Source organism: Homarus americanus, unplaced genomic scaffold, assembly GCF_018991925.1.
Source record: "Homarus americanus isolate GMGI-L3 unplaced genomic scaffold, GMGI_Hamer_2.0 scaffold44400, whole genome shotgun sequence".
NCBI lineage: Eukaryota > Metazoa > Arthropoda > Malacostraca > Decapoda > Nephropidae > Homarus > Homarus americanus.
Window position 1 is genome coordinate 1 of NW_024724035.1, and position 52,500 is coordinate 52,500.

At 49.9% G+C, this 52,500-nt stretch overlaps 2 protein-coding genes across 2 annotated transcripts; both read left to right on the forward strand.

The window, feature by feature from the left end:
- The first annotated feature begins 16,567 nt into the window (after nucleotides 1-16,567).
- Nucleotides 16,568-26,343, forward strand: LOC121864008. The gene is made up of 4 exons (XM_042362884.1): nucleotides 16,568-16,743; nucleotides 22,748-22,886; nucleotides 23,343-23,437; nucleotides 26,269-26,343. Exons 1-4 carry the CDS (start codon nucleotides 16,693-16,695, stop codon nucleotides 26,341-26,343), a joined length of 360 nt encoding a protein of 119 aa, XP_042218818.1. The 5' UTR covers nucleotides 16,568-16,692.
- A 4,897-nt stretch (nucleotides 26,344-31,240) lies between these two features.
- On the forward strand, nucleotides 31,241-36,153 carry LOC121864009 (major facilitator superfamily domain-containing protein 6-A-like). Its single transcript, XM_042362885.1, has 4 exons — nucleotides 31,241-31,442; nucleotides 32,874-33,077; nucleotides 33,832-33,999; nucleotides 35,285-36,153. The coding sequence occupies exons 1-4, from the start codon at nucleotides 31,241-31,243 to the stop codon at nucleotides 35,746-35,748; spliced, it is 1,038 nt and encodes a 345-aa protein (XP_042218819.1). The 3' UTR covers nucleotides 35,749-36,153.
- The last annotated feature ends 16,347 nt before the right edge of the window (nucleotides 36,154-52,500 follow it).

A 52,500-nucleotide genomic window follows, 5' to 3' on the forward strand; every position in this document is an offset into this window, starting at 1 on the left:
TGCTGGTAGGTGGGCTGGACGTGTGGGGAGCTACTCAACTACGTGGTGCTGATGCAGGTGGAGGCTGGACGTGTGGGGCTATGATTCGTGGTGCTGGTGGGCTGGATGTGTGGGGGGGCTATGACACGTTGTGCTGGTAGGTGGGCTGGACGTGTGTGGAGGGGGCTATGATGCGTGGTGCTGGTAGGTGGGCTGAACGTGTGGGGGCTATGATACGTGGTGCTGGTAGGTGGGCGGGGACGTGTGTGGGAGGCTATGATACGTGGTGCTGGTAGGTGAGGCTTGACGCGTGTGGTGGGGGCTATGATACGTGGTGCTGGTAGGTGGGCTGGACGTGTGTGGGGGGGCTATGATACGTGGTGCTGGTAGGTGGGCTGGACGTGTGTGGGGCTATGATACGTGGTGCTGGTAGACAGGTGGGCCGGACGTGTGGGGGGGCTATGATTCGTGGTGCTGGTAGCAGGTGGGCTGAACGTGTGGGGGGGCTATGACGCGTGGTGCTGGTAGGTGGGAGGCTGGACGTGTGTGGGGCTATGATTCGTGGTGCTGGTAGGTGGGCTGGACGTGTGGTGGGGGCTATGATGCGTGGTGCTGGTGGGTGGGCTGGACGTGTGGGGTGGCTATGATACACGTGGTGCTGGTAGGTGGGCTGGACTGTGAGGTAGGGGGGCTATGATACGTGGTGCTGGTAGGTGGGCTGGACGTGTGTGGGGGGCTATGATACGTGGTGCTGGTAGGTGGGCTGGACGTGTGTGGGGCTATGATACGTGGTGCTGGTAGGTGGGCTGGACGTGTGTGGGGGCTATGATGCATTGGTGCTTTGGTAGGTGGGCTGGGGCGTCTGGTGGGAGGCCCTTGATGCACGTGGTGCTGGTAGGTGGGGGCTTGGGACGTGTGCGGGGCTATGATACGTGGTGCAGTGGAGTTTGGCTTGGACATTGTGGGGGGCTATATTACGTGGTGCTGGTAGGTGGAGGCTGGACGTGTGTGGGGGGCTTTGATACGTGGTGCTGGTAGGTGGGCTGGACGTGTGGGGGGGCTATATTGCGTGGTGCTGGTAGGTGGGCTGTGGACGTGTGGGGGCTGCTTGATACACGTGGTGCTGGTAGGTGGGCTGGACGTGTGTGGGGGGCTATGATACGTGGTGCTGGTGGAGTGGGCTGGACGTGTGGGGGCTATGGTTACGTGGTGCTGGTAGGTGGGCTGAACGTGTGGGGGCTATGATTCGTGGTGCTGGTAAGTGGGCTGTGGACGTGTGGTGGGGGCTATGATACGTGGTGCTGGTAGGTGGGCTGGACATGTGTGGGGGCTATGACACGTTGTGCTGGTAGATGGGCTGGACGTGTGTGGGGGCTAGGATACGTGGTGCTGGTAGGTGGAATGAACGTGTGTGGGGCTATGACGCGTGGTGTGCTGGTAGGTGGGCGGGACGCGTGTGTGGGGGCTATGATTACTGGTGTGCTGGTAGGTGGGCTGGACGTGTGTGTGGGGGCTATGATACGTGGTGCTGGTAGGTGAGGCTGGACGTGTGAGGGGCTATGATGCGTGGTGGTGGTAGGTGGGCTTGGACGTGTGGTGGGGGCTATGATGCAGTGGTGCTGGTGGGTGGGCTGGATGTGTGGGGAGCTATGATACACGTGGTACTGGTGGAGTGGGCTGGACGTGTGTGGGGGCTATGATGCGGTGCTGGTGCAGGTGGGCTGGACGTGGTGAGGGACTATGATGCGTGGTGCTGGTAGGTGGAGGCTGGGAAGTGTGGGGGGCTATGATACGTGGGTCTGGTAGGTGGAAGCGGCGTGTGTGGGGGGCTATGATACGTGGTGCTGGTAGGTGGGCTGGGACGTGTGTGGGGGCTATGATACGTGGTGCTGGTAGGTGGACTGGACGTGTGTGGGGGGCTATACATTGCGTGGTACTGGTAGGTGGGCTAGACGTGTGTGGGGGCTATGTGCGTGGTGCTGGTAGGTGGACTGGACGTGTGGGGGCTATGATTCGTGGTGTGCTGGTAGGTGGGGCTGAACGTGTGGGGGGCTATGACGCGTGGTGCTGGTAGGTGAGCTGGACGTGTGTGGGGGCTATGATTCGTGGTGTGCTGGTAGAGTGGGCTTAAGACGGTAAGCTAGGTGGGGCTATGATGCACGTGGTGCTGGTAGGTGGGCTGGACGTGTGGGGTGGCTATGATACGTGGTGCTGGTAGGTGGGCTGTGTGGTGGGGGGCCTATGATACGTGGTGCTGGTAGGTGGGCTGGACGTGTGTGGGGGGCTATGATACGTGGTGCTGGTAGGTGGGCTGGACGTGTGTGTGGGGGGGCTATGATGCGTGGTGCTGGTAGGTGGGCTGGACGTGTGTGGGGGCTATGATGCGTGGTGCTGGTGGGTGGGCTGGACGTCTGGTGGGGCTATGATACGTGGTGCTGGTAGATTGGGCTGGACGTGGCGGGGGCTATGATACGTGGTGCTAGTAGATTGGCTGGACGTGTGTGGGGTGCTACTGGCACGTGGTGCTGGTAGGTGGGATCGACGTGTGTGGGGGCTGTGATACGTGGTGCTGGTGGGTGGGCTTGACGTGTGTGTTGGGGGAGGGTGGCTATGATACGTGGTCCTGTAGGTGGGCTGGACGTGTGTGTGGGAGGGCTATGATACGTGGTGCTGGTAGGTGGGCTGGACATTAGTGGCTAGGGGCTATGATACGTGGTGCTGGTGGGTGGGCTGGACGTGTGTAGGGGGCTTTGATACGTGGTGCTGGTAGGTGGGCTGGACGTGTGGGAGGCTATGATACGTGGTGCTGGTCGGTGGGCTGGACGTGTGTGGGGGCTATAACACGTTGTGCTGGTAGGTGGGCTGGACGTGTGTGGGGGCTATGATGGGATGGTGCTGGTGGGTGGGCTGGACGTGTGGGGGGCTATGATTACGTGGTGCTGGTGGGTGGGCTGGACGTGTGGTGGGGGCTATGATGCATTGGTGTTGCTGGTAGGTGGGCTGGACGTGTGTGGGGGGCTATAATACGTGGGTGCTGGTAGGTGGGCTGGGACGTGTGTGGGGGCTATGACGTGGTGTGCTGGTAGGTGGGCTGGACGTGTGTGGGGGGGCTACGATACGTGGTGCTGGTACATGGGCTGGACGTGTGTGGGGGCTGCCTGATACGTGGTGCTGGTGGGTGGGCTGGACGTGTGGGGGCTATGATACGTGGTGCTGGTCGGTGGGCTGGACGTGGGGCTATAACACGTTGTGCTGGTAGGTGGAGCTGGACGTGTGTGGGGGGGCTATGACACGTGGTGCTGGTAGGTGGAGCTGGACGTGTGTGGGGGCTATGATGCGTGGTGCTGGTAGATGGGCTGGACGTGTGTGGGGGGCTGATACGTGGTGTTGCTGGTAGGTAGGCTGGACGTGTGGGAGGCTATGATACGTGGTGCTGGTCGGTGGGCTGGACGTGTAGGGGGCTATAACACGTTGTGCTGAGTAGGTGGGCTGGACGTGTGTGGGAGCTATAAATACGTGGTGCTGGTAGGTGGGCTGGACGTGTGGGGGCTATGATACGTGGTGCTGGTAGGTGGGCTGGACGTGTGGTGGGGCTATGATACGTGATGCTAGTAGGTAGGCTGGACGTGTGTGGGGGCTATGATACGTGTGGGTGCTGGTAGGTGGGCTGGACGTGTGTGGGGGGCTATGACACATGACACGTGGTGCTGGTAGGTGGGCTGGACGTGTGTGGGGAGCTATGATACGTGGTGCTGGTAGATGGGCTGGAGACGTGTGGGGGCTTTGATGCAGCGTGAATTGCTGCTGGTAGGTAGGCTGGACGTGTGTAGAGGCTATGACACGTGGTGCTGGTAGGTGGGCTGGACACATTGTTTGGGGGGCGCTACTGGCACGTGGTGCTGCTGGTAGGTGGAGCTGGACGTGTGTGGGGAGCTATGTTACGTGGTGCTGGTAGATGGGCTGGACGTGTGTGGGGGCTTTGTCACGTGGTGCTGGTAGGTGGGAGGCTGGACGTGTGGCGGGGGAGCTAGGCACGTGGTGCCTGGTAAATTAGGCTGGACGTGTGGGGGACTATGATACGTGGTGCTGGTAGGTGGGTTGGACGTGTGTGGGGGGCTATGATGCGTGGTGCTGGTAGGTGGACTGGACGTGTGTGGGGGCTATGATGCATGGTACTGGTAGGTGGGCTGGACGTGTGTAGGGGCTACTTATGATGCGTGGTGCTGGTAGGTGGGCTGGACGTGTGTGGGGGCATGATACGTGGAGCTGGTGGGTGGGCTGGACGTGTAGGGGCTATGATGCGTGGTGCTGGTAGGTGGACTGGGCGTGTGTGGGAGGCTATGATACACGTGGTGCTGGTAGGTGGGCTGGACGTGTGTGGGGGCTATGATCGTGGTGCTGAAGTAGGTATACTGGACGTGTGTGGGGGCTATGATGCGTGGAGCTGGTAGGTGGGCTGGACGTGGGGCTATGATACGTGGTGCTGGTAGGTGGACTGGACGTGTAGGGGGCTATGATGCGTGGTGCTGGTAGGTGGGCTGGACATTGTGGGGGCGACATGATACGTGGAGCTGGTAGGTGGGCTGGGACGTGTGTAGGGGGCTATGATACGTGGTGCTGCTGGTAGGTGGGCTGGACGTGTGTGGGGGGTTATGATACGTGTGGTACTGGTAGGTGGACTGTACGTGTGTAGGGAGGCTATGATACGTGGTGCTGGTAGGTGGGCTGGACGTGTGTGGGGGGCTATGATACGTGGTGCTAGTAGGTGGGCTGGACGTGTGTGGGGGTGCTATGACACGTGTGCTGGTGGGTGGGCTCGACGTGTGTGAGGCTTTATGATACATTGAATTACTTTGGTAGGTGGGCTTGGCGTGCCATTCCGAAGTGGGGCTATGATACGTGGTCCTGGTAGGTGGTGGAGCTGGACGTGTGTGGGAGGAGCTATGATACGTGGTGCACGAGTAGGTGGGCTGGCCGTGTGTGGGGGCTATGATACGTGGTGCTGGTGGTAGGTGGGCTGGACGTGTGGTGGGGGCTATGATGCGTGGTATTTGCTGGTAGGTGGGCTGGACGTGTGTGGGGGCTATGACCGTGGGTGCTGGTAGGTGGCTGGACGTGTGGGGGCTATGACACGTGGTGCTGGATAGGTGGAGCTGGACGTGTGTGGGGGCTATGATGCACGTGGTGCTGGTAGATGGGCTGGACGTGTGTGGGGGCTGCAGTACGTGGTGCTGGTAGGTGGGCTGGACGTGAGTGGGGCTATGATGCGGTGGTGCTGGTGGGTGGAGGCTGGACGTGTGGGGGCTGCAGGCTGCGTGGGTCTGGTGGTGGGCTGGACGTGTGTGGGGAGCTATGATGCGTGAATTGCTGGTAGAGAGTGGATATGTAGGGGGCTAGCGATACGTGGTGCTGGTAGGTGGGCTGGACGTGTGTGGGAGCTATGATACGTGGTGCTGGTGGGTTGGCTGGACGTGTGTGAGGGGCTATGATGCGTGGTGCTGGTAAGTGGGCTGGACGTGTGGGCGGGCTATGATGCGTGTTGCTGGTGGGTGGGCTGGACGTGTGTGGGGGGCTATGATGCGTGGTGCTGGTAAGTGGAGCTGGACGTGTGTGGGCGGGCTTGATACGTGGTGCTGGTAGGAGTGGGCTGGACGTGTGTGGGGGCTATGATACGTGGTGCTGGTAAGTGGGCTGGACGTGTGTGGGCGGGCTATGATGCGGTGCTGGTAGGTGGGCTGGACATGGCAGCAGTGGGGGCTATGATACGTGGTGCTGGTAGGTGGAGCTGAACGTGTGTGGGGAGGGCTTTGATGCATGGTGCTGGTAGGTGGAGGCTGGACGTGTGTGGGGGCTATGATTACGTGGTGCTGGTAGGTGGGCTGGACGTGTGTGGGGAAAGAAGGGCTATGATGCGGCGTGGGTGCACAGAGGTAGGTGGGAGGCTTGACGTGTGTTGGGGGAGGGAGGGCTATGATACGTGGTGCTGGTAGGTGGGCTTGACGTGTGTGTTGGGGAGGGCTACTTATGATGTAGTGCTGGTAAGGTGGAGCTTGACGTGTGTTGGGGAGGGGCTATGATACGTGGTGCTGTTAGGTGGAGCACGGCGTGTGTTGGGGAGGGCTATATTACGTAATTGTGGTAGGTGGGCTGGACGTGTGTTGGGGAGGGCTATGATACGTGGTGCTGGTAGGTGGAGGCTTGACGTGTGTTGGGGAGGGCTATGATCGTGGTGCTGGTAGGTGGGCTGGACGTGTGTGGGGGCTTTGATACGTGGTGCTGGTAGGTGGGCTAGACGTGTGGGGGCTATGATACGTGGTGCTGGTAGGTGGGCTGGACGTGTGTGGGGCTATGACACGTTGTGCTGGTAGGTGGGCTGAACGTGTGTGGGGGCTATGATACGTGGTGCTGGTAGGTGGGCTGGACGTGTGTGGGGGCTATGATTACGTGGTGCTGGTAGGTGGGCTGAGCAATTGTGGGGAGCTATGACGCGTGGTGCTGGTAGGTAGAGCTTTGGGGCGTGTGTGGGAGCTATGATGCGTGGTGCTGGTAGGTGGGCTGGACGTGTGGTGGGGGCTATGATACGTGGTGCTGTGGTAGGTGGGCTGGACATGTGTGGGGGCTATGATACGTGGTGCTGTGGGTGGGCTGGACGTGTGGGGGCTATGACACGTGGTGCTGGTAGGTGGGCTGGACGTGTGTGGGGGCATATGATACGTGGTGCTGGTAGGTGGGCTGGACGCGTGTGGGGGCTATGATACGTGGTGCTGGTAGGTAGGCTGGACATTATTGTGGGGAAGACTGCAGTACGTGGTGCTGTGGTAGGTGGAGCTGGACGTGTGTGTGGGGCTGCGGTACGTGGTGCTGTTAGGTGGGCTGGACGTGTGGTGGGGGCTATGATTACATGGTGTTGCTGGTAGGTGGGCTGGACGTGTGTGGTGGGGCTATGATACGTGGTGCTACGGTAGGTGGGCTGGACGTGTGTGGGGGCTATGATGCACGTGGTGCTGGTAGGTGGAGCAGGACGTGTGTGGGGGCTACATTACGTGGTGCTGGTAGGTGGGCTGGACGTGTGTGGGAGGGCTTTGATAAAGTGGTGCTGGTGGAGGTGGACTGGACGTGTGTAGGGGGTATGATGCGTGGTACTGGTAGGTGGGCTGGACGTGTGTGGGGGGCTACCCGCGAAATAAGTGGTGCTGGTGGGTGGGCTGGACGTGTGTGGGGGGCTATGATGCGACGGGCTGGTGCGGTGGCTGGACGTGTGTAGGGGGCTATGATACGTGGTGCTGGTAGGTGGACTGGACGTGTGTGGGGCTATGATGCGTGGTGCTGGTACAGGTGGACTGGACGTGTGTAGGGGGCTATGATACGTGGTGCTGGTAGGTGGGCTTGACGTGTGTGTTGGGGAGGGCTATGATACGTGGTGCTGGTAGGTGGAGTTGGACGTGTGTGGGGGGCTATGATACGTGGGTGTGCTAGTAGGTGGGCTGGACGTGTGTGGGGGTGCTATGACACGTGGTGCTGGTAGGTGGGCTGGACGTGTGTGGGAGGCTATGATCGTGGTGCTGGTAGGTGGGCTTGGGGTGTGTTGGGGAGGGGCTATGATACGTGGTCCTGGTAGGTGGGCTGGACGTGTGTGGAAATGATCGTGGTGCTGGTAGGTGGGCTGGACGTGTGGGGGGGCTATGATACGTGGTGCTGGTAGGTGGGCTGAACGTGTGTGGGGGGCTTTGATTACGTGGTGCTGGTAGGTGGGCTGGACGTGTGGGGGCTATATTACGTGGTGCTGGTGGGTGGGCTGGACGTGTGGGGGCTATGATTCGTGGTGCTGGTAGGTGGGCTGTGGATGTGTGTGGGGGGCTATGACACGTTGTGGCCAGCACAATTGCAGGTGGGCTGGACGTGTGTGGGGAACTATGATACGTAGTGTGCTGGTAGGTGGGCTGAACGTGTGGGGAGCTATGATACGTGGTGCTGGTAGGTGGGCTGGACGTGTGGGGGGCTATGATGCGTGGTGCTGGTACGTGAGCTTGACGTGTGGTGGGGATTTATGATACGGCTGGTGCTGGTAGGTGGGCTGGACGTGTGTGGGGGCTATGATACGTGGTGCTGGTAGGTGGGCTGGACGTGTGTAGGGGCTATGATACGTGGTGCTGCTGGTAGGTGGGCTGGGCGTGTGGGGGGCTATGATTCGTGGTGCTGGTAGGTGGGCTGAACGTGTGGGGGCTATGACGCGTGGTGCTGGTAGGTGAGCTGGACGTGTGTGGGGGGCTATGATTCGTGGTGCTGGTAGGTGGGCTGGACGTGTGGTGGGGGCTATGATGTGGGTGCTGGTGCAGGTGGGCTGGACGTGTGGGGGTGGCTATGATCGTGGTGCTGGTAAGGTGGGCTGGACGTGTGGTGCAAGGGCTATGATGCGTGGTGCTGGAAGGTGGGGCTGCTGGACGTGTATTGGGGGCTATGATGCGTGGTGCTGGTAGGTGGGCTGGACGTGTGTGGGGGCTATGATGCGTGGTGCTGGTAGGTGGGCTGGACGTGTGTGGGGGCTATGATGCACGTGGTGCTGGTACAGGTGGGGCTGGACGTCTGGTGGAGCTATGATGCCCGGTGCTGGTAGGTGAGGCTGGTATTGCAGGGGAGCTATGATACGTGGTGCTGGTAGGTTGGCTGGACGTGTGGGGGCTATATTACGTGGTGCTGGTAGGTGGGGCTGGACGTGTGGGGGGCTTTGATACGTGGTGCTGGTAGGTGGGCTGGACGTGTGGGGGCTATATTACGTGGTGCTGGTAGGTGGGCTGGACGTGTGGGGGCTATGATGCGTGGGTGCTGGTAGGTGGGCTGGACGTGTGTGGGGAGGGCGCTATGATACACGTGGTGCTGGTAGGTGGGCTGGACGTGTGTAGGGGGCTATGGTACGTGGTGTGCTGGTAGGTGGGCTGAACACGTGTGGGGCTGATTCGTGGTGTGCTGGTAAGAGTGGGCTGGACGTGTGGTGGGGGCTATGATGCGTGGTGCTGGTGGGTGGGCTGGACATGTGTGGGGGCTATGACACGTTGTGCGGGTAGATAAGGCTGGACGCGTGTGTGGGGGCTACAGGATACGTGGTGCTGGTAGATTGGAATGAACATTATTGGGGGCTATGACGCGTGGTGCTGGTGGGTGGGCGGGACGTGTGTGGGGGCTATGATACGTGGTGCTGGTAGGTGGGCTGGACGTGTGGCGGGGGCGATGATGCGTGGTGCTGGTGGGTGGGCTGGACGTGTGAGGGGCTATGGTGGTGGTAGGTAGGTGGGGCTGGACGTGTGGTGGGGGCTATGATGCATTGTGCTGGTAGGTGGGCTGAGACGTGTGTGGGGGCTATGATACGTGGTGCTGGTAGGTGGGCTGGACGTGTGTAGGGGCTATGATGCACGTGGTGCTGGTAGGTGGGGCTTGGACGTGTGTGGGGGGCTATGATGCGTGGTGCTGGTGATTGGGCTGGACGTGTGGGGGTCTATGATACGTGGGTCTGGTAGGTGGGCTTGACGTGTGTGGGGGCTATGATACGTGGTGCTGGTAGGTGGGCTGGACGTGTGTTGGGGGACTATGATACGTGGTGTGCTGGTAGGTGGGCTGGACGTGTGTGGGGGGCTATGATACGTGGTGCTGGTAGGTGGACTGGACGTGTGTGGGGCTATGATTACGTGGTACTTTGGTGGAGTGGGCTAGACGTGTAGGGGCTATGATACGTGGTGCTGGTAGGTGGACTGGGCGTGTGTGGGGGGCTATGATGGTGCTGGTAGGTGGACTGGACGTGTGTAGGGGCTATGATACGTGGTGTGCTGGTAGGTGGGCTGGCGTGTGGGGGCATGATTACGTGGTGCTGGTAGGTGGGCTGGACGTGTGTGGGGGCTATGATACGTGGTGCTAGTAGGTGGGCTGCGTGTGTGGGGAGCTATGATACGTGGAGCTGGTAAGTGGGCTGGACGTGTGTGGGGGTTATGATACGTGGTGCTGGTAGGTGGACTGGACGTGTGTGGGGGGCTATGATTACGTGGTGCTGGTGGGTGGGCTGGACGTGTGTGGGGGCTATGATGCGTGGAGATGGTAGGTGGGCTGAGACGTGTGTGGGGGCTATGATACGTGGTGCTGGTAGGTGGGCTGGACGTGTGTAAGAGGCTATGATACGTGGTGCTGGTAGGTGGACTGGACGTGTGTAGGGAGGCTAGCGGTACGTGGGGTGCTGGTAGGTGGGCTGGACGTGTGTGGGGGCTATGATACGTGGTGCCTAGTAGGTGGGCTGGACATGTGTGGGGTGCTATGACACGTGGTGCTGGTAGGTGGGATCGACGTGTGGGGGCTATGATACGTGGTGCTGGTAGGTGGAGCCCGGCGGGTGTTGGGGAGGGGCTATGATACACGTGGGGCCTGGTAGGTGGGCTGGACGTGTGTGGGGCTATGATACGTGGTGCTGGTAGGTGGGCTGGGACGTGTGTGGGGGAGCTATGATGCATGGTGCTGGTAGGTGGGCTGGACGTGTGTGGGGGGCTGTGCGTGGTGCTGGTGGTGGGCTGGACGTGGGGAGGCTATGATGCATGGTCGGTGGGCTGGACGTGTGTGTGGGGAGCTATAACGTTGTGTGCTGGTAGGTGGGCTGGACGTGTGGGGGGCTATATTACGTGGTGTGCTGGTAGGTGGGCTGGACGTGTGGGGGGGCTATCATACGTGGTGCTGGTAGGTGGGCTGGACGTGTGGTGGGGGCTATGATACGTGTGGTGCTGGTGCAGGTGGGCTGGACGTGTGTGTGTGGGGGGCTATAATGCGTGGTGCTGGTAGGTGGGCTGGACGTGTGTGGGGGCTATGACACGTGGTGCTGGTGCAGGTGGGCTGGACGTGTGTGGGGGGCTACGATACGTGGTGCTGGTAGATGGGGCTGGACGTGTGTGGGGGGCTATGATACGTGGTGCTGGTAGGTGGGCTGGACGTGTGGGAGGCTATGATACGTGGTGCTTTGGTCAGTGGGCTGGACGTGTGTGTGGGGGCTACAACACGTTGTGTGCTGGTGCAGGTGGGCTGGACGTGTGTGGGGGCTATGACACGTGGTGCTGGTGGGTGGAGTTGGACGTGTGTGGGGGCTATGATACGTGAGGTGCTGGTAGATGGGCTGGACGTGTGTGGGGGCTTTGACACGTGGTGTGCTGGTAGGTAGGCTGGACGTGTGGGGAGGCTATGATACGTGGTGCTGGTCGGTGGGCTGGCGTGTGTGGGGGCTATAATACGTGGTGCTGGTAGGTGGAGGCTGGACGTGTGGGGGCTATGATACGTGGTGCTGGTAGGTGGGCTGGGACGTGTGGTGGGGGCTGTCTGTGATGCTGGTAGGTGGGCTGGACGTGTGTGTGTGGGGCTGCAGTACGTGGTGCTGGTAGGTGGGCTGGACGGCAACTGTGGGGGCTATGACACGTGGTGTGCTGGTAGGTGGGCTGGACGTGTGTGGGGAGCTATGATACGTGGTGCTGGTAGATGGGCTACGGACGTGTGTGGGGGCTTTGATACGTGGTGCTGGTGGGTGGGCTGGACGTGTGTGGGGAGCTATGACACGTGGTGCTGGTGGAGTGGGCTGGACATTGTGTGGGGGACTATGATACGTGGTGTGCTGTGGTAGGTGGGTTGGACGTGTGTGGGGGGCTATGATACGTGGTGTGCTGGTGGGTGGCTGGACGTGTGTAGGGGGCTATGATGCCTTGGTACTGGTAGGTGGGCTGGACGTGTGTGGGGGGCTATGATACGTGGTGCTACAGTAGGTGGAGCTTGACGTGTGTGTTGGGGAGGGCTAGCATTACGTGATGCTGGTAGGTGGGCTGGACGTGTGTGGGGGCTTTGATACGTGGTGCTGGTAGGTGGGCTAGACGTGTGGGAGGCTATGATACGTGGTGCTGGTAGGTGGGCTTGACGTGTGTTGGGGAGGGGGCTATGATACGTGGTGCTGGTAGGTGGGGCTACAGACGTGTGTGTGGGGGCTTTGATACATTAGTGCTGGTAGGTGGGAAGCTAGACGTGTGGGGGCTATGATACATGAATTGCTGGTAGGTGGGCTGTGGACGTGTGTAGGGGGGCTATGACACGTTGTGCTGGTGGAGTGGAGCTGGACACGTGTGGGGGGCTATGATACGTGGTGCTGTGGTAGGTGGGCTGGACGTGTGTGGGGGCTATGATACGTGGGTGCTGGTAGGTGGGCTGGACGTGTGTGGGGGCTATGATACGTGGTGCTGGTAGGTGGGCTGTGGACGTGTGGTGGGGCTGGGTACGGTGCTGGTGGGTGGGCTGGACGTGTGTGGTGGGGAGCTATGATACGTGGTGCTGGTGGGTGGGCTGGAAGGGCATTGTGTGGGGGCTATGATGTGGTGCTGGTAGGTGGGCTGGACGTGTGGGAGGGAGAAGCACGGTGCGTGGTGCTGGTAGGTGGGCTGGACGTGTGGGGAGCTATGATCATTAGTGCTGGTAGGTGGGCTGGACGTGTGTGGGGCTATGACACGTTGTGCTGGTAGGTGGAGCTGGACGTGTGTGGGGAGCTATGGTCACGTGGTGCTGGTACAGGTGCTGGGCTGGACGTGTGGGGGGCTATGATACGTGGTGTTAGCTGGTAGGTGGGCTGGACGTGTGGGGCTGCACTTGTTGAGGTGCTGGTAGGTGGGCTGGACGTGTGTGTGGGGAGCTATGATGCGTGGTCCTGGTAAGGTGGGCTGGACGTGTGTGGGGGCTATGATGATACGTGGTGCTGGTAGGTGGGAAGTGGATGTGTGGGGGCTATGATACGTGGTGCTGGTAGGTGGGCTGGACGTGTGTGGGGGGCTATGATACGTGAGGCTGTTGTGCAGAGTGGAAGCACTTGACGTGTGTTGTTGGGGGAGGGCTATGATACGTGGTCCTCATGTAGGTGGAAGCTGGACGTGTGTGGGGGCTATGATACGTGGTGCTGGTAGGTGGGCTGGACGTGTGTGGGGGGCTATGATGCGTGGTGCTGGTAGGTGAGCTGGACGTGTGTGGGGGCTATGATGCGTGTGGTGCTGGTAGGTGGGCTGGACGTGTGTGGGGAGCTATATGAGTACGTGGTGCTGGTAGGTGGGCAGGACGTGTGTGGGGAGCTATGATACGTGGTGCTGGTAGTTGGGCTGGACGTGTGTGGGGGCTATGATACGTGGTGCTGGTAGGTGAGCGGACGTGTGGGGGCTATGATACGTGGGTCATGGTAGTTGGAAGCGGCGCGTGTGGGGGCTATGATACGTGGTGCTGGTATGTGGGCTGGACGTGTTTGGGGGCTATGATACGTAGTGCTGGTAGGTGGGCTGGACGTGTGTAGGGGCTATATTACGTGGTGCTGGTAGGTAGGCTGGACGTGTGTGGGGGGCTATGATACGTAGTGCTGGTAGGTGGACTGGACGTGTGTGGGGAAGCTATGACACGTGGTGTGCTTGGTAGTGGGAAGCGACGTGTGTTGGGGAGGGCTATGATACATGGTCCTGGTAGGTGGAGGCTGGACGTGTGTGGGGGCTATGATACGTGGTGCTGGTAGGTGGGCTGGACGTGTGTGGGGGGCTATGATGCACGTAGTGCTGGTAGGTGGGCTGGACGTGTGTGGGGGCTTTGATACGTGGTGCTGGTAGGTGGGCTGGACGTGTGTGGGGAGAAACTTTGATACGTGGGTCACAAAGTGGGTGGGCTGGACGTGTGTGGGGGCTTTGATGCGTGGTGCTGGTAGGTGGGCTGGGACGTGTGGGGGCTGCGAGCCTGGGTGCTGCTCGGTGGGCTGGACGTGTGTGGGGGAGCTACCGCACGTTGTGCTCATGTAGGTGGGCTGGTGTGTGTGTGGGGGCTATGACGCGTGGTGCTGGTAGCAGGGTGGGCTGGACGTGTGTGGGGGCTATGATTTCGTGGTGCTGGTAGGTGGGCTGGACGTGTGGGGAGCAATGATACGTGGTGCTGGTAGGTGGGGCTGGACGTGTGGGGGCTATGATTCGTGGTGCTGGTAGGTGGAGGCTGGACGTGTGGGGGGGCTATGATACGTGGTGCTGGTAGGTGGAGGCTGGACGTGTGGTGGGGGCTATGATACGTGGTGTGCTGGTAGGTGGGCTGGACATGTGAGGTGGGGCTATGATGCGTGGGTCTGGTAGGTGGAGAGCGGCGTGTGTGGGGGCTATGATACGTGGTGCTGGTAAGGTGGGCTGGACGTGTGGGGAGCTATATGATACGTGGTGCTGGTAGGTGCAGGCTGGACGTGTGGGGGAGCTATGATGGCTGGTGCTGGTAGGTGGGGTGGACGTGTGTGGGGGCTATGATACGTGGTGCTGGTAGGTGGGCTGGACGTGTGGGGGCTATGATACGTGGTGCTGGTAGGTGGGCTGGACGTGTGTGGGGGCTATGATGCATGGTGCTGGTAGGTGGGCTGGACGTGTGTGGGGGCTATGACGTGGTGCTGGTGGGTGGGCTGGACGTGTGGGGTGCTATGATACGTGGTGCTGGTAGGTGGGCTTGACGGCATTATTGGGGGCTATGATACATTGGATGTCCTGGTAGGTGGGCTGGACGTGTGTGGGGAAGCTATGATTACGTGGTGCTGGTAGGTGGGCTGGCGGACGTGTGTGGGGGGAGGAGGCTATGACACGTGGGTGGTTGAGGTAGGTGGGCTGGACGTGTGTGGGGGGCTATGATGCATTGGTGCTGGTAGGTCGGCAGGCGGTGGGGAGGGGCTATGATGCGTGGTGCTGGTAGGTGGGCTGGACGTGTGGGGGCTGTATTACGTGGAACTGGTAGGTGCAGGCTGGACGTGTGTGGGGGCTATGATGCGTGGTGTTAGCACGGTAGGGTGGGCTGGACGTGTATGGGGGCCTATGATACGTGGTAGGTGGAGCTTGACGTGTGTAGGGGGCTATGATACGTGGTGCTGGTAGGTGGGCTGGACATTGGCTGGGGGCTATGATACGTGGTGCTGGTAGGTGCTGGACGTGTGTAGGGGCTATGATACGTGGTGCTGGTAGGTGGAGCTGGACGTGTATGGGGGCTATGATACGTGGTGCTGGTGGGGTGGGCTTGAGAAAGGCATTGTGTTGGGAGGGCATGATACATGGTCCTGGTAGGTGGAGCTGGACGTGTATGGGGAGCTATGATCACGTGGTCCTGGTAGGTGGGTTTGACACGTGTGTTGGGAGGGGCTATGATACGTGGTCTGGTAGGTGGGCTGGCGTGTGGTGAGGCTATGATACGTGGTGCTGGTAGGTGGGCTTGACGTGTGTTGGGAGGGCTGGTAGGTGGGCTGCAGAGGTGTGTGGGGGTGACGGGATCAATATGTCAATAGTCAATGTTTATCGGCAACTGGTGGTGAGGTGGTTACGATTATCGGCTCTCAGCATCAACGGCACAAAGGTCACACATGACAGCACACGTGGAATAGCTTTTAAAGACTGTCCCGAACAGATGAAAATGAAAAAATGAAACAAGAACATAATAACGAACTAGAAATCTGTTTTACTCCTAAATTCAGTTAAGGCGTTTATCATGATGCGAGTATTAGCTACAAACATACGTGTGTTATTGGGGTACTATACTATACGTCGCTCCTTTAATAAATAAAATATCATTGTTTACTTTCAATTTCTCTTTTTTTTTCTTTCATTTTATGATTTATTCGACTTACCCTGTGTATCACAAAAGGCCCCAGAGACATGTATAGACACACTGTTGTAACTCCCATAACTTATAACTGTTGTTGGACTGGTGTAATAACTACCCCTTGCTATACCTTAGTTATTGAGGTACATAACGTCAATGATAGGTGTTCCTGTGCAGATGATCCCCGCCACGCCCTGGAGATAGATAGATAGATAGATAGATAGATAGATATAGAGATAGAGATAGATAGATAGATAGATAGATAGATAGAAGAACGATATTAAAACGTAAAAATCAAACTCGTTGAAAAATACAATTTTTTGCTGCATAAAGAAAAAATAAAACAAAAATATTTTAAACTTTTACAATTTTGCAAAAAATTTTTGCTGCAAAATAACAAGTCAGCTTAATGAAACACACACACACACACACACACACACACACACACACACACACACACACACACACACACACACACACACACACACACACACACACACACACACACACACACACTCCATCTGAGGGAACTGCTACACTACGTCAGGTCCCTCAACAACACCATCTGGGGGGTATTACATTGCGTTTGCTGTTCATCACCTACTTTAATCTGTATATTCACTGTATGTTTCCTACCTTTCTCTAATGAAAGCTTTTGTTAAACCACCAATATGTAATAGGTCATTTATGTTCAATGTATATTTTCAACAGGCAGCAGAACTTTTCAATAAACCGTTAATTATTATTATTATTATTATTATTATTATTGTTATTATTATTATTATTATTATTATTATTATTATTACACACACACACACACACACACCACACACACACACACACGCACACACACATACATGAATACGATCAATTTGTGTCGTTATCGTGTTTAAATTGGTTCCTCAGTATAACACTGTCTCCCCTCGACCATGTACCTTAAAGTCTGTCAGTATAACAGTCTTCCTCCACAGCCAACACGACACTAACCCGTACTTGGCGGTGCACCTACAGTCTCTGGGGTTCGGGGCGGACAAGGCCGGGGTGTTGCTGGCCATCACGCCCCTCCTGGCCATCATGGGGCCGCCCATAGCAGGAGCCGTGGCCGATAAGCTGGGCAACTTTAAGGTGAGTTCTTCGTAAACCTTTCCCAGCCTCCTTCACCACCCAACTACTGTACTGTCGTTAGTCTCTTGTTTCTTCCACGATACATCTCTCTATTTCATGGCCCATCACTGTTCCATGGTCCATGTTTCTGTTCCATGGTCCATGTTTCTGTTCCATGGTCCATGTTTCTGTTCCATGATCCATGTTTCTGTTCCATGGTCCATGTTTCTGTTCCATGGTCCATGTTTCTGTTCCATGGTCCATGTTTCTGTTCCATGATCCATCATTGTTCCATGGTCCATGTTTCTGTTCCATGATCCATCATTGTTCCATGGTCCATGTTTCTGTTCCATGGTCCATCACTGTTCCATGGTCCATATTTCTGTTCCATAGTCCATGTTTCTGTTCCTAGTCCATGTTTCTGTTCCATGGTTCATGTTTTGTTCCATGGTCCATGTTTCTGTTCCATGGTCCATCACTGTTCATGGTCCATCACTTCCATGGTCTACCACTGTCCATGGTCTACCATGTTCCATGGTTCATCACTGTTCATGGTCCATCACTGTTCCATGGTCCATCACTGTTCCATGGTCCATCACTGTTCCATGGTATACTGTTCCATGGTCCATCACTGTCCCATGGTCTACCACTGTTCCATGGTCCATCACTGTTCCATGGTCCATCACTGTTCCATGGTCCATCACTGTTCCATGGTCCATCACTGTTCCATGGTCCATCACTGTTCCATGGTCCTCCACTTTTCCATAGCCATCACTTCATGGTCTACCACTGTCCATGGTCTACCACTGTTCCATAGTTCATCACCTGCATCACTGTTCATGGTTCATCACTGTTCCATGGTCCATCACTGTTCCATGGTTCATACTGATCCATGGTCCATCACATTCCATGGTCCATCACTGTCCCATGGTCATCACTGTCCCATGGTCTACCACTGTTCCATGGTTCATCACTGTTCCATGGTCCATCACTGTTCCATGGTTCATCACTGTTCCATGGTTCATCACTGTTCCTGGTTCATCACTGTTCCATGGTCCATCACTGTTCCATGGTTCATCACTGTTCCATGGTCCATCACTGTCCCATGGTCCATCACTGTTCCATGGTCCATCACTGTTCCATGGTTCATCACTGTTCCATGGTTCATCACTGTTCCATGGTCCATCACTGTTCCATGGTTCATCCTGTTCCATGGTCCATCACTGTCCCATGGTCCATCACTGTTCCATGGTCCATCACTCCATGGTCCATCACTGTCCATAGTCTACCACTGTTCCATAGTCATCCTGTTCCATGGTCATCCTGTTCCATGTCCATCACGTTCCATGGTCCATCACTGTTCATGGTCCATCACTGTTCCATGGTCACCCTTCCATGGTCTCCACTCCCATGGTCTACCACTGTTCCATGGTCCATCCTGTTCCATGGTCCATCACTGTTCCATGGTCCATCACTGTTCCATGGTCCATCACTGTTCCATGGTCCATCACTTCCTGGTCTACCACTGTCCATAGTCCTACCACTGTTCCATGGTCCATCACTGTTCCATGGTCCATCACTGTTCCATGGTCCATCACTGTTCCATGGTCCATCACTGTTCCATGGTCCATCACTTTGTTCCATCACTTCCATAGTCCATCACTGTCCCATGGTCTACCTGTTCCATGGTCCATCACTGTTCCATGGTCCATCCTGTTCCATGGTCCATCACTGTTCCATGGTCATCACTTTCCATGGTCATCCTGTTCATGGTCCATCACTGTTCCATGGTCCATCACTGTTCATAGTCCATCACTGTCCCAGTCCATCACTTCCATGGTCATCACTGTCCATGGTCCATCACTGTTCCGTGGTTCATCACTGTTCCATGGTCTACCACTGTTCATGGTCCATCACTGTTCCATGGTCCATCACTGTTCCATGGTCCATCACTGTTCCATGGTCCATCCTGTTCCATGGTCCATCACTGTTCCATAGTTCATCACTGTTCCATGGTTCATCACTGTTCCATGGTTCATCACTGTTCCATGGTCCATCACTGTTCCATGGTTCATCACTTTTCCATGGTCCATCACTGTCCATGGTCCATCACTGTTCCATGGTCCATCACTGTTCATGGTTCATCTGTTCCATGGTTCATCACTGTTCCATGGTCCATCCTGTTCCATGGTTCATCACTGTTCCATGGTCCATCACTGTCCATGGTCCATCACTGTTCCATGGTCTACCACTGTCCCATGGTCTACTGTTCCATGGTTCATCACTGTTCCATGGTCCATCACTGTTCCATGGTTCATCACTGTCCCATGGTCTACCACTGTTCCATGGTCCATCACTGTTCCATGGTCCATCACTCCATGGTCCATCACTGTCCATGGTCCATCACTGTTCATAAGTCTACCACTGTCCATGGTCTCCACTGTTCCATGGTTATCCTGTTCCATGGTCCATCCTATTCATGGTTCATCACTTCATGGTCTCCACTGTTCCATGGTTCATCACTGTTCCATGGTCCATCACTGTTCCATGGTCCATCACTTTCCATGGTCCATCACTGTTCCATGGTCCATCACTGTTTCCATGGTCCATCATGTTCCATGGTCCATCCTGTTCCATGGTCATCACTGTTCCATGGTCCATCACTTTCCGTTCCATGGTCCATCACTGTTTAAGCGTCACTGTGGTCATCATAGCTGTCCCGTAGTTGAGTGGTACAGAAAATGTTAGTGTGGTTATCGTCGACATGCAAGGCTCTCAGACTCCGGGTCTACCTTGTCCTGGCCTCAGGGACATTACTGGGGAAAACATGAGCGGCGGATCATCATCTCTGAGGTCGAAATTACCGAACAAAAACAATGGCGTGAGTCAGCCAGATCATCCCGCCCCTCCCGGACAAACTTACAACTACCAGACTCAGGTGAAGGGAGATAAAGGGGTGGACATAGCGTCTGTTTTACCATGATAAGATCTTTGGTCACCTGCTCGAGCTCAAAGTCTGCAGTAAGCTTCCCACAACCTACAGGTTCATCATCAGCGTCTGTGTCACGAACTTTGCTACTGGGTCACTAAAAGAGCAGTTGAACTCTGACCTGGGAGGTGGTAATGACTGCCACCCCCAAGGAGGACCAGCTGATCCTGCCTGGAGACTTCAATGCCAAGGTTGACAAGAATCAGTCTTCAGGGCAGCGCCGTTTGAAAGGCGAGGACAAGGCAACACTCCATGGCGAGTTACTAAACTAAACTAAACTGGCCTAAACAAACCACCTGACAGACAACATCTTCCGTCCACCAACCTTTCAAAGACGGATCATGGGTTAACACAGGTGCTAACAGTATGTGCTGGGCGAACACTTATATACAAAGTGGGCTCATGTGTCTAGCTACGACATGTTACCGGACTCAAGGGCTCCTTGATGCGAAGTCTGTGAAGTAATCTGTTAACTTTTATGCCGGGCAAACGAACGATGAGTGTGAGGTTGCATATGCTGGTGGGGAGCTTGGCGCCGCCCTCGCCAGGGTGGTCTACGCTTCCCTGGAAGACGGAAGTCACCTAACATCGTTAGACTATAGGCGCGTGCCAGGCAATCCAATGTTGATGACCTTACCAATATGGGCGATCTGCCAAAAGGGGAGCCAACTACCCACATCATGGACCCAACAGTATTGTGACACCAATACGAAACCAGAGGACAGCCTGATGCTGGCCCTTATCACTAACCAGCTGCCTGTGTAAAACCTTTGAGAGGATAGTTCTTGACGAGCTCTATATAGAATCAGAGAGAACACATGTCTCCTAACATAAGTAAGCTTCACCCATGGTAAGGTGTTATAATTGCATCACCACATTCTAACTGTGCTGTGGGGTGATGAAAGGCAGAATACACCACATTTCTCTGCCTAAGCTGCATTGATATTTGTGACAGAGCAACTGATATTATTATACGAACTAGCCAAGGATATGGGAGGTGGCTGTTACACTGGATAAGTGGTTACCTAACCCAACAGAAGGGCTGCTGCACACTGTTTTCAGGGCTAAAAATGAAGTGTGAATATGCAACTTGTGGTACTCAAGATTGGAGTGCTTATTTCCTTTGTTCAAATGTTCTTATGAATGCATTATTAATTTAATGAACAACCCAAGCAATATCTCAATCAACTTCTTCTTTGATGATATTCTTATACATACTAAAACTCATCGTGAAATGCAAACCACCTATGAACCGCTTCCTTCACGCAGCCTCTTAGGAACCTCAGTGTATTTTCTCCCACTGAAAAAAACTTGGGCGTTCAACAAAACAAGCTGATAACCACCGCAAACGCGGCCCCGCCAAGTTCAAAGAAAGGGCAACAACACTGTAACTATATTTCTTCTTTTAAATATCTTGGTGTTTCCGTCCTTATGCCTACCTGCCATACAACCTTCTTCGCCAATGTGCTGACAGACTGAGACCTCTTAGAAGTGTGTGAGGTGCAGCCCGCCACTATGGTGCTAATGTTAGAATTGTTAAAACAATGTGCAAGGCCTCTCTCACAGATCTCTGATAGATTACCACACACCAGCCCTGTCATTCTGTGGCCAAGGAAGGCGTTAATAAGCTCGAGAAAGAAATGCAAGAAATCAAGCCCTCCAAATTGTCCTAGGATGTCCCACTGAGCACTAAAGTACTAAATGAGGAAAGGCTTCATTATACCCAGTGTTAAAGATAGAATGGTGAAAGTCAACCTCATGACAGTAGCCCTGGGGCTTCCTGCGTAGTGATCCTGATAACATTGTTTCCTTAAAATTGCTAAGTCTCTGAACCATGGGACTGGTAGGTTGAAATAGATCAAACTACAGCTATAAGTACACATATGAATGTTTGGACTGAACCACCTGTGAAGTTGAGACACAACAGCGCTTCCTGCCACCTGGCGGACAGTTCCTTCGATATCCTGACCCGAACATATCCGCCTAAAAAATTAATTATACAAGTATTTATCTCCAACACACTGCTGCCAAATTAGAGCTCTTGAACACATATTACACACTCTACGGACTGTTGATAATATCCACACACAGACCATCTCTGGTGGTCTCTAAACACCACCGCCTGTGGGAGGCTGGAAGTGCTTTATTATTTGTGACTCAACCTGACGGTAATATAATAATTGGCCAAGGGTTGAGTGCCAAGCTTGGGCATCCACTCCCTGAAACTGAATTAGTTGCCATACTCGGCTAGTAAATTCATTGAAACCACTGTTACTGACAGTCTCATCATCACTGACTCTCTATCCTCCTGCTTGCCCGCCAGCACCTCGACTCGCAGGTTGTCACGCTTTCTTGTCTCTAAGCCAGACCACAAATATGCGTGCCTTGATGACCGGGGTGTCAAAGATCAAACTATTAATGGATCTCATAGGCCTCATAAAACGCAGCAGAGTTGATGCCCTCGCCAAACTCGCGTCTAACAAGACACCAAATTGAATACAATTTGGGTCTGTCAAAAAGAACCATAAAACTGCCAATTAGGAAGAACTTGACCCAGTGGGTTTTGACGCAAATGAATTAGTGCAAGCGGCACCTAGTCGATCCATAGTTTACCATGATGCGGTCTTATCAGTGAAACATGTATGTGAGCAAGCCGACATATTAAGATTGTATCCACTTTTTGCACTCAGTAATTATATCACTTCTCGTGTACAGAACCAAATACACAATGTGCTTGAATACTTCTCACGTAAATGTGAATAACAAAGTGTGAGGCCAGACATACTGCCTCACACGCCTGTATTCACGCATTTGTGAATAAGTTACCCTTTATGTATAGAACTAAAAAAAATAATGTAATTGAAATACTGTGTAACATTCAGTGCCATAATATCCTGACCACGGGGTTAATTATTATGACCTGTAAACTCTACTCTGTAATCCTTGCTACCGCTCACAGGATGAGTGTGGGTGCACATAAAGTAGCCGCTTTAAGCGGCAAAATCAAAATCAATCACACCTTATCTCGCCCGCCAGCTGTTTCTTCTCTGGGGTGGTGGCTGTATCGGGGATGCTGTCACTCCTCCTGCTGGTGATTCCTGGGGTGCCCATCCTCCCGGCGTCGCTCTCACCCTCATCACCGACCACCACCAGTCTGAACTCCCCAATCGTCAAGGTCAGTCTCGTTAGGTTAGGTTAGGTTAGGTTGAGAGGTACACCCCTTGTGCACAGGATTCTTCTGATGAATACAATCGTCTGGGATTAGCCCAATAAAATGATAAAGGCAGCCCCGTAGTATGTGTGTTTTTGAGGAGAATTTGGTCTTAGGTCATGCTATAAAAAGAAACTTGTCAAGCAGGTGGAAGCAGAGGGGTGTTAAGTGTAACCATATTATAAGTCAATGGTGTTAGCAGGAATGGTGTTAACAGATAATGGTGTTAGCGGATAATGGTGTTAACAAGTAATGGTGTTAGCAGGTAATGTTGTTAACAGATAATGGTGTTAACAAGTAATGGTGTTAGCAGGTAATGGTTTTGACAGATAATGATGTTAAACTGTTGTGTTAAATATAATCATGATACCAGCGAAGTTAGTATCAGCCAAAGGTATATTAACTATTCCGGTACCTCAGTGATCCACAGACTGGCGGAGGTGCTACCGAAGGCTGAGACAGGTAACACTGTGGACGCCGAGTACCTCAGTTTATCGTCATCACCAACCAGACGGGTGTGATTTTACGACAGTACCAGACCTTTATGGACGGTATTAACGAGTACCTTCTCCTCCTGCAGGTCTTCTTGTACTCTTTACAAATGTTCCTTACTGTTACTTTATATACCTGTACAAACACTTCCCATGAGTAGTGTCCCCAGTCACGGCCTGTACCTGACGCCGCTATTACATACTTTTCTCTCCCCCAAAACTGCCTCAGTCTGAGTGTTGGGGAGTCAAGAGAGATGGAGGTCTGTGTAGTAGCCTCACCCTCATAGGAGAAGGTGAGGACTGTGAGAGAAGCAAGACAAAACAAAAAACAAAACAATGTGGAGATGTCAGACACAGCGAGGAGACGAACAAGAGGTGGTGCAAGGGACAGGGGAACACATCCGGGTGTTTCACTGTCAGAAGTGTATGTTCCTTCAGCCTGGAGGAGGAAGCGGGTACTGCTATCAAGAAGAGAAAATGTTTCAACAGCATAACTAAACGTGTCAAGTCCTTGTTTCAACAGTACTAACACGGTTTATTTAGACTTGTCAGTTTTAACAGTTACCTTCACGACCTGTTACTTTCCTCACCGTTATCTTCCTCACTGTTGTTATCTTCACCATCCGTTACTTTCCTTACCGTTATCTTCCTCACTGTTGTTACCTTCACCATCCGTTACTTTCCTCACCGTTGTTATCTTCATCACCGTTGTTATCTTCCTCACCGTTATTACTTTCTTCACCATCCGTTACTTTCCTCACCGATTATCTTCCTCACTGTTTTACCTTCACCATCCGTTACTTTCCTTACCGTTTTTATCTTCTCACCGTTGTTATCTTCCTCACCGTTGTTATCTTCCTCACCGTTGTTATCTTCCTCACCGTTATTACTTTCTTCACCATCCGTGACTCTCATCGTTATTATCTTCCTCACTGTTGTTACTCACCATCCGTTACTTTCCTTACCGTTGTTATCTTCCTCACCGTTGTTATCTTCTACACTGTTGTTATCTTCACCATCCGTTACTTTCCTCACCGTTGTTACTCTTCCTCACCGTTGTTATCTGTCACTGTTGTTATCTTCACCATCCGTTACTTTCCTCACCGTTGTTATCTTCCTCACCGTTGTTATCTTCACTGTTGTTATCTTCTCACCGTTGTTATCTTCGTTACTGTTGTTATCTTCACCGTCCGTTACTTTCCTCACCATTGTTATCTTCCTCACCGTCGTTATCTTCGTCACTGTTGTTATCTTCACCATCCGTTACTTTCCTCACCTTTTATCTTCCTCACCGTTGTTATCTTCCTCACTGTTGTTATCTTCCTCACCGTTGTTATCTTCCTCACTGTTGTTATCTTCACCATCCGTTACTTTCCTCAGTTGTTATCTTCCTCACCGTTGTTATCTTCACTGTTGTTATCTTCACCGTTATCTTCCTTACTGTTGTTATCTTCACCGTCGTTACTTTCCTCACCGTTGTTATCTTCCTCACCGTCGTTATCTTCTCACTGTTGTTATCTTCACCATCCGTTACTTTCCTCACCGTTGTTATCTTCCTCACCGTTGTTATCTTCCCTCACTTGTTATCTTCCTCACCGTTGTTATCTTCTCACTGTTGTTATCTTTCACCATCCGTTACTTTCCTCACCGTTGTTATCTTTCTCACTGTTGTTATCTTCACCATCTGTTACTTTCCTTACCGTTGTTATCTTCTTCACCGTTGTTATCTTCGTCACTGTTATTATCTTCACCATCTGTTACTTCTTACCGTTATTATCTTCCCACCGTTGTTATCTTCGTCACTGTTGTTATCACCGTCCGTTACTTTCTTCACCGTTGTTATCTTCTCACCGTTGTTATCTTCCTCACCGTTGTTCTCTTCATCACCGTTGTTATCTTCACCATCCGTTACTTTCCTCACCGTTGTTATCTTCACCATCTGTTGTTATCTTCACCATCTGTTGTTTTCACCGCTGTTATCTTCCTCACCGTTGTTCTTCTTCAGTTGTTATCTTCACCATCCGTTACTTTCTCACCGTTATCTTCTCACCGTTGTTATCTTCGTCACTGTTGTTATCTTCACCATCTGTTCCTTTCCTCACCGTTGTTATCTTCCTCACTGTTGTTACTTTCTTCACCATCCGTTACTTTCCTCACCGTTATCTTCCTCACCGTTGTTATCTTCGTCATTGTTATCTTCATCTCGTTACTTTCCTCACTGTTATCTCTCATTGTTGTTATCTTCACATCCGTTACTTTCCTCACCGTTGTTATCTTCCTCACTGTTGTTATCTTCACCATCCGTTACTTTCTCACCGTTGTTATCTTCGTCACTGTTGTTATCTTCATCATCTGTTACTTTCTTCACCATCCGTTACTTTCCTCACCGTTGTTATCTTCGTCACTGTTGTCTTCACCATCCGTTACTTTCCTCACCGTTGTTATCTTTCTCACTGTTGTTATCTTCACCATCCGTTACTTTCTCACCGTTGTTATCTTCCCACTGTTGTTATCTTCACCATCCGTTACTTCTCACCGTTGTTATCTTCCTCACCGTTGTTATCTTCCTCACTGTTGTTATCTTCACTATCCGTTACTTTCCTCACCGTTGTTATCTTCCTCACCGTTGTTATCTTCCTCACTGTTGTTATCTTCACCATCCGTTACTTTCTCACCGTTGTTATCTTCCTCACCGTTATCTTCCTCACCGTTGTTATCTTCCTCACCGTTGTTATCTTCCTCACTGTTGTTATCTTCACCATCCGTTACTTTCTCACCGTTGTTATCTTCCCCACCGTTAACTTCCTCACCGTTGTTATCTTCCTCACCGTTGTTATCTTCCCTCTTCACCTCAGATCAACATAGGGTCAGCAGCTCCCACAGCCTCGGTCAACATCACCAGCATCCTGAAGGCCAAGAACTTCTCCTGATGGCCGTCACCACCCACCACCCGCTCTTCTGTCCAGACAACGTTCCTCACGTCCACTCTCCAAGGCGCTGAGGACCTCCTGCCAGAGATCCTGGTGGACTACAACATGACTGGCCTCAACCGGACGGTGAACGGGAGTGGCCGAGACGAAGGAGGACATGTGGTGGAGGAAAGGGTGTGAGGTGGAGGTGCCGGGCCTGTGTGAGCCGAGCCACCAACTCTTCATCGGCGCCAGAGTCTCAGCTTCTGGACCCACTCTTCGCCCGCAGCATCTCAACGGCGCCCTCAATGCCGCCTTCGCTCTCTTCGAGGGCGCCACGCTCTCCTTACTTAAAAACACGGTGGAGACTACGGCTTACAGAGTAAGACTCTACCTGTGGCATAATGTTACTTCTGGATATTTTCACTAAGATCATGTTAATATGTGGAAAAAAAGGTCCCCACCCCCTGTGTTCGAAGCTGGCCGACCCTACAGCAGGGCCAGCCAGCAGTGAATTTGTTTAAGGTGTAGGCTGTCGCCAACAAGCAACCACAACCTTGGAGAATAGTCCAGAAGACCGGACAACTCCGCCAACTGCACTGGCAACCATTATGATCCCCAAACTGATTAACATCCAGGTTCCCAATTGCTAGACGGAGGCAAATGGAGTAAAGAAACTTGAGTTGGCCATAACACAATAATACTTTTGTGTTATTTAGATATAATTCAGTTATCACTGTGAAGGTGAAGAGTGACTCCTGGCTGCACCTGGTCCTGGTTCCTCCACTAATACAGCCTCTCCTCAACGGCCATGTGTGGGGTACATAGGCTGTATGGTGTCCACGCTTTCTCCGGTTGGCTCATCGACACCATGAGCTTCGACCAACTACCCTGATCACTGGTAAGTGGCTCCTCACTTCCCTATCTCCCAGCAGCTCACGCTATTCATCAGTGGTGGAGTGCCTGCTTATACTTGTTGCTCCTCCGTTCTTGCTCTTACCTCCAACCTGATAATGACCTGATCACTCTCTCCTCTCCCACCTCCTCCCTCCCTCCCTCCCCTCCTCCCTGTCTTCCCACCTCTCTCTCTCTGTCTCCCACCCTCTCTCTCTCTGTCTCCCTCCCTCTCCTCCAGTAGCAGACAGTTAACTTACAGATGACACACAAACTTTTATAAATATTTGTCCTGTCACCTTATGTGAGTCTAAAGTCTCCCAGGTGACCATGTGTGTGTGTGTGACTGTTCTGCTGTCTGTGTCTATGTTAGTTCAGGTTGTGATATCTTTGGCTTGGTAAGATTTCCCTTACTTATGTATTATTGTAATAGGTCAGTCAAGGAACAATAAGTTTGGATTATATTTTAACAACAGCAAGATGCTTCTTACAGCCTTCAATTTATCATTCAGTATCATCTCACCATTGTATCAGCCGTCAATGTCAATATCCTTGATCTTACATGGAAACTAATAAACTCTGAATCAATTTTTTAACATGACAACATGTCATGTGTGTGTGTGTGTGTGTGTGTGTGTGTGTGTGTGTGTGTGTGTGTGTGTGTGTGTGTGTGTGTGTGTGTGTGTGTGTGTGTGTGTGTGTGTGTGTGTGTGTGTGTGTGTGTGTGTGTGTGTGTGTGTGTGTGTGTGTGTGTGTGTGTGTGTGTGTGTGTGTGTGTGTGTGTGTGTGTGTGTGTGTGTGTGTGTGTGTGTGTGTGTGTGTGTGTGTGTGTGTGTGTGTGTGTGTGTGTGTGTGTGTGTGTGTGTGTGTGTGTGTGTGTGTGTGTGTGTGTGTGTGTGTGTGTGTGTGTGTGTGTGTGTGTGTGTGTGTGTGTGTGTGTGTGTGTGTGTGTGTGTGTGTGTGTGTGTGTGTGTGTGTGTGTGTGTGTGTGTGTGTGTGTGTGTGTGTGTATGTGTGTGTGTGTGTGTGTGTGTGTGTGTGTGTGTGTGTGTGTGTGTGTGTGTGTGTGTGTGTGTGTGTGTGTGTGTGTGTGTGTGTGTGTGTGTGTGTGTGTGTGTGTGTGTGTGTGTGTGTGTCTTTACATCAACACTATTCTTTCTGTTTTTGTTTACAGTCTTACAGCGGCCACACGTCAGCTCCCGGTACAGTACTACACACTGGTCTCACAGTTCTGCTTTATCATCGCAACACAAAAATAGTACAATCAAGAAGAATTATTATTGATGTCATGAACGACCACTCCCTGACCCCTCCTTACTCCCCCTGACCCTCACTTCCTCCTTACCCCTCACCCTCCTTACCTCCCCTTCCTTACGCCCACCCCTCACTTTGTTCCACCTTCCTCTTACTCCCCCGACCCTCACCCCAACCTCCACACCATCACCTCACCCCCCGCCCTTGTATCTCCATCTATCTAGTTCCCTCCCATCACCATCTCTCTCACTTGTCTCACTTCTCTCACCTGAAACTCTCTACCCTCTCACGCCTTTCCATTTACATACAAATTAAAAACTCCTTCAAAAATTTATATCACCAATTTTTTATTACATACGTGAATAAATTAGACATTTTTCATCTGTGTTACTCACCCTGTAGTGAACCAGTCCCCAACAGGTCAAGCCATCATCAGTACCCCTTGACCCCGGTAATACGGACCTCTTGTGAAAGTGATCAGATCCTTTCCGGGATACAAACACAAATAAGGTCAACAGTGAAACCTCTATTTAGCGGACTATATAGGGGAGGAAAGTCCGTTATACCGAGGGTCAGTTAGATGTGAAACCCTCCATCTAACGGATTATGTGGAGGGAGAAAGTCCGTTATTTAGAAGTTTTACTGTACACATTTTCAGGTAAATAATTATGACACAGAGAACAACACAGGAGCCACAACACAACTGAATCATATAACACACACGAGTTAACGTCATGAGTCAGATGTATAATGAGTGTATGTTTGTCCTCACGATTAACGTCATGAGTCAGATGTATAATGAGTGTATGTTTGTCCTCACTAGTTAACGTCATACGAAAATGAGTTGTCCTCACATTAACGCGAGTCAGATGTATAATGAGTGTATGTTTGTGTCTCACTAGTAACGCCGAGCAGATGTATAATGAGTGTATGTTTGTCCTCACTATTAACGTCATGAGTCAGATGTATAATGAGTGGTGTTTGTCCTCACGAGTTAACGTCATGAGTCAGATGTATAATGAGTGTATGTTGTCCTCACGATTAACGTCATGAGTCAGATGTATAATGAGTATGTTTGTCCTCACAGTTAACGTCATGAGTCAGATGTATAATGAGTGTATGTTTGTCCTCACGAGTTAACGTCATGAGTCAGATGTATAATGAGTGTATGTTTGTCCTCACTAGTTAACGTCATGAGTCAGATGTATAATGAGTGTATGTTTGTTCACGATTAACGTCGTGAGTCAGATGTATAATGAGTGTATGTTTCCTCACGATTAACGTCATGAGTCAGATGTATAATGAGGGCGTTTGTCCTCACGATTAACGTCCGAGTCAGATGTATAATGAGGTATGTTTGTCCTCACGAGTTAACGTCATGAGTCAGATGTATAATGAGTGTATGTTTGTCCTCACGATTAACGTCATGAGTCAGATGTATAATGAGTGATGTTTGTCCTCACGAGTTAACGTCGTGAGTCAGATGTATAATGAGTGTATGTTTGTCCTCACGAGTTAACGTCATGAGTCAGATGTATAATGAGTGTATGTTTGTCCTCACGATTAACGTCATGAGTCAGATGTATAATGAGTGTATGTTTGTCCTCACGATTAACGTCATGAGTCAGATGTATAATGAGTATGTTTGTCCTCACTAGTTAACGTCATGAGTCAGATGTATAATGAGTGGTTTGTCCTCACTATTAACGTCATGAGTCAGATGTATAAGTGTATGTTTGTCCTCACGATTAACGTCATGAGTCAGATGTATAATGAGGTATGTTTTCCTCACGATTAACGTCATGAGTCAGATGTATAATGAGTGTATGTTTGTCCTCACTAGTTAACGTCGCGAGTCAGATGTATAATGAGTGTATGTTTGTCCTCACGAAACGTCATGAGTCAGATGATGAGGTATGTTCCTCACGATTAACGCTCAGATGAAGAGTATGTTTGTCCTCACTAGTTAACGTCATGAGTCAGATGTATAATGAGTGTATGTTTGTCCTCACGAGTTAACGTCATGAGTCAGATGTATAATGAGTGTATGTTTGTCCTCACGATTAACGTCATGAGTCAGATGTATAATGAGTGTATGTTTGTCCTCACGATTAACGTCATGAGTCAGATGTATAATGAGTGTATGTTGTCCTTAACAGTCAAGTATATTCCTCAGTTTGTCCTCACGATTAACGCATGAGTCAGATGTATAATGAGTGTATGTTTGTCCTCACGAGTTAACGTCGTCAGTGTATAATGAGTGTATGTTTGTCCTCACGATTAACGTCAATGAGTCAGATGTATAATGAGTGTATGTTTGTCTCACGAGTTAACGTCTTGAGTCAGATGTATAATGAGTGTATGTTTGTCCTCACGATTAACGTCATGAGTTAGATGTATAATGAGTGTATGTTTGTCCTCACGATTAACGTCATGAGTTAGATGTATAATGAGTGTATGTTTGTCCTCACGATTAACGTCATGAGTCAGATGTATAATGAGTGTATGTTTGTCCTCACGATTAACGTCATGAGTCAGATGTATAATGAGTGTATGTTTGTCCTCACGATTAACGTCATGAGTCAGATGTATAATGAGTGTATGTTTGTCCTCACTAGTTAACGTCATGAGTCAGATGTATAATGAGTGTATGTTTGTCCTCACGATTAACGTCATGAGTCAGATGTATAATGAGTGTATGTTTGTCCTCACGATTAACGTCATGAGTCAGATGCATAATGAGTGTATGTTTGTCCTCACGATTAACGTCATGAGTCAGGTGTATAATGAGTGCATGTATGTCTTCAGGCCAGCGTTCTACCTGTTCGTGGGGCTGCAGGGCTTGGCGGGGCTGGTGGCGCTCTCTGTAGACCTCAAGTTCAAGACGCCGTGTGAACAGATCATCAAGAACATCTGGATGCTGATGCACAACCCCGAGGTGCTCATGCTGTTTGTGGCCATGATGCTCGCTGGTAAGTCACTGACCTACTCCAGTCATTGTCATCATCATCATCATCAGTCATTGTCATCATCATCATCATCATCATCATCATCATCATCATCATCAACATAGCCTTGTTCTCCTCCACCACCCTAGCCTTCATTTCTACCATCATCATCACCAATCATCATCATCATCATCATAATCATCATCACCAGTCATCATCATCACCAGTCATCATCATCATCATCATTATCATCATCATCATCATCATAATAATCATCACCACCCTAGCCTCCATTATCATCATCACCACCACCACTACCAACACCATCACCACCACCACCACCACTACCAACACCATCACCATCATCACCACCACCACCACTACCAACACCATCACCATCATCACCATCACCACCACGACCAACACCATCACCACCATCATCACACCATCACCATCACACCACCATCATCATCATCACCACCACCACTACCAACACCATTACCACCATCACCACCATCACCAGCACCATCACCATCACCACCACCATCACCACCACCACCACCACCACCACTACCAACACCATCACCACCACCACCACCACCACACCACCACCACTACCAACACCATCACTACCATCACCACCATCACCACCATCACCACCACCATCGCCACCATCACCATCACTACCACCACCACCACCATCATCACCACCACCACCATCACCACCACCATCACCATCACCACCACACCACCACTACCAACACCATCACCACCACCACCACCATCACCACCACCACCATCACCACCACCATCACCATCACCATCACCACCACCACCACCACTACCAACACCATCACCACCACCCATCACCACCATCATCATCACCACCACCACCATCACCACCACCATCACCACACATCACCACCACCACCATCATCACCACCACCACCATCACCACCATCATCACCACCACCACCACCACCATCATCACATCACCATCCACCACCACCATCACCACCATCACACCACCACCACATCATCACCACCACCACCACCACCACCACACCACCATCACACCACCACCACACATCACCACCAACCACCACCACCATCACCACCACCACCATCACCACCACCATCACCACCACCAATCACATCACCCACCACCACCATCACCACCACCACCATCACCACCACCACCATCACCATCATCACCACCACCACCATCATCATCCCACCATCACCACCACCACCATCACCACATCACCACCACCACCACCATCATCATCACCACCATCACCACCACCACATCACCACCATCACCACCACCACCATCACCACATCACCACCACCACCATCATCCATCACCACCACCACCACCATCACCATCACCACCACCACCATCACCACCATCACCACCACCACCATGATTGACGTTGTTCACACCTTGTACAGGGGCGTTCTTCGGGTTCCTGGAGGCCTTCCTGTTCTGGTTCCTGGGTGACCTGGGAGCCTCTCGATCACTCATGGGTCTGACGGTGACGATGGGAGCCGCCTCAGCCATCCCGTTCCTCATCTTCATGTCCCCCATCGTCAATAAGTTCGGTCACATCGGTGTCATCGCTTCAGGGTTCCTTATGTATGCCATCAGGTTTGCAGGTAAAGTTCACACTCCCTCCCACCCCCCTTCTCTCCCTCCCTTCCCTCCCTCCTCCCTTCTCTCCCTTCCTCCCTTCCCTCCCTCCCTCCCTTCCACCTTCCCCTCTCCTCTTCACACATTTTTTTTCTCTCAGATAATGATTTATAATGATCACGGAGGCATCAGATTATATACAGCTACTCAAATGACTATCCTTATAAACTGGTCTTGAGATAATTTAACATAACGGACGAAGGATTTTACCAACCGTACCGAGACAACAGGAGTCGTAGTGTTCATTCTGAAAAAAATCATTGACTCAAGGTGTTAAGTCATCGTACTTAAGGGGTTCAAGTTCAAGCCATCGCACTCAAGGGGATAAGTCATCGTACTGAAGGGGTTAAGTCATCATACTCAAGGGGTCAATCCATCGCACTCAAGGTGTTAAAGTTCAGCTATCACACTCAAGGGGTTAAGTCACCACACTCAAAGGGTTAAGTCATCACACTCAAGGGGTTAAAGTTCAAGTCATCGTACTCAAGGTGCTAATTCCTCATACTCAAGGGGTTAAGTCATCATACTTAAGGGTTTAAGTCATCATACTCAAGGGGTTCAGCCATCATACTCAAGGGGTTAAGTCATCACACTCAAGGGGTTAAAGTTCAAGTCATCGTACTCAAGGTGTTAATTCCTCATACTCAAGGTGTTAAGACAACATACTCAAGGTGTTAAGTCATCGTACTCAAGATGTTAACATTGCTCGATATCTTTCAGGCTACGCGTCCATCTATGACCCGGTGAGCGCCCTGTACTTCGAGGCGCTGGAGGGAGTCACCATAGGCCTGATGCTGTCGGCGGGGATGACCTACGCCAGCGAGCTCTGCACCACCAAGAACATCGTCTCCCTGCAGGCCCTCTGTGGCACCCTCTACTACGGTGTGGGTGAGTCAACAGGGGGAGATGGGGTGAAGGGGAGAAGATGGGGGAGAGAGGGTAGAGGAAGCAGGTAGAGGGGAGTAGGGAATAGGATTGAAGGACAGAGGGGAGAAGGAGGATAGGATTGAGGGAAAGAGGATAGAGGGGAGGAGGTGGAGGAAAGGGGATAAGTTGATGGTAGGGAGGGGAAGAGAGAGGAAAGGGAAGTAGAAAGAGGGTAGATAGTAAGATACGCTGTAATACTGAGTCTTAACATACATAACACTGTACAGTCAATGTTTCATATGGGTGTGTGTGTGTGTGTGTGTGTACTATTATTATTATTATTTTTAAGGTGTGTAATACCAGAAGGTTGACGGTGAAGGTAGGACTAATTAAAAACTGGGTCACCATGAACACCGTCTTGGTCCCGCCCTCCTTTTGCTGCCTACACCTGTCTCGACACGTCCGCCTCCTTCCCTACACACACACTAAACTACCTGACACATCATCCCAACAAGCAGTAATCCTTCACACCTCAATGTCACATACAATAGAAAGTGTTGACGTGAAAACAATCTTCTTTTTTCCCTTGAATGTAATTTTTTTCTTCAACAATTATAAACAAAGTTGAAAAAATGTCACTAGCATAGAGGTAAGGACAGACACTCAGTCCCACCACACACCATACCCTCGACCACACCCTACCCTCGACCACACCCTACCCTCGACCACACCCTACCCTCCACCACACCCTACCCTCCACCATACCATCATTAAATCCAAGTTTATATCCACCATTAGCATTATCGTCCCCGTGCCTCGTCACATTCTGATGGCGTAGTGGTAGAGTAGGGTAGGAAGGTATCTCTACCCAGTATATACGAGATACTTAGCAAACAGCTGTAAGAATCATTCATGACTTCACGGTGTAATATCTATGATAAAGATCACCTGAAGATTAAACACCCTAACTTTTTTCACCTTAAGATTTACCAGCGTAAAGGATACCTAACCTAACCTAACCTCACCCCCAGGTAGCGTTAAGGTGTTTTAAAATCAGGTGAAATAAGCTGAGGTGCCTATAATCTACACGAGAGCCTATGATAATTATATACAAAACAACTCCCTTTGTAGATCTGTATATAATAGATAAGAACCCACTAAAACAACTCCAAAAGTATGATATAATTATACATAAAATGGTTTCCTATGTATAATTATTGTGTTGGTGACCATTACGATTATAGTAAATAAAATGTGTTCTTTTATCATCATTGTTGTGGTATAATGTGATAACGTACACACACAGGTAAAGGAATGGGCAGCGTGGTGGGCGGCTACATGTACTACCATCTAGGGGCCCGTAAGACCTTCAGGATGATGACTGTGGCCAGCCTCCTCAGCGCCATCATCTTCATCATCTTCCACATTTACATCCAACACCGCAATCGTCGCCGTGAACGTTATCGTGCAGAGAAGGAGAACCTACTGGAGGACGACGACATGGAGATCATCCAACTGGCGATCTCCAAAGCCAAGAAGAAGAAAGGAGAGAAAGAAAGCAAGAAGAGGAAGACACGCAAGGAAGGCAAGAGAGGAAGTATCCAAGTCGACACCAAAGAAAACGGAATATTCGAGCTCCGACGGGTGACTCTGATAGATGTGGAAACTCAAACTGAACCCGTCCAGTTCACTGCCGCCATCGCTACCCCAGAGACTGACGACGATAGCGAAAACGATGAAGAAGCAGAAGAGAGGGACATGGCGGAATAATATACCTGTGAGACAAACAAACATTCAGCATGATCAGCAAACTGTCTGACATGTTTATTATTATACGAGTATAGATAAACACACACACACACACACACACACACCATTCCTTGTTAGCGAGTACTGATTGGCTCCAGAAGTAAATGTCTTTGTAATTATGAACCGTAAATTAAGCTGGAACCATAATGTATTCTATAATTATGTCTAGCTTGTGTGTGTGTGTGTGGGGCAAAGATAAAGAAAGACACATACTTTTTTATATAATTCATGATCTGTAATATTTTTTTCTGTTGTCATTCATCATCTAACTGTTGGCCGCGTTACGGTGTGGCACTGAGGGGAACAAGGCCATTAATGAGATAAACTTAACTAAATGGCCACTTCAAATACAGATGGCCAAGCGGGGGGGGGGGGGAGGGTAAAGGGTGGAAGGTGGGACATGGGAAGGGGAAAAAGGGAGACATTGAATTTATAATGTACAAATAACTGCTTACTGTTTGGCCATACCTAACTGTGGCTCAACTTCTCCCGCCATTATAATATGTACAGTAAACCTTTGAGTCAATATTCATCTAAATCATTTCGTGTCGTATGTCCCTGTATTGCGTTAATGCTTCCTTGTCTCTTTGTCTGTCGATGTTCGTTGCCTCTGTTATAACACACCGTATCGTTATCTGGTCAATAATATAAAATAACCACAATCTTAAAACCTAATTGCAAACATCTTGGTGAAATATTTAATTGTATTTCCAGTTTGGTTTAAGTCGATGGTATCTTGGTTTAAGTCGACTGTAAGACATGTTCCACGAGCTATTTAGGAGTATCTCGACGAGCTATTTAAGACTATCTCAAGCTCTTTTGGGTATATATAAACAAGAGCTGTAGACACGCGACAAAAATTAACTACAGATCCGCTACAATTTTTTTTATTATGTAGAAAACTTGACCTCCAACGACTGTAGATTCCTGATGCTGTTATAACCGATAGCGAGGTGTTGTGTCTTAGCTGTTGGTATCATTATATTTGTGCTCCTATACTCTGTGCTGTTAATACCAAACTTTATACAGATAGATGACCATGAGGGGTGAGAGGTGAGGAATGAGAGGTGAGGAGTGAGAGGTGAGGAGTGAGGAATGAGAGGTGAGGGGTGAGGAATGAGAGGTGAGAGATGAGGAATGAGGAGTGAGAGGTGAGGAATGAGAGGTGAGGGGTGAGGAATGAGAGATGAGGAATGAGGGGTGAGGAGTGAGAGATGAGAGGTGAGGAATGAGAGGTGAGGAGTGAGAGATGAGAGGTGAGGAATGAGAGGTGAGGGGTGAGGAGTGAGAGATGAGAGGTGAGGAATGAGGGGTGAGGAGTGAGAGGTAGGTGTGTAGGTACTTGGGGTATAAAGATGACGGTGGCTTTAAGTGGGGTTTGCAGTCTCCCCCATCTATTCATACGAACATACCCATGAGGCATGATGTGGTGGTATAATGAGGTATGGTGTGGCGGTATGAGATATGGTGTGGTGGTATAATGAGGTATGGTGTGGCGGTATGAGGCATGATGTGGTGGTATAATGAGGTATGGTGTGGCGGTATGAGATATGGTGTGGTGGTATAATGAGGTATGGTGTGGCGGTATGAGATATGGTGTGGTGGTATAATGAGGTATGGTGTGGCGGTACGAGATATGGTGTAGTGGTATAATGAGGTATGGTGTGGCGGTATGAGATATGTCGTGGTGGTATAATGAAGTATGGTGTGGTTGTGTAGTGTATGGTGTGGTTGTGTAGTGCATGGTGTGGTGGTATAATGAGGTATGATGTGGTTGCACAGTGTATGGTGTGGTGGTATAATGAGGTATGATGTGGTGGTATAATGAGGTATGGTGTGGTTGTATAGTGTGGTGATATTAGTTAGATAATGAATTAATTATTTTGATCGTGGCAGTGAGAGGTGTTGTGGTTAGTCTTCCAGCACAGGTACAGCCAGCCAGCCATTCTGAGTACTGCACTGGCTGGTAAAGAAGTATTAGTTAAACTATGGTACGTTAGTGACAGGTTAGGCTATAATGACATTGTTTGGTTGTATGTAACACTCGCTCCAAACAAGTATCTTTACGTTTTTATGTTGAGATAATATGACGCGACGGATGAAGGCTTTTGACAATCCTACCGAGACAACAGGAGTCGTAGTGTTCATTTAGAAATTCATGGGACCGCCCGTAATGGTACGAGTGAGTGTGGGCAGACAGACAGACAGACTGACTACCAGCCCAACCCTCTCCTCCAACTGCTTCCCTTCTTCATAATGCTAATTATTTAAGGTAATATTTCAGTTTTGCCTGAAACCGTCACTGGCTCACAAGTCACAGACCATAACTAGTTCATAAGTCACTCAAAAGCCACTATTACTGTAGGTCACTGGTCACTGCGAGGTAACAAGTAACATGTATATAGACACTGTTGGGCCGCTGATCACTGCTGGCCACTGGTCACTATTCACTGCTGGGCCACGGGTCACTGTTCACTGCTGAGCCACTGGTCACTGCTACATAACAACCTCAAGATAAACAGCACAGTGCCACAAGTCACCACCATTGCTCAGCCACACACCGCCACCTTCATTATCCCCTCCTTAGAGTTACTGACGAAGTACCATTTAATATTATCTATGTTAGTGTCATCTTACAACAACTTCTCCCCGGCTCGTTGTGTGTGATAAACTTGACCACAACAGCTGACATCACTTTAATAACATAACCATATATCCACAAACCTAACCATAACAACTTTAGTGTGCTGTAAATAGTTAGATAAGACAGACACATTATATAACAGCCTCGGGATCAAAGCTTACTCATAATCATTATTTTTATTACCATTTTGGAAACATTATGTATAGGTACTGATATGTTTACAAGAGGGAGAGGCAAGGTGTACATATTGTTGGGAGTTGGTGTCACCCGCCAGTGAGGTAGAGACTAGAGAAACACATCCATCTATGACCTCTTGACCTCGTGACCTCTTGACCCCGAGATGTAACCCTGATCTTCCAATATAGACCTGAAATGAGTGTTGTTGACTTATATTTAGACCTATGATGTGTGTAGCTGGCGAGTCACCACACCTGTCAACAACAATGTGTGTGAGAAGACAGCCACATGTAGTCTGTCTATTGAGGGTGTGTTAGACAGGTGTTAAGGCTAGACTAAGACACCTTCAGGAACACCTTTATACACAGACAGGCACGAGAGACCCGGGTAAATAAGTTGGTCTTCCATGAGTGTACAAAAGTGAATCATAAATGTGTGTAAATTGCCATTACTCCCTGTGTGTGTTGAGGCTTTGTAGGTAAGCAAGAACAGTCTCATATCCTCATCCGTGTGTGTGTGTGTGTGTGTGTGTGTGTGTGTGTGTGTGTGTGTGTGTGTGTGTACTAGTGATACACAACAAAACAATAGTTGTAGTACAGTACAGTAAATTCTTCTATGTGCATGTTTCGTCCATTGTCCGTCAAACAAAACTGCAGTACAGTATTCTGCAACAAATGTACTGTAATTAACTGTTTTGTATTCACAGAGGCCAATATAGTTTTTATTTTATGAAGGAACGTATATTAGTGTTTTTATTAAGGGCATGTGAGTATTACAGCACCTGTACACAACACGAAGCTACAACCTATGATAATAATTCACAGCTGCCGTCACCAGACATCAGGTAGCCAGAGGAAGGTGGCAGGTGCAGTGTTGTCAAAACTGTGTACTGTAGGTGAGGGCCGATGAGGCAGTGTAGGAGTTAACGCCACACTACATGACGTCATTATAACACCTGTTGCTGGAAGTCTGTTATATATAAATAATGTTCCCGGAGTTTAATTCTTAATAATAAAGATAAAAACAAAACACGAGAAGTGGAGAGAGAAACAAACTGATAATAAAAGTGTAGAGTTTCAGTCAAATAACAATAAACAATAATACTAATAAATTCAGTCAGTGTGGATGAACGTTATGTACCGCTACAAGACGTAAACAACAGAGGGTGCACCACGGTACACTCAGGTGCACCCCATACAGGTACACAAGTTACCATCAGTTCTCTGCCACTTCTCTTGACGAAAACCTTGACCAGAACTAATGACATATACAGTGTTTGTTTATCTTCCGTCAGTCCTGTAAGCTTCATGGCAGCAGCGTTTCCTTATAACACACATACAGTCGTGCAGAAACCTTAATATATGTTGCACGTATCATGTTGACATACACACAGTGACGTCATGTGTGCTCAGGCGTGAACTCGTACAAGTCTCATAAGTGTTACACCATAAGAGACATAGTGAGGCTTCGTCACAACTTAATAGGTCTGCCAGGGAGCTTTATTAATCAGGCTTATCTAATTGAATAATACTCAAATTATATATATTTAATAATTATGTAGTTTCCAAAATTCAAGGAATTCACTAATAATAAGGTCAGTCATGACTTTGTTAGGCAGGATACACCGAGAAAATAAAAAATATTATATACAGTATGTAACAATTGTTTAAATTTTACAAATAAACTTTAGTCAATGATGTACGTTGTGCTTTTAATGATAACCTGGTGATAACACACACACACACACACACACACACACACACACACACACACACACACACACACACACACACACACACTTTAGGAAGGTCTTTAGTTGGCTTCTTGAGAGACGATGGGAAAGAAACACATTTAAAGGCTTGAGAAAAGTGACTAACTGGAGGAGAAGTAAAGGAGAGATGAGGAAGGGAGGAAGAGGTGAGGAAAACGGAGATGGGAGGGAGGAAGGAAATGAGTGACATTTGTAAGAGGAGGGGATAGGGAAGGGCGCGAGAGGAGCAGGAGGAAAAAGGGGATGAGAGGAATAGGAGAAAGATGAGAGGAAAACGGAAGAATGGGAAAAGAGAGAGAGAGAATGTATGTGTGTGTGTGATGACGTATAGAAGGAGCTGAAAGTGAAAGGAGAGTGGGGGAGGGAAGAAGGGGGAGACGAGGGAGAGTGAGTGGGAGAGTTGCCAGAGTGAGAGTTGACGTGTATGTGAAGAGGAAGAGGAGGTGGGGAGGAAGAAGAGGTGAGGAAAGAAAAGGAGGAGGAGGAAGGGGAGTAGGAAGGAAAGGCGTGAGGAGCAGGTGAGAGAGGAGGAGGAGATGAAGGAAGGAAGAGGAGGTGAGGCAGGAGGAAGAGGTGAGGCAGGAGGAGGAGGTGAAGGAGATTTTTTAGATTGCCCACGAGGGGGCTAGTTTATTGGGCACCCCTTACATCCTGTGCAAGGTGAAGCGTTTACAGCGCCCAACAGGGAAGCTTGCTAAGTTCATGCTTACCTTTATGAGTCATGCATTAGGGCGTAAAGCCTGAAGGGTCATAGGTTTTGTCAGCAAGTTACATAAAGTGACAGAATGATGAGGTGTGTGTGTGGGGGGGGTTCCGGTACATTTCATCTGTTTATGGCAAAAGCGTGGCAGGTCCCGAATAATGTCAAGTGCCAGGCCTGTTACTAGGAGGAGGAGGGATTTGGAGGAGGAAGTATAGGAAACAGAAGGGTCAACCATCTAGACCAGGGAATGTAAACACAGAGAGGATAGCAGTGTTTGTTGTGGTCGGTGACGTCATATGGACAAATGGCGTCAGGTCGAACCACTTGGTACCTGTAACGTGAATACCTAACCCAACCAAACCTAACCTAACCTAACCTAACCTAACTTATAATGACAAGATGTAAGAGGAGAAGAAACGTGAGACGCACCTGACCGTCAGCATGTTGCCGGCGGCCTGAGGGATGTTGTCACCAGGCGAGGATCACATGTCAGTCACGCACAACACCTAATACTTCTGACGACCCACACACACACACACACACACACACACACACACACACACCAACACACACACACACACTGATGAAGGCCCTGATATAAAGAGACCAACCCTGAACAACCAATGTGTCATAGTGTTCACCTTCCACAACCAGGCCCTAAATACTTTCTATATATGTTCTCTTCCACAACCAGGCCCTAAATACTTGCTATAGTGCTCTTCCACAAATAAATATCTTGCAGAAGGCCCTTCCACAACCAGGCCCTGCTATAGTGTTCCTCTTCCACACCCAGGCCCAAATATCTTCTATAGTGTTCCTCCACAACCAGGCCCAATACCTTGCTATATGTTCCTTCCAACCAGCCCAAATATCTTGCTATAGTGTTCCTCTTCCACACCCAGGCCCTAAATCATTTGCTATAGTGTTCCCCTTCCACAACCATGCCCTAAATACCCTCATATAGTGTTCCCCTTCCACAACCAGGCCCTAAATACCATAGTGCCCTCTTCCACAACCAGGCCCTAAATATCTTATAGTGTTCCCTCTCCACAACCAGGCCCTAAATATCTTGCTATAGTGCTCCTTCACAACCAGGCCCCTTGCTATAGTGTTCTTCCACAAACCAAATATCTTGCTATAGGTTCTCACCTAAAGTTCAATACCATGAGGTGTCTCTCCACAACCAGGCCCAATATCTTGCTATAGTGTTCTTCCTCAAACCAGGCCCTAAATATCTTGCTATAGTGTTCCCTTCCACAAACCCAACACTATGCCCTCTTCCACAACCAGGCCCTAAATATTGCTATAGTGCCCTCTACAACCAGGCTCTAAATATTCATAGTGTTCTCTCCACAACCAAGCCCTAAATACCTTGCTATAGTGTTCCCCACAACCAGGCCCTAAATACTTTTAAGTTCTTCAACCAGGCCCTAAATACTTGCTATAGTGTTCTCACAACCAGGCCCAAATATCTTGCTATGTTCCCTTCCACAACCAGGCCTTAAATATCTTGCTATAGTGTTCCCTTCCACAACCAGCCCTAATACCATAGTGTTCCTTCCACAACCAGGCCCTAAATATCTTGCTATAGTGTCTTTCCACAACCAGGCCCTAAATGCTATAGTGCTCCTCTTCCACAACCAGGCCCTAAATATCTTGCTATAGTGTTCTCTTCCACAACCAGGCCCTAAACATTGCTATAGTGTTCCTCTTCCACAACCAGGCCTTAAATATTTCTATAGTGTTCCTCTTCCACAACCAGACCCAAATATCTTGCTATAGTGTTCCCTCCACAACCAGGCCCTAAATATTCCTATATAGGTTCCCTTCCACAACAAGGCTCAAATATCTTGCATAGTGCTCTCTCCACAACCAGGCCCAAATATCCTGCTATAGTTCTCTTCCACAACCAGGCCCAAATATTTTGCTATAGTGTCTCCACAAACAGGCCCTAAATATTTGCTATAGTGTTCCTCCCACAACCAGGCCCTAAATATTTGCTATAGTGTTCCCTCCAACCAGGCCCAAATATCTTGCTATAAGGTCCTCTTCCACAACCAGGCCCTAAATATTCACAGCCCTTCCAACACTATATAGTGTCTTCCAAACCAACACTTATATAGTGTTCCTCCCACAACCAGGCCCAAATACCTTGTTATGTCTTCCACAACCAGGCCCAAATATCTGTTATAGTGCCCTTCCACTGATCCTAAATATGTCTATGTGTTCTCCACAACCAGGCCCTAAATACCTTGCTATAGTGTTCTCTCACAACCAGGCCCTAAATACCTGCTATAGTGTCCCTTCCACAACCAGGCCCAAATACCTTTATAGTGTTCCCTTCCACAACCAGGCCCTAAATACCTTGTATAGTGTTCCCCTTCCACAACCAGGCCCTAAATTTGCTATAGTGTTCCTTCCACAACCAGGCCCTAAATACCTTGCTATAGTGTTCCCTTCCACAACCAGCCCTAAATACCTTGCTATAGTGTTCCTCTTCCACAACCAGGCCCTAAATATCTTGCTATAGTGTTCCTCTTCCACAACCAGGCCCTAAATATCTTGATAAGTGTTCCCCTTCCACAACCAGGCTAAATATCTTGCATAGTGTTCTCCCACAACCAGGCCCTAAATATCTTGCATAGTGTTCCCCTTCCACAACCAGGCCTTAAATATCTTGCTATAGTGTTCCCTTCCACAACCAGGGCCCTAAATACCTTGCTATAGTGTTCTCCACAACCAGGCCCTAAATATCTTGCATAGTGTTCCCCTTCCACAACCAGGCCCTAAATATCTTGCTATAGTGTTCCCCTTCCACAACCAGGCCCTAAATATCTTGCTATAGTGTTCCCCTTCCACAACCAGGCCCTAAATACCTTGCTATAGTGTTCCCCTTCCACAACCAGGCCCTAAATACCTTGCTATAGTGTTCCCCTTCCACAGATAAAAGCCTTAACCTTTTTGTGGTTTACCGCCGTCACTCCAGCCAACATAGCATCAGTCATCAACAACACGTCCAGGTTTAGTGTTTCGAGACAGCAATACAACTTTCCAGAGCCTTGATATCAATCGGGTTTTAGCGCCAGACGACTAGAAAGTTAGTGACTATTAGAAGAGTTAAAGACACCGTTAAGGGGATTGAATACTGTGTCAGGAGGAGAAAAATATATGTTATGTGTGTCTCATCCTCGTGTGTGTGTCGTGCTGGTCATGAAGACAGAGGTCAGCACGTGTGACCCTGCCTGTCAGTGAATGGAGTCCTCCACTTTTTGCTATTCATCGCGTGATCTCACTCAGCACTGTCGCCCACTGTTGTGCTGTGGGCTGGTGCGTGGCGAGGGGTACGTCGTTGTGTTACGAGGGAACATGACTGGTTGTATCCACTCACCAGTTAATAATGAGTCTTATAGGTAAAGTATTGTGTTATCAACTGTATCTGTGGTGAGCGAATAACTAGCGTGAGTGAAGGAAGAGTGACGATCAGTGAGTGAAGGAAGGTGACGATCAGTGAGTGAAGGCAGAGTGACGATCAGTGAGTGAAGGAATGGTGACGATCAGTGAGTGAAGGAATGGTGACGATCAGTGAGTGAAGGAAGAGTGACGATCAGTGAGTGAAGGAAGAGTGACGATCAGTGAGTGAAGGAAGAGTGACGATCAGTGAGTGAAGGAAGAGTGACGATCAGTGAGTGAAGGAAGAGGATGACTCAGTGAGTGAAGGAAGAGTGACAACAGTGAGTGAAGGAAGAGGACGATCAGGAGTGAAGGCAGAGGACGATCAGTGAAGGGGGAAGAGGATGATCAGTGAGTGAAGGAAGAGTGACAATCAGTGAGTGAAGGAAGGGGTGACGATCAGTGAGTGAAGGAAGAGGACAATCAGTGAGGAAGGAAGAGGACATCAGTGAGTGAAGGAAGAGGACGATCAGTGAGTGAAGGAAGATGACGATCAGTGAGTAGGAAGAGGACGATCAGTGAGTGAAGGAAGAGGACGATCAGTGAGGAAGGAAGAGGACGATCAGTGAGTGAAGGAAGAGTGACGATCAGTGAGTGAAGGAAGAGTGACGATCGGTGGAAGGAGTGCGAAGTAAGGAAGGTGACCAGTGAGTGAAGGAAGAGTGACGATCAGTGAGTGGAAGAGTGACGATCAGTGAGTGAAGGAAGAGTGACGATCAGTGAGTGAAGGAAGGTGACGATCAGTGAGGAAGGAAGAGTGACGATCAGTGAGTGAAGGAAGAGTGACGATCAGTGAGTGAAGGAAGGGTGACGATCAGTGAGTGAAGGAAGAGTGACGATCAGTGAGTGAAGGAAGGTGACGATCAGTGAGTGAAGGAAGAGTGACGATCAGTGAGTGAGGAAAGTGACGATCAGTGAGTGAAGGAAGATCAGTGAGTGAAGGAAGAGTGACGATCAGTAGTGGAAGGAAGAGTGACGATCAGTGGTGAAGGAAGAGTGACGTCAGTGAGTGAAGGAAGGTGACGATCAGTGAGTGAAGGAAGAGTGACGATCAGTGGTGAAGGAAGGGTGAATCAGTGAGTGAAGGAAGTGAATAAAGGAAGAGTGACGATCAGTGGTGAAGGAAGAGTGACGATCAGTGGTGAAGGAGAGTGACGATCAGTGAGTGGAGAGTGACAGTCAGTGAGTGAAGGAGGTGACGATCAGTGAGTGAAGGAAGAGTGACGATCAGTGATGGAAGAGTGACGATCAGTGAGTGAAGGAGAGTGACGATCAGTGAGTGGAAGGAAGGTGACGATCAGTGAGTGGAGGAAGGTGACGATCAGTGAGTGAAGGAAGAGTGACGATCAGTGAGTGAAGGAAGGGTGACGATCAGTGAGTGAAGGGACGATCAGTGAGTGAAGGAAGTGACGATCAGTAGGTGGAAGAGTGACGATCAGTGAGTGAAGGAAGGCGATCGGTGAGTGAAGGAAGAGTGAAATCGGTGAGTGAAGGAAGGAAGTGCGATCAGTGAGTGAAGGAAGAGTGACGACAATCAGTGAGTGAAGGAAGGTGACGATCAGTGAGTGGAAGGAAGAGTGACGATCAGTAAGGTGAAGGAAGGTGATGATCAGTGAGTGAAGGAAGGTGACGATCAGTGAGTGAAGGAAGAGTGACAATCAGTGAGTGAAGGAAGGTGACGATCAGTAAGGTGAAGGAAGAGTGACGATCAGTGAGTGAAGGAGAGTGACGTCAGTGGGAAGGAAGGTGACGTCAGTAGTAGAGGAAGAGTGACGATCAGTGGTGAAGGAAGAGTGACAATCAGTGATTGAAGGAAGAGTGACGATCAGTGAGTGAAGGAGTGACGATCAGTGAGTTAGAAGAGTGACGATCAGTAGTGAAGGAAGAGTGACGATCAGTAGTGAAGGAAGAAGTGACGATCAGTGAGTGAAGGTGACGATCGGTAGTGAAGGAAGGTGACGATCAGTGAGTGAAGGAAGAGTGACGATCAGTGAGTGAAGGAAGAGTGACGATCAGTGAGAAGAAGTGGCGATCAGTGAGTGAAGGAAAGGTGATGAATCGAGTGAGGTGAAGGAGAGTGACGATGATGAGTGAAGATGGTGACGATCAGTGGTGAAGGAAGAGTGACAATCAGTGAGTGAAGGAGAGTGACGATCAGTGAGTGAAGGAAGAGTGACGATCAGTGGTGAAGGAAGGTGACGATCAGTGAGTGAAGGAAGAGTCGGTGAGTGAAGGGAAGAGTGACGATCAGTGAGTGAAGGCAAGTGACGATCAGTAGGTGAAGGCAGAGTGACGATCAGTGAGTGAAGGAATGGTGACGATCAGTGAGTGAAGGAAGGTGACGATCAGTGAGTGAGGCAGAGTGACATCAGTGGAAGGAAGGTGACGATCAGTGAGTGAAGGAAGAGTGACGATCAGAGTGGTGAAGGAGTGACGATCAGTGAGTGAAGGAGAATGACGATCGGTGAAGGAAGAGTGACGATCAGTGAGTGGAAGGAGAGTGACAATCAGTGAGTGAAGGAAGAGTGACGATCAGTGAGTGAAGGAGGCGATCAGTGGAGTAAGGAATGGTGACGATCAGTGAGTGGAAGGAAGTGACGATCAGTGGTGAAGGAAGAGTGACGATCAGTGAGTGGAGGAAGAGTGACGATCAGTGGGTGAAGGTAATCAGTGAGTGAAGGAAGGTGACGATCAGTGAGTGAAGGAAGGTGACGATCAGTGAGTGAAGGAAGTGACGATCAGTGAGTGAAGGAAGAGTGACGATCAGTGAGTGAAGGAAGGTGACGATCAGTAGGAAGAGGTGACAATCAGTGGTAAGGAAGTGACGATCAGTAGGTAGAAAGGTGACGATCAGTGAGTAGGCAGAGTGACGATCAGTGAGTGAAGGTGACGATCAGTGAGTAGATGGTGACAATCAGTGGTGAGGAAGCGATCAGTGGTGAAGGAAGGTGACGATGGTGAGTGAAGGAAGAGTGACGATCAAGTGGAAAGTGAAGAGTGACGATCAGTGGTGAAGGAAGGTGACGATCAGTGGTGAAGGAAGAGTGACGATCAGTGAGTGAAGGAAGAGTGACGATCAGTGAGTGGAAGGTGACGATCAGTAGTGAAGGAGAGTGACGATCAGTGAGTGAAGGAGGGTGACGATCAGTGGTGAAGGAAGAGTGACGATCAGTGAGTGAAGGAAGTGACGATCAGTAAGTAAAGGAATGGTGACGATCAGGAGTAAAGGAAGGGTGACGATCAGTGAGTGAAGGAAGAGTGACGATCAGTGGAGTAAGGAAGAGGACGATCAGTGAGTGAAGGAAGAGTGACGATCAGTGAGTGAAGGTGACGATCAGTGAGTGAAGAGGGTGACGATCAGTGAGTGAAGGAAGAGTGACGATGAGTGAAGGCGGAGTGACGATCAGTGAGTGAAGGAAGAGTGACGATCAGTGAGTGAAGGAAGAGTGACGATCAGTGAGTGAAGGAATGGGACGATCAGTGAGTAGGCAGGTGACGATCAGTGAGTGAAGGCAGAGTGACGATCGGTGAGTGAAGGCAGAGGACAATCAGTGAGTGAAGGCAGAGTGACGATCAGTGAGTGGAAGGAAGAGTGACGATCAGTGAGTGGAAGATGGTGACAATCAGTGGTGAAGAGGTGACGATCAGTGAGTGAAGGAAGAGTGATCAGTGAGTGAAGGAAGAGGACGATCAGTGAGTGAAGAGAGTGACGATCAGTGAGTGAAGGAAGAGTGACGATCAGTGAGTGAAGGCAGAGTGACGATCAGTGAGTGAAGGAAGAGTGACGATTAGTGAGTGAAGGAAAGGTGACGATCAGTGAGTGAAGGAAGGGCGACGATCGGTGAGTGAAGGAAGAGTGACGATCAGTGAGTGAAGGAAGAGTGACGATCAGTGAGTGAAGGAAGAGTGACGATCAGTGAGTGAAGGAAGAGTGACGATCAGTGAGTGAAGGCAGAGTGACGATCAGTGAGTGAAGGAAGAGTGACGATTAGTGAGTGAAGGAAAGGTGACGATCGGTGAGTGAAGGAAGAGTGACGATCGGTGAGTGAAGGAAGAGTGACGATCAACAGTATAAATTCCTTAAGTACAAGAACTGGAAAATATAACTTACTGACTAAATGATCTAGCTGATGAACCTGTGTCCCGTGTGTGGCCGGTGTGGATACTGTACAGAATATATATTTAGCCTTCGGTACCCATGAGGCCGACACTGCACGCGACCACCTTCACTTCCCTAACTGTAAAGGTAAGTACAGTACCCATCAACAGCTGGGTGGACTGGAGGTGTCTTGGATGCGAACCAGCGACCTTTAGAACAGGAAGGCGAGCACCGTATCCATTCACCACCACAACTCTTTATTTACCTGAGTACAAATCTGTTATCCAACACTGCGGTCAACCTAAGGTAACTATGCATCCTCTCGCCCTTATGTCTAATACCTAACCTAACCACACCACTTAGCACAGGACAACACAACACAACATAAGCCACAACAATGATTATTCTACGCCTCAGGGTTTCGTCAAGTCACTTTCAAGTCGTCAGAATTTGGCGGCCATGGCGGTTCTCTTGAAAGTTAAAATGACACCAATCTGAGGGCGTGACGCGTCCTTCCTACCGGGAACCTGTGTAACCTGAGAGTTACTGTTTGTTCAACCCGTGATCTGAGAGTGACTGAGACTGTTTGTATTACCGATGACACACACACACACACACACACACACACACATGTTCATCATTCATCCAGTAACCAAAACAGTGACGCAAAAACCGTACATGCAAAATAGATTATACACATAAACATACACACAAACACACACAAGCACCTACACAGTCCCACCCCTCCCCACACAGGATCTACCGTCCCCACATAACACCACCTTCTCACACCCCCACATGCCCACAAGGAACACCACCCCGTCCCCCACATAACACCACCCCCTTCTCCACCCCCACACAGGATCAGCACCCCCTCCCTCCCCCCACCCCTGCCCCACCCCCAAACCACAGCAGCTGAGGCCCAGTGAGGTTGAATAATGCGAGGTCTCCGTGAAAGTTCCCAGTGCTAAACCATGGCGTAATAATGGTTAAGTTTAGTTTACCTCTTGTCTTGTTTATTGGTCCACTTCCTTATTCACTGTTTATGTTTACTTGTGTGTCTTGTGTGTGTGTGTGTGTGATTGTAAGTTTTGACGGTTGTTGTTGTTATTATTGTTGTCGCTGCTATTGTTGTGGTTGTTATTGTTATTATTATTTGTTTGTATTTGTAAAGAGAATTATTCGCATTCTAGTAGGTCGTTTTACCAAGGATCTCTCTCTCTCTCTCTCTCTCTCTCTCTCTCTCTCTCTCTCTCACAACATACGGTACCCTGACCACTAGCCATCGACAGACATACAGCGGTCAGTGTCCCTTACTCTCTAGTCTAGCACACAACCTCTCCCCTAAACCACAAAGCGTCGAGTGATCAATAATTAATAATAATAATCAATGAAAAGTCGTCCACCTGGTGAGGTATAATTGGTCCATGAGTGATAATAATTCATGAGTAGCCATGGAAGGTGACTCATGCTACACACACCTAGCAGACTCACTCATGGCGTTGGTGTGAGTATAGGGGCGGTGTTATGTATAAGATGTATAGATGGTTATGAGCCTTATGTAGTAGTGGTGTTGGTTAGCACTGTGATGACTTAGCTTCCCCACCTGAGCTTATCCAGTGGGTCAGGTTGCTTCCTTATCACCCCTCCTCCTCTTCCTCATCTTACCTCCACCATCCCACTCTCATTCCTCTTCTTCCTCCTCTCCTCCTTCTCCTATCTCTCCATCTACCTAGCCAATCCCTCCTCTTCTTACTCTTCCTATCCTTCATCCACCTGCATTATTCCTCTTCCTCCCACGCCCTTCACTCTATCAATTACTTACCTGATTCAGTCCGTTACATCAGGTGCAACAGAGGCGGGGGGAGAGGGGGGGGCAGTGTAATAATAATAATAATAATAATTAACGGTTTATTGAAAGAGCTTGGCAGCCAGAAGGCTGAAAATATACAGTTACATATTTGGGGAATGGGTTACCGTTGGGGTATAGCAGGGGGAGTGGGCAGGGCCAAACAGACTCGGCCTGGCTGCTAAAACCGAGAGCGCCTTCAGGCACGTCTTATCTCACTGAGGGTTGACATGTGTGTGTGTGTGTGTGTGTGTGTGTGTGTGTGTGTGTGTGTGTGTGTGTGTACGTGCGTGTGTGTGTGTGTGTGTGTGTGTGTGTGTGTGTGTGTGTGTGTAATAATAATAAATAATAATTAACGGTTTATTGAAAAGTTCTGCAGCGAAGGCTGAAAAATACATTGGGCATAAATGACTTATTACATACATTGGTGGTTTAACAAAAGCCTTCATGAGAGAAAGGTGAAGAACATAGTGAACATACAGATTAATGTAGGTGTTGAACACAAAAGCAGTAGTGTAGTAACTCCTCCCAGATGGTGTTAGGAGGACCTCACGTGGTGTAGTAGTTCCTCACAGATGGTGTTATGAGGGGCCTCACGTGGTGTAGTAATTCCTCGCAGATGGTGTTATGAGGGCCTCACGTGGTGTAGTAACCCTCCCAGATGGTGTTAGGAGGACCTCACGTGGTGTAATAGTTCCTCACAGATGGTGTTAGGAGGGACCTCACGTGGTGTAGTAGTTCCTCGCAGATGGTGTTATGAGGGCCTCACGTGGTGTAGTAATTCCTCACAGATGGTGTTATGAGGCCTCACGTGGTGTAGTAATTCCTCACAGATGGTGTTATGAGGGGCCTCACGTGGTGTAGTAATTCCTCCAGATGGTGTTATGAGGGGCCTCGTGGTATGTAATTCCTCACAGATGGTGTTATGAGGGGCCTCACGTGGTGTAGTAATTCCTCACAGATGGTGTTATGAGGGGCCTCACGTGGTGTAGTAATTCCCTCACAGATGGTGTTATGAGGGCCTCGTGGTGTGTAATTCCCTCAAAGATGGTGTTATATGAGTGAGGTGTGGTTCCAGGCCTTCCTATCGTAGACGGATTAACACATCGCTGGTAGTTGGGTCGGGCCGTTATCACTGGGTACCTGGGACCTCACTGTGTAGGTCAACTTGGGTACCACTGTTACTGTTGAGTTGTTCTCACTGACTTAAGCACTGTTCACCACTGTTCACCTCTGTTTACACTGGTTCCATTTCTTTCTAAATGAAATAGTAACTTCTGGTGTGAACTTGTTGATATTCCGGTGGGGAGGAGGGTTCAGGGGAGGGGTGGTATGGGCCAACATAACGGACTGACCTGGCTGCTCGGAGAGAGGCGCCAGGTACGTCTTGACCCTTCGGTGTGTGTGTGTGTGTGTGTGTGTGTGTGTGTGTGTGTGTGTGTGTGTGTGTGTGTGTGTGTGTGTGTGTGTGTGTGTGTGGGTGGGTGTGTGTGTGTGTGTGTGTGTGTGTGGGTGGGTGGGTGCGCTTGTGAGTAAACCTGAGGAGATATAGTAGACTTTTATCGGCAAGAAAAACGAGACAGGAGGAGGAGGAGGAGGTAGCTCAGGGCTAGTGTAGCGTTGACGATGACGTGTGTTACTGCGGCAGAAGAGGAGGAGGAGGCAGCATTAAGTCGGCGCCAACACCTCCATAACAACCCCCCTCACAACACCCCCTCACAACACCCCTTCACAACACCCCCTCACAACACCCTCACAACACCCCCTCACAACACACCCTCACAACTTCCCCTCACTACACCCCTCCCAACTACCCTCACATCACCCCTCCACAACACCCCTCACAACTACCCTCACAGCACCCCCTCACAACACCCCTCATCACCACTACTATAACCACTACCACCACCACTACCACCACCACCACTACCACTATCCACTACTGGAACCACTACCACCACCACCACTACCACTATCACCACTACCTACTGAAACCACTACCACCACTGTAATTAATTAA

Bases quoted from the DNA above. Each gene is read 5' to 3' on its own strand.
- LOC121864008 (XM_042362884.1), top strand. From the start codon at position 16,693: ATGGGGCCGCCCATAGCAGGAGCCGTGGCCGATAAGCTGGGCAACTTT. The intron at 16,744-22,747 runs GTGAGTTCTTCG...CTCGCCCGCCAG, and splicing joins ATAAGCTGGGCAACTTTAAG to CTGTTTCTTCTCTGGGGTGG. The intron at 22,887-23,342 runs GTCAGTCTCGTT...CCGGTACCTCAG, and splicing joins TGAACTCCCCAATCGTCAAG to TGATCCACAGACTGGCGGAG.
- LOC121864009 (XM_042362885.1), top strand. From the start codon at position 31,241: ATGAGTCAGGTGTATAATGAGTGCATGTATGTCTTCAGGCCAGCGTTC. The intron at 31,443-32,873 runs GTAAGTCACTGA...CACCTTGTACAG, and splicing joins TGTGGCCATGATGCTCGCTG to GGGCGTTCTTCGGGTTCCTG. The intron at 34,000-35,284 runs GTGAGTCAACAG...GTACACACACAG, and splicing joins CACCCTCTACTACGGTGTGG to GTAAAGGAATGGGCAGCGTG.